The 72,089-nt window shown below is 42.0% G+C and overlaps 1 pseudogene; it reads right to left on the bottom strand.

The window, feature by feature from the left end:
- Positions 1-37,749: 37,749 nt before the first annotated feature.
- Positions 37,750-39,220, bottom strand: LOC148037089 (uncharacterized; annotated as a pseudogene).
- Between the last annotated feature and the right edge of the window lie 32,869 nt (positions 39,221-72,089).

Below are 72,089 nucleotides of genomic sequence, written 5' to 3'. Positions count from 1 at the left end.
GCTAAAAATCCTTCCATAGTAATGTGAAAGTGGTTTTCTTTGAAGTGGACATTTTATAAATGAAATAAAATGAGACTATAAATAGAGATAACATGCAAAAGCATGTCGTGATGCAGGGAGGGGCGTTTTTTGATTGATGTCCCATTTTTTGGGGATGTATGTGCCTCTTGGATACTCAATCATGTAGAGAGAGAAGGAAAGATCCCTGATCCATGCAGAGAGGGCAAGATTTTGATGGTAACCATGTGCAATATGATGAAAGGAATGAAATTCCGATTTTTACTCTTTCTCTCTCCTCCCTCTCTCTCCTGCATAGAGGCTATTCATGTGTAAGAAATCAAGAAGAAGAGGAGCTGAAGAATGCTTATCCGATCGGATTGCTTCAAGATGAAGAGGAGGCTGAGGAAAGAGGTTCAATACTAAAGAATGGTTGCTAGTCGGTCGGTGGGCTACTCGAAATAATTATTAAAAAACCCACAAAACACGCAGGACACGTGGTATGCTTTAATTTTATGAAGAAATTTGATTGTTTTTGTTGTTTCATGGTCCAAATGTTATTCATATGCGATGAATTTTTGTTTGAACCTTGTTTGCATCATGTTTGAGGGCTCTAACTACAGAAATGCAAAACCCATAATAATCTAGAGTCATTATTAATTCTTTAAAATGTGCAAAATGTCATTTTTAATGAAAATTATCGGTTTTTTTTATTTTGATGTAAAGTCCACCCCCTGGTGCTCCCCCCTTTCAAAAGTTTTTAAATTTTCTTTTCTTTACTCTCCCTCTCTCTCCCCCTGCCGTGTGCATGGTGGGGAGAGAGAGAGAGAGGGAGTAATGTGTGATAGGGGGCATGCAGGCCCCCAGATGGCGGGAGGCGCCCTCCTCCCTCCCCTATAAATGGGAGTCTTCACCCCCCCTCCAACTCGGTCAATGACAGAGCGCCCCCTCCCTGGCTCTCAACAGGGCCCCGGCCATGCCTACAACACAACGCCCCCTCCTGGGCTTCCGACAGAGGAACCCCCCCATGTGATCATCGCGAAGAGGAAGAAGGAGAGAAGGGAGAAGGAGAAGAAGAAGGGAGATAGAGAGGAGAAGAAGAGAGGAGAGGAAGAGGAGAGAGAGAGAGAAGAAGAGAAGGAGAGGGAGAGAGAGAAGGAGAAGAAGAAGTGAGAGAGAGAGGAGAAGAAGAGAGAGAGAGAAGAAGAGAAGGAGAGGGAGAGAGAAGGAGAAGAAGAGGAAGGGAGAGAGAGAAGGAGAAGAAGAAGAAGAATAAGAGGAAGGGAGAGAAAGAAGGAGAAGGAGAGGGAGAGAGAGATGGAGAAAGGAAGAGAAGAAGAGGAAGAGAGAGGAAAAGAAGAAGAAGAAGAAGAGAGATAGAGGGAAGTGGAAGATAGTTAGGGGAGGATATAGGGAGATCGAGAGAGAAAGAGAAGAGAGAGGGAGAGAAGACTATGAGATGGAGAGGGTGAGATAGATGGAAAACTAATTGGGGAGAGGGTAAAAGAAGAAGAAGAGTTATGCATGTTGAAGTCACATTGTTTGGCCTTAGGATCCTTGTGAACCCGCATACCACTTCCTTCCGCCAGGGCAAGAGCGGTCGATTTACCTCAAGGGTTGCAAGACCAGGAACGCCCAAGGATGGCACCCAAGAGGCAAGTTACAAGGAGCACAAGTGCTGAAGTTACAAACGGGGCTAGGAACATATCCAATGCAAGTGGAGACATGAATACCACCAGCCTTCCAGCAACTATAGCTCATACCCAGGTTGTACCAAGATTTAGATTCTTCTCACGCATCTTGAATGCTTAAATAGAGGTAGAATTGCATGTATTCACCATTAAAGGGCTTAGGATGGGTTGATCTTCTACCCTAAATAGGTAGCCATGATTACTTAATGTAATATTTCTGCTGAAAATATTACGAGGCCGTGTGAAGTCCTGGGCAAATGACAATGCCGGCATTGTGGTCACGGATGGTGCGAACTTTAACACGATGTATCATGATCTCCATTGACATAATCGAGACTAAGGTTTAAAGTAACAGCATTTTTTCGTATGAACCTCCTCTTGGGAGGAGGTCAAGAGTATAATGATATAATTATGGCAAAATTTTTTAAATTATCCCCTCTTTCCCCCAATCGAAGGCCGTGCTGGAGGAGAGGGAGTAAGGCGCTTATGACTAAGCTCTCTTGCTGGAGGACATAGGGGAGGGAACGGCCATGCAATCAGGCCGCGTGGGGGGGGGAGGTCCCCCTCCCTTCACCTATAAAAACCCCCTGTGGGTGGGGGGGAAGCAAGGAGGAGAGGGCGTGAAAAAACGTGGAAGGCATGAGGAAAGAAATTACTACGCCAGTCTATCTGAGTGGAGGGAAGAGAATAGGCTGATCGTGAGAGAAGGGGAGAGTATTCTAAATCGTGAGGAGGAGCTGAGTAGTCGAGGCTGAAGGTAGTCATGATGCTGCCAGTTCGTGAGGTGGAGAGGAAGCTGCCAAAGCCGCCACCTGGGTCGTGAAGTCGCCGCCATGACGAAATCCGCCGCCTTCTTCTCTCCCCACGTGGTATCTCCATGACCCCCCAGAAGCTTCCCAGAAGCTTCTTAGGAAGCTTCTAAGGACCCTTAGGAAGCCCCCCTTCCTATGGGCTTCCTCAAGCCCTTCTCTAGTGGTTTTTATACCCCCCCCTCAGGATTTAAGCACCCATTCCCGTGGGGTTCCACCTAAGCCCCTTTCCTATTTCAAATTCCACGAAATTTCATTCTGAACCCCGGGTCCCTTGGAAAGCCCCCTTTTCTATTGCCTTATCAAGCGAATTTTATTACCCCCGGGTTTTTAAGCACCCTTTTTCCCCTTGCATCCCCTATAAATCCCCACCATAGCTGGGTTCTTTTCCCCCTTTCTTATGGATCCGCAATAGCCAATATTAAAACATTTTTTTTTCATTGGCCCTACAAAGCGGTCTTTACACCCTCTGAATTAAGACCTTTTCCCCTTGCATACTTGGGAATTAAACCTTTCCCTTGCATCCCCCATAAAGCTCATACTAGTCGGGTTTTTAAAGCCCTTTTTCATAGCATATCCATAAGGTTTTAACCCCGGGTTTCCTTTTAAAAACCTTTCCCACACAAGCCTTTTAAAGCCATTCCCTACTTCGAGGAGGAAGCCTATAAAGCCTTTCAAAGCCCAATTCCGTGAGACAGTGTATCGGCCAAGGAATCCGAACCTCAAAAGGAATTGCGCGTGCGAGGGAGACGAGCCAAGATCATAAGTCTGCGGCCAAGGTAGAAAGGTCGAATACGTGATGGCTCCTAAAAAGGCACAAGGCGCAACCGCAGGAGGATCATCTCCTAACATCCATGTGGACATTTTACCGAATCCACAAGTCGAGGTTTTCTTCCTATTTCTTGATTTATGTCGAAGTATTACAAACATGCATGGTTAATTCATGGAATTAGGTTGTGCTTATGCTTGTCAAATTCACCGAGTTGATAAAGATGCATTCTTTCGCTTCAAATACATTGGCTAATTTAAGGAAATAACTCACAATTGAAGAGTCAATCATTGGTTTTTTTCAATGAAACGAACAAAAAAAGAGCATAAGATCTCTATGCATTCTTAAGCAAGTGGTTTTTATGCATTGCAAAGTAACGAATTTAGATTAACTAATGACCATCTTTACAAATCAAAATTATGGTAGTACAATTTGATTATGCATGGAAAGAATAAATCACATCGCATTATTAGAAATCTTTTCTTCGCAATGATTCGTTAAAGAAAGTTGCTAATAACCATAGGAATTTGCAAGGCATGGGAATGATTCTAGAGCTGCATGAAGTAGATTAAACTCTAGGAAATTGACATAAATCTCAATCAACTACGTAAGTAGTTACAAAAGGTTGTGTAAATTCAGCATACAAATAATTCATTTAGAAATGAAATTAGGAAAAGATTGCATGGTTCATTTTAAACATAAAACCCTAAAGCTTGGTAGCATGAATCTTGATTGCATGTTATAGAAGGATCAATAGGAATTATGCCATAACTTAACATACGCTTTGATCTTAACAAAAAAAAAACCTAGGGATTGTAAATAATTATACGTAGGCAATAAATTGTGTGCTTACGAGAATGGTATCGTAATGCAACTATTTTTTTCCCTATTTGATCAAGACAATATCTTCATGAATAGACAAGTAAATTCGTTTACCATAAACACCTAAAACCGCAAAGGAATCGCTTAGGAAGGGTTAAATCAATGCAACATATCCTAAAGTGCTAACTAGGGTTTAGCACGTTGAGGAAGTGACCTAGTCGCACCTATTACCAAGATGAAGCTCTCGTATCCCCAAAGACTTGCCCATATTCACGAAATGTAGGGACAATATTTGCAAGAAACGATCTAGGGTTTCTACCCTAAGGATCGCTCGCTAAAAAGATGAAACTCGATTTGAATTTGGAACCCTAGGACCGACAATGTCGGCCTAGTGCAATCGGGAACGTATTGTTATGAAGACATCCTAACCCTATTTCCTATCTAATCATGATTTTGTGATTAGAAGACGTTGCTCGATGGGTAAAATAGTCCCATGGATTAGATGCGACACTTGTGCAACAAGTTGTAGAGTCGCATGATCTTGTGATTTGATCACAAGGGAATGGCCAAATTCCTCAGCATGAGATTGGCAGATTCTTGCGCAAGTTTATCTTGCAAGAGGATGAGTAGTCATCTTGATATAGCACCTTTCTTGGGAAAAGTGGCCAAGATAAGGGAAATAGATATTTTCTTGGAAGCAAAGGACCAATCAATAAGTTGGAGCAACACATTCACTGTTAATAGAACTTAAGGTATTGGTTAAGTTGGGTTAATAGGGTAGGCCCTAACCCAAGGACATATGGGTTAATAAACAAACCCTTGGGGATCTTGCCAAGTCGTAATTGATCCCAGATCGAGTGCTGGACGCATTCGGAGAGAAGGATTCACTCCTTAGCAGTTGGCCATAAAAATAACGACCACTGGAAATGATTGTGCTTGTAACAGTTTAAAGAGCATTGTTTTGCTTTGTTTGCTCAAGGAATTAAAGGATGAAAATATATCTAATGCTTCAGGTTGAAGGCCTAAAGCGAGAGGCAGCTTCAGTTACCTCGGACTATTTGCCTGACCCTAAGCAAGGGGATTGTTAGCCGCGCCGGGAAGGTGGACCGAACGCCCCACGAGAGGTCTCTTCGTTGAGCGCTACTTGGAGCAGGAGGACACTTGGGTGACAGGGGGGGCTCTGGCCATAAATCCCTTGCCTTCCAGGCCATGCACAAGAGGCCAACGTGACTCAGGATTGGATCATAAGCAAGGTGATTGCTTGATGTGGTTTTGGATGCTAATCCAAGTTGTTTTGTGATTGATGATTGCATGGCTGGGTCTGAGATGATTGATTGCCATGGAAACAAAAGGGATGTTTTCCCTAGTAAATGTTATTAAGCTGGTTGCTTCAGCTGTGGTTGATTTCCTAAAGGGATAATTAAGGAAGGATGGCCCTAGCTACCCCCCGCGAACTACCAAACCCTAACCAAGGGGATTATGAATCTGCACCGGGAATGTGGATGGAACCTGTCACGAGAGGTCTCTCCGTGGAAATTACTTGGCGTAGGAGGACGCTTGGGTGCCAGGGGGAGCTCTGGCCGTAAATTCCAATGCCTGTGGATCCTACACAAGTGTTCTACGTGACTCGAGATGTGATCTCGAGGCCTTGATACTAGTTACAAGGCAGAATCTTGGTAGGATAAACCTTTCGGTTTTGATTGCCGGGAGACGGAAGGATTTTTCTGCGGAGGCAGAAAGGAATAGTTAATTCTCCTGTATGGGCGGGAGACAAATATTAATCTAAATATAAGTTAAGTGTTTGATCTTGTTTTTATCTTGTTTTCATGTCAGTGCCGTGTATTACGTAAAGGAACCTGTGATTAACAGGTTAATTAAGGAAGTTTCTTTTATGTGTCAAACATAAACTGGTAGGTAATTAGATAACTAAAACAACCCCTGAGGGAAGCGTGGTGGATGTGACCCATGGGTCTATCCTACGGCAGGGTGGTCTCGGTTAGCTGAGAGCTTTCCTCAATGGAATTTATTCGATGCAAACGTTAGTTAGACAAGGACCTTAGAGCTTGTAAGTTGAAACCCTGATTCGTACCATTTTAGGGGACCAGAATGGAACTATGCGCTACGAGCAGAGAGGTTGAGCGATGCCTCCCTCTGGTTTCACATTCTCTTTGAACTAAGTGCGCTATGAGTCTACTTTGGCCCAGTTGTGTTTGTGCAAAGTGGGACAGTTGTGGACCGATGCTAGAAGGCTATTAGGAAGACCCGACTACTAGGAACCCGGACATCAGGTCGATCCTAGTGGGAATGGTAGGATAAGTTCCGTTGAGGGGCAGACTCGAGAGACCTTAGTTGGCAAACCCTGTGTCATTCCTTGGGAGTGCCGTGCGGCGTCTTCTAGATATATCTCTCGATGGACTGTTAAGATGTGGCCCGCGATTTGAGGAGCGGGCATGTTACAGTTGGTATCATAGCAAATTTGCTTAAGCTAAGGGCTGTGCTACATCATCAAAGTTGGGCAGTAGAAGCATGATGGGTCCTAACCCATAGGTTCTAGAACCCAATGATAACTTGTCATCAATGAACCCTAAGCACATTCGAGATGAGGACATCTCGATTCCTCTAAGGGGGAGAGGATGTAAACTCCCCTTCCCCCCCGTGTGCCTTCCCATGAGAACCCCCCCTTTCAAAAGTTTTTAAAAAAAAAATTGAATTTTTTTTTCTTTACTCTCCCTCTCTCTCCCCCTGCCGTGTGCATGGCGGGGAGAGAGAGAGAGAGGGAGTAATGTGTGATGGGGGGCATGCAGCCCCCCAAAATGGCGGGAGGCGCCCTCCTCCCCTCCGATAAAGGGGAGCCTTCACCCACCCTCCAACTCGGTTAGTGACAAAGCACCCCTTCCCTGGCTCTCGACAAGGCCCCGGCCACATCTGCAGGGCAGCGCCCCCCCTCTTGGGCTTCCGATATAGAGGAATCCCCTCTCTTGGTCATCTGAACCCCCCAGCTTTTTTACATCGTGATCGGCAACCCCCTTCCCCCCCTATGTAATCACCACAAAGAGGAAGAATGAGAGAAGGGAGAGGGAGAAGAAAGAGAGAGAGAGGAGAGAGGAGAGAGAAAGAGAAGGATAGGGAGAGAGAGAAGGAGAAGAAGAAGGGAGAGAGAGAGGAGAAGAAGAGAGGAGAGGAAGAAGAGAGAGAGAGAAGAAGAGGAGAGGGAGAGAGAAGAAGGAGAAGAAGAGGAAGGGAGAGAGAGAAGGAGAAGAAGAAGAAGAAGAAGAAGAGGAAGGGAGAGAAAGAAGGAGAAGGAGAGGGAGAGAGGGAAGGAGAAAGGAGGAGAAGACAAGGAAGAGAGAGAAGAAGAAGAAGAAGAAGAAGAGGGATAGAGAGAAGTGGAAGATAGTTAGGGGAGGATATAGGGAGAGCGAGAGAGAAAGAGAAGAAAGAGAAAGAGAAGACTATGAGATGGAGAGGGTGAGATAGATGGAAAACTAATTGGGGAGAGGGTAAAAGAAGAAAAAAATTTATGCATGTTGAAGTCACATTGATTGGACTTAGGATCCTTGTGAACCTGCATACCACTTCCTTCCACCAGGGCAAGAGCGGTTGATTTACCTCAAGGGTTGCAAGACCAGGAACGCCCAAGGATGGCACCCAAGAGGCAAGTTACAAGGAGCACAAGTGCTGAAGTTGCAAACGGGGCTAGGAACATATCCAATGCAAGTGGAGACATGAATACCACCAACCCTCTAGCAACTATAGCTCATATCCAGGTTGTACCAAGATTTAGATCCTTCTCAGACATCTTGAATTCTTAAATAGAGGTAGAATTGCATGTATTCGCAATTAAAGGGCTTAGGATGGGTTGATCTTCTACCCTAAATAGGTAGCCATGATTAATTAAGGTCAAGGTGAAATCACTTAGTTCATTTAAATGATCTAGAAGGAAATTGTTAAATTGACCTTGCGAAGCCCTAACCCAAGGGGGAGAGCCAACTTTAGGGTAGTTGATTCATGCTAAGCATGCTGTTTGGAACTGTTGAAATGGTTTTAAACAAAGGTTGATCTTGTTAAAGATGGATTGTTGACCCAAGTTATGCTTGGTTTTTTGAAAAGGGTAACTCCAAGTGAATGTCGATGGTTGTGTTGGTAAGAGGAGAGAATCTTACCAAGGATAGGTGGATCATAAGCAAGGTGATTGCTTGATGTGGTTTTGGATGCTAATCCAAGTTGTTTTGTGATTGATGATTGCATAGCCGGGTCTGACATGACTGATTGCCATGGAAACAAAATTCCCTAGCAAATGTTATTAATCTGGTTGCTTCAACTGTGATTGATTTTCTAAAGGGATAATTAAGGAAGGATGGCCCTAGCTACCCCCCGCAAACCCCCAAACCCTAACCAAGGGGATTATGAATCCGCACCGGGAATGTGGACGGAACTCGCCACAAGAGGTCTCTCCGTCAAAATTACTTGGCGTAGGAGGACGCTTGGGTTCCAGGAGGGGCTCTGGCCGTAAATCCCAGTGCCCCCGGACCTTATACAAGTGTTCTACATGACTCGAGATGGGATCTCAAGACCTTGATACTAGTTACAAGGTAGAATCTTGGTAGGATAAACCTTCGGGTTTTTATTGCTGGGAAACGGAAGGATTTTTTTGCGGAGGCAGAAAGGAAAACTTAATTCTCCTGTATGGGCGAGGGACAAACATTAATCTAAGGATAAGTTAAGGAAGTGTTTGATCTTGTTTTTATCTTGTTTTCGTGTCAATGCCCTAAATTACGTAAAGGAACCTATGATTAACGGGTTAATTTAGGAAGCTGCTTTTATGTGTCAAACATAAAGTGGTAGGTAATTAGATAACTAAAACAACCCCCGAGAGAAGCATGGTGGATGTGACCCATGGGTCTATCCTACCGCAAGGTGGTCTCGGTTAGCCGAGAGCTTTCCTCAAAGGAATTTATTCGATGCGAACGTTAGTTAGACAAGGACATTAGAACTTGTAAGTTGAAACCATGATTCATACTGTTTTAGGGGACCGGAATGGGACTATGCCCTATGGGCAGAGAGATCGAGTGATGCCTCCCTCTCGTTTCCCATTCTCTTTGAACCAAGTGTGGTATGAGTCTACTTTGGCCCAGTTGTGTCTGCGCAAAGTGGGGCAGTTGTGGATTGACGCTAGAAGGCTGTTAGGAAGACCCGACTCCCAAACGTCAAGTCAATCCTAGTGGGAATGGCCGGATAAGTTTCGTTGCGGGGCAGACTCGAGAGACCCTAGTTGGCAAACCCCATGTCACTCCTTGGGAGTGCTGGGCCGCATCTTCTAGATATATCTCTCGATGGACTGCTAAGACATGTCTCGAGATTTGAAGAGCGGGCACGTTACATTTGAGTTGGAAAAAAGGGGTGGAAATGGGAAAAAATAATAGAAAATGTTAAGTTTTATTCAAAATAATGAGCCAATACAAATAAATCAGAAAATGCCTATTTTTCATGAATAATAAATAGGAAAAATAGCAAAAAATAGGAAAAATTGTGTTTCCACTCTTAAAAAAAATGCAAAAATAAGATTTATGTGCGTGAATGTTTGGCGAGGTTAAAGCATGAGGTTAAGCCTTAATTTGACCTTGTTATTTTTGTGTTATAGTCCGTGTTTATTGCTTTTTACATACAAAAATGACAGAAACAACCATTTACACCTATGCAACACAGCAACACCTAAACAGTGAGGGGGGAGTGAAGTTTGTACAACGATCTAATTGCTGAAAAGATACAAATTTTGATTTTCCTCTTTGTGCATAGCATTTAGGGATTGTTCCATAATTAAATATAGGTGACTAGTAGCACGGAAGTTCTGGTGCTAGTCCCTAGAGCAGTGCAGCACGTAACGCTTAGTTAAAATTCATGAAAGGGCTATTTTCTGCATTTCACATGGCTATTTTTTTTAAATCATAAAATGGTTATGCACAATTGTCATACACCTTGCATCAAGCATGCCACGTGGTATCTCCTAGAATGCATTGCACTTGATTGATAAACTTTGACCAACACTGAGAGGACATGAAACCTAAGTCGTAGGTTAGACGGGTGCTATAGTTGGGGAAAGTTTTGTGAGGAAAATCAAAATCTCCTGGAATGCTGAATTTTGAAAGAGTGGAGTTTGTGCGAATGTTATATGTGTTAGCGACGCATCTTGGGGCTAATCTGTGAGGTGTAGGAGAGTCGCAGTAGTGGAGCCATGGCAATCAGCCGAGAGGTGCTTCCCTATGTGTGTATTATGAGGCATTATGCCTATATGTTATGGGATCTCCCTCTGAGGAGAAGGAAAGGTGAATGTTGGACTACATATTGGATACAAATGCAAAATTGTCATAAGTATTTAGTGCAAAGTGAGTTTTAGACACTCGTGACCCGCGAGGCCGTGTGGTGGGGTTGTCTATCGTATGCATGAGGTCCGACTAGTGCCATAGCTAGTGCCGGCCCATTTTAGGTCCCATCATGTAGGAAGGCCAATGTCAGGGTTGCTCATGCCAGGATGAAGCTCCTGATGTGAGGAATGATTCTTTAGAAGGAAGCATGAGCTAATTTGGCTTGTATCTTAAGATATAGAAGCTCCAAGTGTTGTATGTCCTGTCTGGCTATGGCTGCCAAACAGTGGCTATGGATTTCAAGTGAGAAATTGGAGTCATACACTCACATTAAGCTATATGTGAGCTGGATTGAGCTAGATGTGAGATGGATTGAGGTTGAGAGGATTCAAGAGAGGCTAGAGAAGCAATGCCATGCCTGACTGGGCTCTGATACCATGTCAAAATGAGTGGGATATAGAACATAGCAGTGAGCTATGGTGGATGGAGGAAGAAGAATGAACTCATGATGATAGAGACAAAGACACTGTTTGTTACACAAGTGAATTAGGTTCCAAGATTGAGACTTGGACTCATAAACACAATATTGTATATGACTGACAATGACAAGACACTTAGCTGAAAGTATAAAGCATCATGACATTGTATTCATTATACATGAAAAGTGGTAGTCAAGTACAATGCTTTATAGTTGTTGGATGGGTAGCAATATTCACTCTCTGTGCATATGGAATTATTACAGCTTGCATGTCCTAAGCCCAGACTGCCTCATACAAAGAGGCTACATTAGGTGTGATTGCAAATATCTCAACAATAGACATTGTACTAGAACTTTTCATTTTCTTTTCCTATTGTTATAGGGGTCAAACCCCTTTTTACACACCTCCGTATATTCATATATTGTCTTTCAGATATTTAGGGTTTTGTCTCTCTCTATCATTACTTTAGTAGGCTTCTCTAACTGCCTCACAACTAGCAAGAACTCCTAAAACGGTCGCCTAGCAGGTCAGCAGAACAGGGTCACTAGAACTCCCATCTAAAATATGTCTTTCAATGCTTGGCAATGTCTTGCAGGAGGCAATGACTACTCAGACCTCCCCCAAACATACCTAACCTAAACTTGGGACTTCATTCCTTGATTTCCGGTCCCCAACAAACAAAAGAGGGTAACCCTCACCTGCACATATATCATTAATTACTTAAGAGAAAAACTCGAGAAGGGGATGAAACCACCTGGAATGGCCAGAAGCTCCTTTGCAACAACGCCTCCCTCCAGCGACTTTGTCAACCTATATGGTGCAATCACTAAAATAACAAAGCATTAAACGTACCTACACCAAATAGAGATAGGGCCCTCTTGGCCTAAATAAATAGCACATTTCACTGCAAACTAACTAGCCCTCTTGGCCTAAAGAGATTCTCTTGGCCTAATGGAATCAAACAAAACAACTCATAGAGATCCCTCCTTGGAAGAAGGCAGATATATGTAAATACACTCCATTCCAAGGGGAAAAATAGGGCTCTCAGCCCTAAACTAAATGCATCAAATTATGGCCCATACCTCCTGCATATATAGCAAGAGGCGTATGCATAACATGTTGTCTGATCAACCTATGGGTCCAAGATAACAACTGTAGATGGGTCTTTGCTACTCTTTGCATTACCCATATCAACCATCGCTTGCCATATAACGCGTGGGCTGATAACATCCCCCACAAGCGACCAGGTCCTAGCTCAGTATCAATAGCAACATCCGGACTAGGACCATAGTTGAAAAAGAGGTCCTCTTCATAAGCAAAATTAGCTAAGGAATCCGCAAACTGATTCCAATAACGTGGAATCGGCTAAAGAGATATGCTGAAATTCATCAAGTAGGGTTTTAGCAGTTTAATGATACATACAAAGGAGAGGATTCCAGACTGTATATGTCCCATTGAGTTGATTTAAGATCAGATGGGAGTCCCCTTTTATTAGCAACTGCCTAATGCCACCTTTCTTGGCAATATTCAATCCCATAATCAAGGCTTTATACTCCGCCATATTGTTAGTGAATCCTACCCCAAAGTAAGCAACTAATTTCATTTTAACTCTACGTCGGGGATCTCGGATAACTACTCCAACACTTTCTTTTCTATTAGGGCCCCTGGACGCTCCATCAAAGTATAATGTATACGTCCATAATGGGTTTACACAGCCAGCCATCAAGAACTCCCCTATTTGTAATTATGATAGTCAAAGCTCAACATATTTAGAGGATGAACTAACGGCTCCATCGCACCTTCTTCATTAAACTCAACATGGATGCTTGTCAAGATTTGTAAATAGTGATGGTAGAAAACTTTAATTTTCCACACAAAGATACCGTCTTCTTGCTCAATCACTTTATATCCCTTGCTCCACAAGATAAGCCTCCCCTGATGATATCTTTGCTCGAGATATGGGTGCTCCAAATAAGGGATTAACTGCCCCATCAACCAATTTAAGCTCTCTTGCAGGTCTCCAATCAGCCCCAACATGGACCTGCAATGCATTTTTTTGCGTTAGCATATTTAGAAATAATAAGATTCAATCTTATTAAGATTAACCTTATTCTTAAATTCCACTCATTGTGGATCAGCTAATAAAAACCGTGGACTTATTTTTACCTATCTAAACTATCTTTTAAGGGCCATCCCATCTAGGTTCCAGCTTTCTTGGAAATAGCTCCCTACGCACATCGTAATATAGAACTAACTTTCCCTTTTTAAAAGTATATTTCTTTGCTTTGAGATCATGCAACCATTTCATCTGACATTTAGCTACCTCTTGGTGCAACAAACTCTGCAATTTGAGCTCGTCCAAGTGGGCTATCATGCAACCGTTTCATTCGACGTTGAGCTACCTCCTGGTGTAACAAACTCTGCAATTTGAGCTCCTCCAAGTGGGCTATAGTTGTAAACCGCTCAAATACGGCATCTTCATCACCTAGACAATGATTGATTCCAAATCTAATGGTCGGAAACTCAATTTCTAAGGGCAATACACACTCCTCCCCATAAACTAATTTGAATGGGGGTGGCTAGTGGCTCATTTAAACATCGTATTATACGCCCAAACTACCACATATAATTCTGTATCCTAGTCCCACTTCTTTTCAAAGACTATCTTGGATAGGATACCCACAAGCTGCATATTGGCACTTTCAACTTGTCCATTTTCTTACGGATTATAGGGGGTCATCTTGTTATGCGTAATTTTCCATGCTTCAGTCAGGCTTTTAATCACTTTATTTATGGCAGATGATTTCCTCAAGTAGGAAACTAGCAATCTCTTTTTCATTGTCCTGCCTCATCACCGGTGCTTCTGACCACTTTGTAAAGTAATCAATTGCTACTATAATGTACCTCTTCTGAGTAGTAGACGAGGGGGTGATAGGACCCACAAAGTCAATGCCCCACTTCTCAAATGAAAGGATAGCCATGATAGGCGTAAGTGGGCATTTCCTATTCTCTCTATTGTCATGCCTTTGACAGGTATCACATCTCTTAACATACTCAAAGGAATCTTGGATGATGGATGGCCACTAATATTCAGCTCTTAAAGCCTTTTGTGCTCTTGACCACCCAGCAAAGTGCCCTCCACAAGCGGAGTCATGGGTGCACTCTTCCAAAATAAAGGGAACCTCCTCAGGCATCATACATCGGTGATAGATATCATCAACACCCTGTCGATATAATATGCCTGCGATTAAGGAAAATTCCAATGCCTGCTATTTAATTTTCCTCCTCTCCGATTTTGATAAAGTAGCTCTAGTCTCTCCCGTAGAAAGATGGTGTGTTATAGCAGCATCAGGAGGGAATAGATGCCATATCAATCTTGAACAAAGTCTCCATGTCACTTCCTTCAACCATGACCTCTTTTGGCTCTCCGAAATCCACAAGACACTCTACAATGCCCTGAAGCTTCAGCAGCTTGCTCTTAACCTCATAATCAAAATCCTACAAAGTGATTAACCACTTTGTTAAACGATCACACGGCTGTAATTTATTCAACAACAATCGAAGCCTTTTGCCTTCGTATAAAAACCCACCCTCTCATAAAGAATGTAGTGCCTGAATGTTTTGGTCGCAAATACCATCGCAAGGCATAACTTCTCCATATAGGTGTAGTTAATTTTTTATATGCCCAACTTTCGACTAGCAAAAGCTATCGGATGGTACCACTTTTCCTCCCAAATTTGAGCTAAACAACAACTGATACTATACATGGTTGCTGCTGAAAATATATAGAACATTTTTCCCCTTTTTGGTTAAACTGACAGTTAAAGGACAATAGATTTGTCAGTGGCAATGTTCTTTTTGCCAAGGCATTGATAAACCTCCGATAATACCCTAGTGATGACACAAAGCTATGCACTTCCTTTGGAGTACGTGGTGGACTCATGGCGACTATGACCTTGATCTTTTCAGGATTAGTCACAATCCCTACGGAACTGACCACATGGCCTAACAAGAGCCCATAAGGGATTTCGAAGACGCACTTCCATGGGTTAAGAGCTATGCAAAATTGTCTACAATGCTTAAAACACTTGCGCAAAATGATTGACTGTCTATCCCTTATTACGGTGGTTGCCCCCAAATCGTCAATGAATACTTTTAGCTCCTTTGAGGAGATGTCACCAAAGGTCTTGTTGCTTGTTCTTTGCCACAAACCAGGTGCATTACACAACGGAAATGCCATCACATGGTATGCAAAGGTATCAAAGACTGTAATAAACGTCATTTTTAGCTTGTCTTACTCAACGATCGCCATTTGGTTATGCCCTGCAAAGCAGTCCATAAACGAATAGATTTCCCTACCTGCTAGTTGATCCAAAATTTGGTCAATGAATGACAACGGGTAGTAATCTTTAATAGTCTGCTTATTCAACTCCCCAAAATCTACACAAAGACAGATTTGATTATTCTTCTTCTTCATGATCACAACTAGTGAGCACCATTTAGTATGCTGAACAGGGAAGATCAAACCCGCTTTCTGCAACTTCTGTAGTTTCTCGTACAACCCGTCTCTTAATTCAAAAGGCATAGGCCTTACTTTTTGATGTACAGGGTGTGTACCTTTCTTTATTGCTGAGTTCTAGTTTTAGTATTTCTCTCTCCTCCCTCTCTCTCTTTCAAGCGCGATAGTTCATGTAGGAGAAATCAAGAGGAAGAGGGGCTGAAGGATGCTTGTTCGACAACGATTGGATTGCTCAAAGATAAGGAGGAGGCTAAGAAAAGGTTTTCAGCACTGAAGAATGATTGTCGGATGGTCCATTGGCAATCCATATCAATTATTAAAAAACCTGCAACACGCGTATAAGTGGTATGCCTCATTTTTACAAATGAAAATTGCTTCTTTTTTATGTTTAATGGTCTAAGTGAAATTCATATGGAACAAAAAAAAAATTGGTTCTTTTTGGTGTTATGATTGAGGGTTGTGCATAAAATAAATGCAGACCCGTAATGATAAGTAGTCACAATAATGAAATTACAACCCGAAAAGCGCATTTTTAGAGTAAAAATGAAGATTTTGTTGGTTTCGGGTGGGGAAAAGAGATGCGCATGGAATAAAATTATGATAAAAACCACCTTTCAATTTTCATAATCAGTCAATAATCAAGATAAGAAAATAATCTATTTTCTTGATACATAAATAGTGAAAAATAGTAAAAAAGGGGAAAAATAGGTTTTCATGCTTTGAAAATAAAGGAAAAGTATGAATAATATCCGTGCATATTTGGCAAGGTTGAGACATGAGGTTAAGCCTCATTTCACCCATGTTTTTATGTTTTAGTGCATTTTTATTGCTTTATACATTGAAAAATGACAAAAAAACAAAACCCTACACCTATGCAACGATGCAATACATAAGCAGTAGGGGGACGAAAGGGGTTGTGGAAGCGTTTAAGTGTTGAGAATGTAACAGAGTCTTATCTTTTGGTTGTGCATGTCATATATGAAAATAATAATTTAAGTTTTAAGAGGCTAGTAGCACGAGGTAACTTGGTGCTAGTCTCTAGCAACACAGCAATAACACATAGATTGGAAATTATTGAAGGACTAATTTTACACTCCACTGTGCTATTTTTTAATGATAAATATTTGTACACAATAAGCATACACTTTTTTATTTTGCATGCCACATGGTATAATCTCCTGGATGCATAGCACCTGTATGCCAAACATTAACCAACTCTGAGAGTGTGAGGAGGTCCTTTACTAAAGGTTAGCGGTTCCTTGGGATAAGTAAAGTAAGGAAATATAAACTCCTAGATCGTTCGATAAATCAAAGAGTGGACTATGTATCGTGTGCCTTATATGTTGAGGCAGCGCATCAAGGGGCCAATCCCCGAGATGTAGGAGAGTTGTAGTGAGGCCGTGGTGTTTCAGCTGAGGAGTTGCATCATGTGTATGTGATACTAGATATTATACCTATATGTTATGGAATCTCCCTGTCCGAGGAGTAGAGGAAGGTAAATGTTAGAGTGTGTCCTATTACAAACGCAAAATTGATATTAGAGTTTAGTATAGTGTGAGCCTTGGACACTCCACAAGGCCATGTGGGGTGTCTTGTGTGTCTTAGAGGTCCACGGCTAGTGTTAGAGAGCTAGTGTCGGGCCCATTTTAGGTCCCAAAAACTAGCATGCTCACGATACAAACCCACCTCCTGGTGCATCTTGTAGATGAAGTGGAGATTGCAATACATGTCCATATGAGATGGATGTTCTTCTTGGAGCACTTCATGAAGACCCTGAAAGGCTTTGTGTGACAAAAGGCTCGGCCAGAAGGTAGCATGGCTAATGGTTGGTTGGTGTCTAAGGCATTAGTGCATATTTCACACTGGCTACCAATAGTGAATTTAGACAATTGTATGCTATGGTCGTTGAAGGACAATGATAGACTCACCGGAGATGTGGTGGTTGGAAATGGGGTAGAAAAAAGGATGGATATTACAATGGAGGAGAAAGTGAATCGTTTTTGTATGTTGCACTATGCATCCATGGAGACGTGGCTTGCTTAGTACAAGCAAGCCAGGAAAGATTAGGACGAAGCAAGATCAAAATTTCGATGCAATACTAGCCATCGACCGATTTGATATCCCGAGGACATGGAGGAGATGATGCGGTTTACGTCTATGCGATGGTTACACATGGAGCTTTGATCACAGCGTCTCATGAAGGGGTGGAGGTTTCTATTGAAGAGTGGAAATTCTTGAGGGGATGTAGTCCAAAGGTGACTACATGTTTTATAAGCTTTCCTATCTAGATTTTATATGTGACAACTAATTAACCATTTCAATGTACAATACAAAATATACAGTGCAATGTGGTCATACGAACGACATTTCCATGTGGAGAGTGTATCGACAAAATGCGCTCCACAACGGATTGTGGTGTCATGGCAAAGTTAGAGCAAGAGAGCTGACGGTGATCCATGGATCCAAACACCATTATAGATGAGATGGAGTATTTTGAGAACTTGCAAAGTATTATCACAGTGGATTACCGTAGCTTCTCCATGATCCTATTCGATGTGTAGTGGTTCAAAGTGGTACAACGAGATAACTATTTGAGGAGGTCCATTTGGATTTATCGAAATAGATTCTGAAAAAATATGGATGGATTTCTGCAACACGTTTGTCTTGCCAGCCCATTGTGAACATGTGCATAAACTCATATTTTTTAAAATTTATTCATGACATGGTATATGTCACAAATGTTAAATCTCTCTTATATGTGATTTCGAACTCTATCCAAACCCTGAACAACCTCGATGGTGGTATGTTGTACCTTCAGCTCCCCGAAGTGCAAGAGTATATGATGAAAGCAATGTTCACAACGTAGATGAGGATAGTATGTAGATAGAGGGATCAATATTACAAGGGGTGGAGATCACCCAAATCTTGGAGCATATAGAGGAATCGAGTAAGGATGATGGAAAGATAGGAGGCCAAGAATTCTTTGAGAACAAGGTGGACTTATCCTTTTGTGGTGAACTTTCTATCAACCTTCTAGTGTATGTAGAGTTATGTCGAGAGATTGACATGGGACCATAGGCTATGCCATACTTGTAGCATCCACCTACTCAATTCATTGATGAATCGCTTATAAGGGTACTCTAGAATATGCATTTTAAGTAATATCATTTTTTTCACACTTATATTACCGTGCTTTATTTGAATCTTTTTATTGATTATGCTAACATCAATTTTTGTCTATGTAGGTGACCTTTGTAGATATTTGGACATCATGATGAGTTGAGGGATGAGCAACAAGGAGCTACATGAGATCTTCACATGTATGTCTCTAGATTTGATGGCTTGATTTAGAGATATGGCGGCTATCTTGGACACCATCAGGCTATTCTATTAGATCTAGTTTGGCAAGCTTTGATGCTTTGGTTTCTAGTAGATGAGGTTGACGCTCCAGATTTGGGCCAGACGGAGGGAGTGGTTCTGGGGGATGCTATGCAGATGTGGATACGGTGAGTCTGCGGTTAGCTTGAGATACAACTGCTACTCCTTGCACTCGTGCACGTTCATGAGAGGGTGGCTCAGGTGGTTGTTATGGAGGTACCAACGTAGTGTCTCCGTCTCATCATTTTGCTAGAGTTGCATCACTTTTGGGATTTGTCACACCTGTGGGGATGTCTACTTCAGTCACTCCAACTTTTGCTTAGCCATCCATAGATGGCACCCCTATGGATACTACTCCAAGAGATACCATCCATGTGGGTACACCAGATGTACAAGCGTCTCTTGGATATGCCCCAGAGTGTGGTCACAGGTGGAAGAGAACACATCTTAGACATACCCCAGAGGGGTATGGATACCTTGTAGATGATAGACAGGAGCTGTCATCATGAATGATGAGGGGAGGAGGATGATGGCTAGTATGAGAGAGTTGTACCAACAAGTTTTTCAGCACAACGTCTTGGATCATTGGAAGAACATACCGAAGGGGAGCAAGGACTACATAGTAGCATCCTTATATAAGGAGTTTTCGATACCCACCGCAGTAGATAGTTTTCCACATGCTAGATGATGGAGTGCACAAGTGTGTACTTGTCCCACAGGCGATCTGACACATACAAGGCACTTAAGAGTGGGGTCTCAAAGCCCAAGTGGCTAGACATAGATGACTAGCACTACCATGACTCATGGAGGAGGCTACAGATTCTCGAGCACATTGGAGATAGCAATGCAAGGAAAAAAGGGCACGGGTAGAGGCAAGAGTGGTCCAACATCTTGGGAGTGGCGGCCATAGGACTTATCTAGAGGAATTTGTAAGTTTTTCTTTTGTTCTTGTAGCTTTTTTTTTGCAATATTGCTTGTACAGACAATCGTGTTTCTAACAGTTGTATTTTTTTTTCTTTGCACATCACTTTATTACAAACCATGATTCTACCAGCCTAGAGACTCAATATGCAAAGAGACACAGTCTCACTGCATTGATTGATAGATTGTATGCACATGGTGGCCCAGTAAGTCACTCATCTTTCTACTCCATAGTTTCTATTTTTAATTAAAATGCATTATTGTATGGTGGACTAATGTGTAGTTGTTTCTTTTTTTGCAGAGTTCGTTCAATTCCTTTGCGTTGGGACGAGCTTTCGGATGGCGAGGATCTATAGCACGCTTGGATTCGTGGAAAGAACATCCTCCTCTTTTTTGGTCCTATGATTTATGTAGGCATTTTCTATGCATTATGTTATTATCATCCTTTATATCTTGTGATGATTCCATGAGCCCTCTCATTAAGTGATCTTGTATTTATTTTATGTATCAATCTTGTGGATTCAAGTATACTTTACCTTCATTTTGATGACCATTGTACACTTTACATGTAACCCATTTGTAGAATATAAATACAACACATAGTACTACATGTGTTGCCTTGGCATAATTTTCTTTTTCTCTATAATTGTCATTATTAGCATCGCAAATTTACTTGTAAACATCACTATTGGCATCTCAATTTGCATTGCAAAGCATCACTATTGGCATTGCTATTTGTGTCGTTATTGGTGTCGCAAATGCGACACCAATAACGACGCAAATAGCGATGCTAATAGCGATGCCAACAGGGCGACTGTTCTATGGAGACGCTAATACCGATGTGTTTAGTGACAACATGGGAAATTTCTTTAATGAACATTTTCATTGCTTTAAATGTCAGTATGAGGCCTGTATCTTGTAGTGAAATACAAGGCTAAAAAAGTCTATCAGAATAGAAGGACTGATGAGGCTGGTCCTTCTCCTAGTGGTCTTATTCGCCTTATTCTTCTTCTTCTTTTGCTCTAGGGTCTTCTTCTTCTTTAAGAGCAACTAGATAGGCCTTTTGAGACCTCTTCTTAGCATGACATAAATTCTCTGTGTGCCCTATCCTTTTGCAGAACTCACATATCAATTGATCTTTCTTGCCCTTATACGTGGTACCTACATATAACATTTGTTCATCTTTAGAGATGCTTGGTTCTTCTTTGGATTTTACCTTCTTTTCTTCTTCTAGTAGGGAGGCCTTATTGTCAACTAGTTTAGGACTGGGCATGTTGATCAATGTAGTTGATACATTATTATAGTTAGAAAGAAAGCTTTTTAACAACACATCAATACAAATATCTTCATCCATCTTGAGATTAATTTCTGCAAGCTGAGCTAAGAGACTTTTCATGTAGCTTAAGTGAGTTGCAAGAGATGTGTTTGATTTCATATCTAGCTTAAAAAATTCAGTCAGTAATCCATACTTAGATGAATTTGATTATACACCAAACAAAGTATCTAATCTCTTCCATGTATCATTAGAGGTTTCATAGGTATCCACATGGTGGATGTAGATGTTACCCAAATCTAACTTAATGATGGCATGTGCTTTGTCATCACTCTTTTGCTGAGTAACTGCAAGGTGCATATCTCAAGGCTTCTTCTCCTTGCCATTGGTAATGGCCCAAAGACCCTTCTTCATGAGAATGAGCTTGATGCGGGTTCGCCAGGTGTGAAATCGGACCCCTTCAAACTGAACAGTTGGAGAGTCTTTGCCCGTGTGATGGAGCAGAAGATTAGCACCAAAACTCTCATATTTGAGTAGAAAAATATTTAATTGTATCAAGAGATACAATGAATGTAGTGTCAAATAACACTTGATAAGTATCAATAAATACTATGATTTCATGCACTTGAGTTTGATGCTTTGATGCTTGGATTCTTCCCTTCCTTGGCTGATTTGATGGGAAATGCTTACTAAAAACTTCAATCTTTAGTGGATGAGAGTGGTAGAGGTTTGGTTTGAGTGCGAGGAGAGAGAAAATGAAGGAAATATGAAGTTTCAAGTAAGTTGGCTATAGAGTTTTAGGGTTTGCAAGAGAGGGGCCTATTGTTTTTTTCTCTGTGTGGCTCACACAATAGTCTTTCATTGCCCTTTGAAAATCCTCAGCAATGTCATGTACTCAAGTGTAATCATCAGTACGAATAGAAAAGATGCGATCTAGAAATTTTCATGTTTTTGAGCAATGCTGAGAATATACTAACATCAGCAAAACTAAAGTGCCAAAGAGAAGCTTTGGAAGCAGAGGAAAAATTCACTAGAAGGAATCTTAGTGAGATCTGACATGTAGAGTGAGATATGAAAGCTCCAAGCATGGTAGCTACATGCTCGCCATGGTTGCCACAACGTGGAAGTTGAATATGAAGTTTTGAGCTATCACTAAGTTGAAATGAGATTGAGAAAGATTGAGAGAGTAAAGAGAGGAGTTGGGTTAAGCTTAGGCCAGGCCCTGACTAGGTTGTGATGCCATGGTAAGAATGTTGGGTCTAGAGGATGGCTATGGACATTGAAAGAGAATAGACTAGGTTACACTTTCCATCAACCACTCTGCATATGGGATTCTGTATCATGAGCCCACACTGCTCCATACAAAGATGCTAAGCTAGGTGTGATATCCAATATCTCAACACCCCTCCTCAATCACAACTAGAGAAGTACAAAGTGTGTAGAGGCTTTAGTGAGAAACCACTTGAAAAGTGTGGGCACATCACAAACTTGGTAAACACTACAGGCTATCAGTGATAGGCTAAGTGTGGGTACCAAAGATATGATGGTCATCCAGAGGCTATAATGTCAAGAATCGTGTGGTGGGAGGACTTGCTTGAGCTGCTATGCCAAACACACACTGTATACACAAGAGGAAGCTCACTCAAGAACAGAAGAAGAGAGATAGAGACCAAAAAGTTTTCTTGCTGATTTTTGCTTCTTCTTCCACACATTATACAATGTACACAAAGTAAAGATAAGATATAACATAAAGGAAAGTGGCCTACTAAGTCAAACAGTGCATAACAGACTACACTAATCGACTGGCGCTATATCTTTGCCAATTGTAGGTAGGTGTAACAAACTAAATATAGTAAGTGATTAGTCAGGGGATATGTGAGTATCACAATGACCACCAACATGCTAAGTGTAGACGTGCCAACCCATGTATGTGCTAAGTGTAGTCAGGGGCCATGTGAGTATCACAATGACCATCAATGTCCGCACATGTTGAGCTTGCCATCTTAACACTCCCCCTCAAGCTCAACTCTATCTTTGCAACTCCAAGTAAGCTTCAGAACTTTTGAAGCTTCTTTGCACCCAATGCCTTTGTAAAAATGTCAGCTATTTGATCTTGTGTGCTGACATATACCAAGTCAATCTCTCTTGCAAGTACCTTCTCTCTCACAAAGTGATAGTGCACCTCAATGTGTTTTGTCCTAGCATGGAATAATGGATTCCTAGCTAACTGTATGCTACTCATGTTATCATAATGAATGACAACTAGACCATCTCCCTACACATCCAAATCACCTAATAAGTTTTGCAGCCATACCACCTCACATGCTGCCATAGCAGCACCTCTACACTCAACCTCCTTACTCGATAAAGCAACTGTAGGTTGCTTTTTGCTGCTCCATGTAATTGCTGCAATGTGCCAAGGGAAAACATGAATCCACTAGTAGATCTTATATCTAACATGCTATAAGCCCAATCTGCATTTGTGTATCCAAAGACCTTTACATCCTTACGTGCCTCATAAAAAAGTCCATAATGTAAAGTGGACTTCACATATCTCAATATACGTCTAGCTGCATCCAAATGAGGCTTTCTAGGCATCTCCATAAACTGATTGACAAGGCCAATAGCATAGCTTAAGTCTGACCTTGTGATAGTCATGTAAATTAGAATCCCTACCATCGTCCTAAACATAGTAGGGTCTTCTAAAGATCAGCACTCAACTTCACATTTTGCTCCAATGGTACTGAAAGAGGCTTACATGCTATCATACAATATTTGGATATCATATCCAAGCCATACTCCCTTTGTGATAGCCATGTACCATCATCACATCTGATCACCTCAATACCAAGAAAGTATCTCAGGTCACCCAAATCCTTCATCTCAAACATCTTCTTCAAGAGGTCCTTAACTTCAACAATCCCATTGTCACTGTCACCTGTAATAATCAAGTCATCCAAATAGATGACTATGATGACCAAACTTGCATCTCCCTTTCTCACATAAAGTGAGTGATGAGCATCAAAAATACAAAATCCAATATTGACAAGATACTCTCCAATCTTGTCAGACCATGCTCTAGGTGCTTGTTTTAGCCCATAGAGCACCTTCTTTAACCTGCACACATATGTGGGATGCTCTAAATCCTCATAACTTGTTGGCTGCTCAATATATACTTCTTCTTGCAATTTACCATGCAAGAATGCATTCTTAACATCCATTTTATGCAAACTCCAACCTTTGACTATTGTCAAGGCAATCACACACCTAACAGTTGCCATCCTAGCAACTGTACTGAATGTCTCTTCATAATCTATGCCATATGTTTGAGCATAGCCTTTTGCAACCGGCCTAGTCTTATACCTGCTAACTAAACCATCTACATTATACTTGAATTTGTAAACCCACTTACAGTCAATAGCTTTCTTACCCTTAGGCAAGGGTACCAAGTTCCAAGTCTTATTGGCTTCTAATGCAGCCATCTCCTCATCCATTGCTGCATCCCAATGAGCATGACCAACAGCATCCTCAAAACAAGTGGGCTCAACATCCTCAACTAGTTTCACCATATAAGCATAATGGTGAGCTGCATTACCTTCAAAGACAAATCTTTTAACAGGGTATCTAACCCTGCTAGACCTACGTACCACTGGATCACTCAATGGAGCCTTTGCATTATTATGAGCTCTCTGTACACTTGGTGTCTTGACTAAAGGAATACCAAGCTCATCATCCAAACTCTTTGAACCACTAGAATTTCCACCAAATTCCAAATGACTAGTAGATGCATCATTACCATCCAACATTTTCTTTTTTACTTTGTCTTTGCCTGCAACACTTATAGACACACATGAAAATGTGGGGCTACTCCTGTCTCCCAAACCAAGGGCTCACTATAGGTCTAGTACCAGATGATGTTTCTGGTCCACTAAGATTCTGTGATTCTTGCTTTTCTTTCTGCACATAGCTATCATGATCATTATCATCATCTAATACATCACTAGCAAGTGCATACCAATTGTTCATCTCATCCAAAGTAACATCCCTGCTTACACTGAACTCACCTATGATGACAGGGTTATAACAACAATACCCTTTCTACTCTAAAGAGTATCCAATAAAAATATATTTTTTAGCCTTTGGATCAAGCTTCTTCTATAGCTCATCTGGCACATGAACATATGCAACACAACCAAATACCTTCAAGTGTGATACATGAAGCTTCTTACTAGTAAATCATTCTTCAAGAGTCATCACATGAACTATAGTTGTGGGGGTTATGTTCGTAATATAGACAGCAGTATGAATAGCTTCACACCAAAAATGTTTTGGCATATTCTTTTCAGCCATTAATGCCAGTGTAACTTCTGCAATATGCTTATTTTTTCTTTCTGCAATCCCATTTTGCTGTGCGGTATACCTGCAAGTAAATTGCTTTTTTATCCCATTAGTCCTTAAGAAGCCACTAAACTCATTAGAGAGGTATTCTCCCCCTCCATCTGATCTCAATCACTTCACTTTCAAGCCTATTTCTATTTCAACAGTTGCCTCAAAAGATTTGAAGTGCTCAAATGCATCACTCTTTTCCTTCATAAAATATACCCATAGCTTCCTTGAACAGTCATCAATAAATGTGACAAAGTATTTGTTACTACCAAGAGATACATTATGTGTAGGCCCCCAAACATATGTATGCACTACATCAAGTATGTTTCTGCTCACTTCTTTGTCATGCGAGAAGGGTTGTCTGGCCTGTTATCAAACTGGTATGCTTCACAGACTTTATGAAATTCTGCAACTCTAAAATAAGACAAAACCTGTAACCAATCCTCTGGATTGCATTAATTTCAACCTTTGCACATTTGCATGTCCAATGCATATATGCTATATTTCAATGTCTTCAACCACTCCTTTTTCTTTAGCATACATAGCAGCATCCATTGCAAGAATTCCAACATCTAAAGTGAACATGTGGCCAACTCTACTTCCTTTTGCGACCAACCTGCACTTATCATTAAAGTCTTCTACAAAATAACATTTTCCATTGAATCGGACCTACAATCCTTGCTCTATCATTTGGCCAACAGACACTAGATTCTTCGTGATTGAAGGCACATGTAATACATTTGTTAGACTCTTTGTCTAGCCATCATGCAAGGACAAGGGAACCTTTTCAATATGTGAAATTGGGTGGCATGAATCATCACCCATCTGCACATAACCTGGATTTTGTAAGTCCTGCATCTCTCCAAACCATTCAACATGACTAGTCATATGATTAGATGCACCTAGATCCACATACCATACATCATCATGTATCCACTTTCCTATAATTGCATTCATCATGTGCTTCATAACAAATAGACGCTCATTTTTGCTCTCATTATGTCGTAAAGACGATGCATAGTTTCCTTGCTACAATTTACCACTATGAATATCATCCTTCTTAGCATAACAATGGGCTGCAATATGACCTGTTCTGCCACAATAATGGCAAACAATAGCAGAATTTCCAGAACCTCTGTTTTGCCATCCACCTCTTCCTCTAGAGCTCCTTAGCCTCTTAAAACCTACATTTTGCCAAAATGTTGATTGAACCTGCTTTACTGGTTATCGCCAACACGTCCCGTACCAGGCCTTCTGAAGAGTATCTACCATGTCCCATTCCTGAACTTGAGTAAAATGCTTGGACCTGTTCACCATTTCTTTTAGACGAGTCACCCTGCGTATTGATCTCTTCGGTAATCATGAGAGAGACCAACTCATCAAAATCTGGAAATGGTTTCTGTACGTATACTGAAGTAACAAATAATTTTCATGCCTTCTCATTATTAAGGCCACTCAAAGTGGATGAAACCAAATCATCATCATCAGGAATTGCATCAATCACTGCTAAAGCATCTGCAATGCTTCTCACCTTTAAAAACTACTCATTGACAAACGTTTTTCCTTTCTTCAAATCAACTCTTGCTTGAGTTGAATCTTTCGTCCATTTGTATTTACTGAAAACATGCTCTCAAAATTTATCCAAACTGCATGTGAAGTTTCTGCATTCCTAATATGTCCTAACATCGTATCATCAATGACTGCAGATAGCTAGTACATCACCTTTTTGTCTTTTGCATTCCATTCTTTCCATGCTTTTAATTCATCTCCAGGAGAAGTCGGAGGGATACCGGTTCTAACTCCTTTTCTTTACCTGAAACAAACTCATAAAGGCCCTTTCCAATGAGACATTTCGTCACATGGAACTTCCATGAAGGGTAGTTGCTCTTGTTGAAGCTTTTCAACAATGGGATTTTCACTATTCTCTACCATTATCACAAAAAAGGATACAACACAGGAAGCTAATCTATTGCAACCTTTTACAACAAGTGCACAGCAATACACCAAGAAACCTTTTTCACTGATTTCTCAATAGTACAAATGATCTACAACTTTTTTGCAGATGAACCTTATGTTTGCTTCCTAGCAAACACCTCAAAAATTACACATTCAAAATTTGTAACTTGTGCACCACTTTCAGTCAATACAGTCGAAATCACAGTGTGCCATCCTGAAACTATTGTCCATAACTTTGCGGCTCTAAAACGGGGTCTAAAATGGCCTCACATGCTAAAAAGAACTACGGGGTAGCCCTAAAGGGCTGATTCGAAGAATATACAGTGCTTTGCTCACACACCAAATCTTATAGCAATCTGAAATGTTCACTTCCGGTGCCTCCACATGCACTATTCAAGAGAAAGAGGGAAATAATAGGAGAGCTTCTTACCCATTGCTTGCTTTCTTTAACCTTGCTTCTTCTCCTTCAGTTCAGCCTTCAAAATCAGCCTCTCTCAATGGCATGGTTCTGATACCATGTCAAGAATCATGTGGTGGGAGGACTTGCTTGATCTGCTGCGCGCCAAACACACACAGTATACACAAGAGGAAGCTCACTCAAGAACATAAGAAGAGAGATGGAGACCAAAACGTTTTCTTGTTGATTTCTTCTTCTTCTTCCAAACACTATACAATGTATACAAAGTATAGATAAGATACAACATAAAGAAAAGTTGTCTATTAAGCCAAACAGTGCATAACAGACTACACTAATCGATTAGCACTATATCTTTGCCAGCTATAGGTAGGTGTAACAAACTTAATATAATAAGTGATTAGTCAGTGGCCATGTGAGTATCATAATGACCACCAACGTGCTAAGTGTAGACGTGTGGACCCATCTAGCCAGGCGGTCCATCATCAATGTCCACACGTGTTGAGCTTGCCATCTCAACATATAATAGGGGCCTCACAAAGTGTATAGAGACTATAGTACATGGTTACATGAGGAGTTTACAAGCTTATGTTAGAAGCATCAGGGCTAGGCAATACAAGGCTAAAAAGTTTATCAGAACAGAAGGACTGATAAGGCTTGTCCTTCTCCTGGTTGTCTTTTTCTTATTCTTCTTCTTTTGCTCCATGGTCTTTATCTTCTTTAACAACTAGATAGGCCTTTTGAGACCTCTTCCTATCATGATAGAATTTCTCACTTTGCATGATCCTTTTGCAAAATTCACATATCAATTGATCTTTATTGCCCTTGTACTTGATACCTACATAAAACATTTGTTCATCTTTAGAGGTTCTTGGTTCTTCTTTGGATTTTACATTCTTTTCTTGTTCTAGCACAGAGGCCTTACTGCCAACAAGTTTAGGACTAGGCATCTTGATCAATGTAGTTGATACATTATTATAGTCATCAGAAGGTAGGCTTTTTAACAACACACCAATACAAATATCTTTATCCAACTTAAGATCAATTTTTGCAAGCTGAGTTAAGAGACTTACCATGTCGTTTAAGTGAGTTGCAAGAGATGTGTTTGATTTCATATCTAGCCTAAAAAATTCAATCAGTAATCCATACGTAGATGACTTTGATTGTGCACCAAACAAAGTATCTAATCTCTTCCATGTATCATTAGAGGTTTCATAGGTATCCACATGGTGGATATAGCTGTCATCCAAATCCAGCTTAATGATGGCCTGTGATTTTTCATCATTCCCTTGCAAATTAACTACAAGGTCCTTAATCTGAGGCTTCTTCTCCTTGGCATTGGTAATGGACCAAAGACCCTCTTCATGGGAATGAGCTTGATGTGGGTTTGCTAGGTGTGAAACCTGGCCCCTTTGAACTAAATAGTTGGAGAGCCTTTGCCCATGTTGGAGCAGCAAATCAGCACCAAAACTATAAAGAAGGACTAATGAACAATGGAAATGAACAAGAAATCAAATTATTCTAATCTACACACAACAAAAAATATATAAAATTGAGTTACTAGCATTGCCACGCCATGGAACATCTTCTATTACCATAGCACAATGTAGCCATGAACTTAAAACCAAGTACAAGAAGTTGAAAAGACAAGAAGGATAAAATTGCAATAATGCCAAAGAATGATGCTACATTAGCTCTTCTTGCCTTTTTATACTAATTTCTAAGTCCTCTTTTATTTTGGCTCAAGTATTCACAAAGTTTATACTTGGAATAGGCTTCAACTCTCATGTTGACAACTTGCTTCATTACAAATCATCCCCTCCTAGACATGTTTTGTCCTCAAAACTTAAGATAATGAGGTAATAGGAAAGTTTTTAATGAATAAAATTATGTCGATGAAGATCCATAAGCATGTGGAAGCACTTTATGTGAAGAAACATCACAATGAACCTGAAATAGCGTATTGACTGCTTGCTGTCCAAACAAGGCTGCATCAATAGAATTGCCATAGCTTTTGACTGGAGTGTGAAAATTCAGTGTTTGAAGTGTAGAGATGAAATACACAACATGAAGCATCATCCCATACCATCAAGACCACTTCTTGATGTTATTAAGGTGATTTAATTAATAATAGTATTTTAAAATAGTAAGCTATCCTTGCTCAGACTAGCATCATTCATCTTGCAAAAGCCATGGAAAATCGTCCAAATAAGAAGAGGGTTGCCAAGTGGACTCTTCCATTGGTAGCCCCTTCCATTTGATAAAAAAATCAATGAGAGTTCGGTAACTAAGAACCTTTTCACGCTTCCCAATAATCTTCCTAGGTTCATAGACAATCAGTCCACCTTCATCAAGTGGTGGAAGCTCTTCAATAACTTGTACATCCTGCCCAATATACTTCTTCAATTGTGATACATGAAAAACATAATGTATGTGAGTAGTTGAAGGAAATTGGAGCTTATATGCAAGCTCTCCAATATTTTCCAACACCAAAAATGGGCCATAAAATCTGTGAGTCAACTTGTTATTTTCACCCTTAAGGGATGCATAATGAGTCTTGGGCACCTTCAAAAAGACCCAAATCTCCAATTTCAAACTCCATGTGCCTCCTTCTATCATCAGCATAGGAATTCATGACATCTTGTGCCTTTTGTATGTTTTCTTTACATTGCTTCATAAGCATCTCTATTCTTTCTAACTCATCCTTTTCTTGTGGATTCACATCTTCATGAAACATGATTGAAGTGTAATACTTCAAGCTTGACTTCTCTATTTTTGGTATGACTATACCCAACACTTAGCATGTCCAGCTGTACACAATGTTGGCATTGAATAAACTGGTGCTTAGCTTAGCTATCTTTGGTGTGAATGGTCCCGTTGTGACGTTAGGTTGTAAGTACTCTCTTTAGTTATGTGTTACATATAATAAAGAAATGTGTGTGAGCTATTTGCTCTACACTGTTGGCTCCAACCCTTCTCTCACTTTCATCATGGTATCAGAGCCATGAATGGGCTCTCTAGAGGATGGCATTAGTGGAGTAGACCTTGAAGCTTGAAGACAAAGTATGTCTCTTGAAAAAGTAGGATGCCATTGATCTTATGTGAAATGTATGCCTTTCAGTTTGAGTCTTTGGAACTGTGAGAGCTTGTTGGGGGTTGCTCAAGGGATCAAGAACATGTATTAGAGCCTATGTATGATGTCATCCATGCTGAGCATGTATAGCAGCTGAATACAGATGTGGAGCTGAAATTTTTGCACTTGTTTTTTTATGGGAAGGATTGGATAGCTCATGAAGGAGGAGCAATGCAATGTAAAGCTTGGAGAAGCTTGTTTGAGCATGGTAAAGTGGATGATAATCTTCACAACCAATAGGTGTGAGGTAAAAATACCTTCAAACAGATTAGGTATTTGAGCATGGCTACTACCTACACTCAGCTGTTGTCCTCGATTGGGGTCCTAATCCAAGGCATAGGAAGGGTGGATAGTGCTCTACTACTTGATAAATCACTTGTCAAGGGGTATGCAAGAAGCCATGGTATTGATGCTTTGTCTTGAGCTCATTTTTTAGCTATATGGTTATGTATAGATCTAAAAATAGGGATAGATCTAGAAATAGGGATAGACCTATTGCTAAACTTTCAAGGAAACATACTCTTGAAGTTTGGAAGCTATTTAACATGTACAATGAACTATTTTGAAGCATACGCATACTTGGTAAGGTACAAGTGTTATCTCTCATGCTTTTGAGCTTGGGTTATGAGTGTCAAATGCTCAAATTTTGAAGGGAATAACAAGCTGAAATCTGTCTAGAATTTTCCAGCATTACTACTATAGGGCACTATTTGGTCCACAAATGCCTTTGGAATGCTACATATGATCATCAAGAATGCTTAGTAAATGTTTGTGCAACACCCATGTACACCTGGACATGACCAAAAGGAATTCAAACTTCAGTTCTAGAATGCATTTATAGATTTGAAATTTATTGGCTAAAATTTGAAATTGAATGTATGATAGTTATCACTTGAAGGTTAATGTGTTTTGACATTCACTTGTACCCGTAAGGCTTGAGTCATGCCATTGGAGCTATAGGTGTGTTGTGGGATACTATGAGCATTAAATGCCCAAATTTTAGACTAATGTACTACTAGTTATAGCAGGATATTGATTTTTTTTATTAGTTGGAAGGATATTTAGCTTCCATACATGATGTACATGCATTGTAGTGTGCCTAATTGGACATGAATGGATACCTCCATGTAATATCAACTGTCTGAGATGTCTTGGGGCTGTTTGAGGCACATACACTCTATTTTTTGGTTGGAAGAGAAGCTGATGGTCATTGTCATTTGATGCTTACAGATTGCTTGTCTGTACATGAACAGCCTACTTGATTACATGCCGGTTATGTAGTGAATGTTGTCTATATATGCATGGTACAATACCTAAGTGATTGCCAACTGACAAGAGGTGAATGTACCATTGTTTTTGGACCAAAACACTACTTTTCTAAGTAGAGGGTGTGCTAAAAACTATCATAAATAGTTGCAAGATGAAACTGAACTTTAAAAAGATTTGGCAAGGTTTCCACTATGGAAAATCTGAGAGGATAGACAATATTACCCAGATTGTGGGGGAAAATCTTGATAGCAACAATTATGCCATATGGAAGTTCCACATGTAGAACTTCTTGATAGGGAAAGGCTACTAGGAGTGTAATATCTTCCCCCCCCCACAAACCCCCCCCTCGTGCCCCCGTGCCTCCCCCATGAGAACCCCCCTTTTAATTTTTTTAAATTTTAACCCAATGTTTTTTACTCTCTCCCTCTCTCCCCCTGCCGACTGCATGGTACGGAGAGAGAGAGAGAGAGAGAGAGAGAGAGAGAGGGAGTAAATAGAAGGGGGGGCATGCAGCCCCCCAGGTGGAAGTGGTGGCAGCCGTGAACAGTCCTCTCCCCCCCCTCGTCGTCAACAGCGCCCTCCCCCCCTCGTGGTCTTTGACGGCAGCAGCCCCTCCCCTCCCTCGTCAACAGACAGCATCCCCCCTTGTCGTTAGCCCCCCCTGTGATCACAAAAACCCCCCTCATCATCATCATGAGAGAGAGAGAGAGAGAGAGAGAGAGAGAGATAGTGTCTGTGTGTGTGTGTGTATGAGTGAGAGAGAAAGAGAGAGAGGGAAGTTTCTCAAAGTTTCTTCCCCCTCTTAAAGGGAGGTCACACACCCCTCTATTATTTTTGAAAATACACTATCCTTCATTATCTTTTCTCCACTCAAGGAGAGGCGGCGAGAATTTTGCATAGGAGAGTGCGAGATTTCTACCTCTCATACACGCATCTTTGAGTATGGCCCCAAAGTGTAGTTCCACAAGGATGGTCGGAAACCCCACAAGTGGGGATGGTGGTTCGAGTCAAGACGGCACCTCAACCATGAATGGTTTATCAGGCATAAATACCACTGGAATCAAGACATCACTCCAAACCCAGGTTGCTCTATTACTACTAAATCATAGATTATAATTATCATGGTGAAAATTCATATTCACATACATCACATTAATTGCGTGTTTGATAATTTCCTAGGTGTGAACTTAGTTGTGATGTATGTAACAAACAAGATAAATTTCGTTGTAAGATGATATCATAATAGGTGAAATTAATTAGGTAATTGCATCGTAAATTATCCAAAAAAATTCTTTCATGAATTCTTACATAAAGTGCATTGCTCCTTGCCCAAGTTCTTGCAAAATACATTTTAGAGGACATCAAAGGAAGAAAAGTGCAAGTCCATATCGCAAGATGGATTCTAAGGTACATGTAATAAACTGCATAAAAGATTAAAGTGCAGCTAGACTCATACAATGATCCTATAAAGTTATCAAGATCGGATCATTCAAGAAGGTTATAGATCGTGTAAATAATTACATAGAGGATAATGTTAAGATTGCATGCATGGAGAGTACCTTCGCATATGTGGCATAAAATATCCTATGGATTATATCAAAATTGTAAGCATTGAAAAGAAGGCATGGCATTACGTTGCATGTATTGAAGTTGTTGGGAAAATTCAATGTTGTTTGTAATTTACCAAATGGGACTGAGATCCATGAGTCCCATGTCAAAGTCTTGGTGACTTCAAGAGGGATAGGTAAAAGCTTAGTGCATGTGAGCATTATTAAGAGGGCTTAAGAAGAAATTATAGACGGAGTAGAAACTGTTCTAAACAGAACCATCTTAACCAGCCATGGTCAAGGGGATAGACAATATCGATCAATTAAGATCAAAGATAAAGGTACATAGGTACTTTGAGGGATCTAGGAGATAACCAGCAAGCTAACCAACTGAGGGCGACGGGGTTGTCCGTGATCTATTTTACAAGCAAACCTAAGGTAACGATAATTAGGTTGGTAGGGTACAAACCCTAACCTAAAGAAAAAGGAGAAACAAGCAACCTATCTTGCCAAGCCCTTGGAATCTCGCCAAGTCGAGAATAATCTAGGATGGAATGCTCGGAGCATAAGGAATCACACCTTAGCAGTTGGTTGTACGAATGACCACTAAAATGATCATGATTGTACACTTAGGTACATTGTTTGAACTTCTTTGCTCAAGGAAATAATTCAAGGCAAAATGCTTAATGCTTCAGGTTAAAAGCCTGGAGGGAGTGGCAAGTTCAGTTACCCCCAACTGCCTGCCTGGACCTATCCAAGGGGGTTGTTAGCCGCGCCGGGTACATGGACCGAACCCGCCATGAGAGGTCTCTCCGTGGGTGGTGCTTGGAGTAGGAGGATGCTTGGGTGCCAGGGGATGCTCTGGTTGTAAATTCGTTGCCTCCGGATCTTGCACAAGAGGCCTACATGACTTGAGATGGGATCTTGAGGCCTGTGTACTAGTCTACGGGCGAAACTTGGAGTAGCAATCCTGTTGATTGCTGGGATAGCCTTCGGGCATGATACTTGATGTATTCTAGAACTATGATAAATAAAGATCAGATATTTGAAAAAGGAGCCTGCTTGACATTGTTTTTGTGTTAGTGCCTAAGTTACGTGAAGGAACCTGTGTTTAAATTGATTAATTAAGGGAGCTGCTTTCGTATGTCAAACATAATGTGATAGATAATTAGATAACTAAGAAAACCGAGGAAAGTGCGGTGGACGTGACTTGGGTCCGTGTTCTAGAACGGTGGTCCCACTTAACTCAGAACTTTTCTCAAAAGACATGATAACAAAACTGTGAAGACCTAGATTTGGTAGAGTTAGAGACCCAATTTATGTTGTTTTAGGGGAGAGGAATGGGACTATGCCTTATAGGCAGAGAGGTTGAGCTTCGCATCCCCCTCGTTTCCCATTCTCCATGAACCAAGTGCAGCATAAATCCGCTTCAACTCTGTTGTTCCTATGCAAAGTGGTTCATCTGGAGCTCGACGCTAGGTACTTCCTGGAGACTTTGTTGATACGAAAGAAACCGTGACTTCAGGTTGGTCCTAAGTAGGAATGGCCGGATACTTCCACTCGGGGAAGACTCGGAAAGACCTAGATTGCAAAACTTGTAACATTCCTTGCAAGAGCTAGGTGGCACTTTCTAGACTCTCTTCCCGATGGACTGCTAAGACATGTCCCACAAGTGGAAGAGCGGAGACGTTACAGTTGGCATCAGAACATGGTATCAGAGCAAACCAACAAAATCTAAAGATTACAAGGGAACTTAATAGAGGAAAATTAAAGGGGATAAGGGGATAAACAGGGAAGGTGAGTAGAATAGAGCAGCCTTTTCTATTGAAAACATTTCTTTACTCACCTATGGATGATGGGTTGCAGAGTCCCGAAGCATGGAGCAAGTTCTTGGTGTTCCAGGTCATATTCATGACTGCAATGCATGCTTTGAATTATCGTGAGAGGCTTGGCATGATGAATATTCTGGATTGCATCTATAATCCTTCACCCCTGTATGCAAAGTGGAGATGGACGGGAGACTCAAGAATATATTATATAGCAGCCCACCGACTCGCGTACCTTCAGACCAACTTGAAGAGAATCAAGTGGATGGAGGATTTAAAGATTGTGAAGTTGTTCATCTCTGTCAAAGCTCACGTAAACGCAACTTTGCATGTTAGCAGTCGGCAAGTCAAGCAAAACAAGTATGTCTATGAAGAAATGACCCGGGTAATCTCTGCTGGACAGAATCAAAGTGTTAGGACGCTATGAGAAGAATGGGTACCCCAAGCTTCTTATGACTTACTGTTTCCTGAAAATCCATGACCCCACTCTATATTATTATTTTGTCCTTGTAGCCGATTGTAACACAATCCTATTTTCCCCAAACTGATGTATCAATCAGCCTGTCCTACTTATCCAAAATAAATGTACTCAAAGGGTTATGACCTCATTAATACATAAGACTTTTTACAATTGTCTATCTTGATCATAAATGTTAGCTAAGGTGTTAAGTGATTAAATCACTTAGCTAAAAAGCTGTGCTATTCATATTAATGTAATATGGAAACATATGATAGGATGTTAACATAAAGAATCTTATTATCCAGATGCCACCCCAAGCGCAGGTTTCAAATCCGACTCCAGCACTAAGTCCAACTATGGCTCAAGAGAAGAAATTCCTTCTCAAACAAATGAAGCCACCCGATTTTGATGGCAAGGGAAGGACTGTTCAAGCCGATGCCGAGATCTAGATTGAGTCCATGGAGGACTATTTTGAGGCAGCAAGAACTACACCTACTAACCAAGCCATGCTCGCCAAACTTAAGCTTACAGGTGAAGTGAGACTTTCGTGGAAACAGTGGTGCAGACACCAAGCGATATCGAAGGGACAGTCACTTGGGATAAGCTTAAGGAAACTGTACAAGGGAGGTATCTGCCACCTACCTACCGCACACAAAAGATGAATGAATTCTATGACTTGAAGCAGCTAGGATTATCCCTAGAAGCATATTATTCAAAGTTTGGTTCACTCCTAAAGTATGCACCCCCAATGGATATAACACAATAGGTGTCAAAATTCTGTGTTGGGTTGAATCTATTGGAAACTGCGAAGAAGACGAGAGACGAAAGGAAGAGAGGAGAGAAGAGAGATATGAGACAGCGAAAGTGGAACCCCAGAAGTGTGTCAACTAAGCACACATGATAGGAATATATAGAGGGGACCTGGGGTGCTTTATATAGACAGACTATATATAGCTAACAAGGGTGCTATATATAGATAGACTATATATAGCTAACACCCCTGCTCAAATAAAGGTCCCTTACTATGGATGAAAAAACCCTTGGGGGCTCAAGGGAAAAACCCACAGCTCTATATAGGCCTACCTTTATATTAATATTCAAAATATAAAATTACAAAGTTTAACTTACAAGAGCCTATTCATAGGCATCAAAGGAGCTACATCACTCATGAATTACAACATCAATGGAGATTTGAACTTACAAGAGCCTATTCGTAGGCATCAAAGGAGCTACATCACTCATGAATTACAACATCAATGGAGAAGGAGCTACATCACTTAGGAGCTACATCACTGCAAAAGATAAAATCTCCAAGAAAGTCCTGCAACTGAACTTGGGATGTAAGCAGTATATCTCTCACATCAAAACTTAAAGAAAAACGTTACAGTGACATTAGAACAACACAAGGTCTATAGAGACGGTTCGCGATGCCGCTCTATAGACAACATAATACATGTGGGGCCCCATGAACAGAATATAAATAAAAAAATTTGTCATCAGCTGGAATATAGACGCTCATTAGCTGGAAAGAATATAAATGAAATAATGTGTCATCGGCTGGAATATAGACGCTCATCAGTTGGAAGTAATATAAACGAAATAATGTGTCATCAACTGGAATATAGACGCTCATCAGCTGGAAAGAATATAAAAGAAATAATGTGTCATCAGTTGGAATATAGACCCTCATCAGCTAGAAAGAATATAAGCCTTGAGTGGCAATGCCATACAGGCAATCTAGCAAGTGCTTCCGACTGTGTATGTTGTTGACAACAACGTGGAAGCTTTCCTCGGAGCTGAAATAAAATGGAAGAACCTCACAAGCAAATCGATCCATTGCAACTATGGTATTAGATTCAAATACCTTTTGAATTCTTCACTTGATGAGATGCCTTTATAATCTATACGCTTGCCATCATCTTATGCATATTGTTCGAATATTGCAAGAGTAATCTTCCGAAGGCACACCTCCATGTCTTGGCCTACTTTGGGTTCAAGCTCATTGATCCTAACTTTGAAATTGAAGCATTTTGTGTATATGACTAGATCATGCACTAAAAACTTGAAGTAAAGTCCACAATATAATTCAAAATAGAGAAGTTGACCACTCACCATTGACCTCTGCAAAGACTCTTAAGAGTAGTAGAGATCTGGCAACAGTATAAATATGGTGTTGCATGCATTGAAACCTTTGACTCAGATTTTGTCTGCAACCCCTTATCATCATCCAATATCTACTCAATGCTTACCATGTCTGAAAAACCAACAAAGGAGAGGATAACAACCTTATAAGAGTAGTAGAGATCATCCATCAGCAGTATACACATATGTAATATGCTTTTGCATACATTCACAACCTTTGACTCTTTCAACAGTGTCTTCTCTCTCACAATTATGCTCTTCTGCCAAAATGTCAACATCCTCATACCCTACAAAGCACTTGCTAAACCAACGCATTTTGTAAAATCTATCTTTGATTTGCACCTTTTCCATCAGAGTTTCAGCCAATTCTGCCAATTCATCTGTATTTTCCATAACAGGATCATCATTCTCGGGAGTGACAGGAGGCAGGGGAGCCATTGCTGGCCATTCATTTTCAAAGATGTGCTTCAACTTTTCATCCAACTCTCTAGAAGCTTCCATAGCCTTGAGCTCCGCAAGGCCACGAACGAAAACTTAATTGAAGAAGACTTGTGGTACGGAGGATGTCCTGTCCTTTCCTCAAGTTCGAGTTTTCTGTTGGGGTAAATATCAACATTGATCTGCACAAAGGGAAGGCACTTTTTACGAAGGAGCTGATGCACAGCTCGACAATCTTCACAACCACACATGGAGAAGAAGGTGATTCTACCTTTGGAAGGCACTTTTTACGAAGGAGTTGACGCACAACTCGACAATCTTCACAACCAGACATGGAGAAAAAGGTGATTCTACCTTTGATCTTGAGAGAAGTATCTTTTTCCTCCTCTCTTTCCATAGCCAGAGATTTCTCTGCAAAAGAATCATTCTCCTGTTGGATGGGGAGGAGGCAATCAATGGCCTCTAAGCCTTTCTCAAAGACGCCTTGGTCAAGGTCCTCGATCTTGGCAAACAGCTTGTGGAGCACATTGGATACTTGCACACCACGATCTATCATGAAACTCCTTACGGCAGCTGCCTTCTCGGGCCAATCCACCTTCTCCAGAGAGCACCACCGAGTGTTCTCCATTCGCCATTGCCGGCACTTTCAGCTCCACTCGCAGCAAAAGCAACAGACACCACGGCCACTGGAATCGAGGTTTCTTCTTCGGTTCCGCCGAAGACAGGATCATGCGGCATCTCTTCCTATTGCGCTGCAGGAACGGGAGGAGTGCTGCCTCCATCGGCATGCTCAGGCTCGGGAGCAGTTGCGTTTGAGTGCTGCTCTTGCGGATCCATGGCAAGAGCAATACGCGTAGACTGGTCTGAAGTTCAGGACGGGGCAATTTGAGGTCACAATGGCTTGGGCGTATTTGTGCGCTCTGATACCATGTTGGAAACTGCAAGGAAGACGAGAGATGAAAGGAAGAGAGGAGAGAAGAGAGATATGAGACACCAGAAGTGGAACCCCAGAAGTGTGTCAACTAAGCACACATGATAGAAACATATAGAGGGAACCTGGGGTGCTATATATAGACAGACTATATATAGCTAACAGGGGTGCTATATATAGACAAACTATATATAGCTAACAGAATCCACCCATAAACACTTGATTGGAATCAATGCACCCAACGGACCTACAAGATGCACTCATTCAAGCTGCTCTAATAATACAGGAGGTGCAGACCAAACCAAGGAATGACAAGATTTGGCCTTACAAAGATCAGAATAAGGGTATGTCTAAGGCTCAGACTAAGAAAGCACAGGGTCAGAATCAAAGCCAAAGAAAGAAAGCTAGGGCCAATGCTATTGACAACTTTGTTCCAACACAAAGAAATGCTTCCAACCCACGTTGCTTCCATTGCAACGAGTCCAGACACTTCAAGAGGGAGTGTCCCAAGCTTAGCAAAGGGCATCGCCAGGGGCAATTCCAAGGTCAAAATAGAGCTACTCATGGCCAAGGAACCACCATTATGGCCAGAGGGAGAACCTCTAGTGTTTTCACCAAGGAGCTGGACAATGAAGAAGATCCATCCATGGATGCTGACATGGAGAGGGCAACGGTTTACGCTACTCTTCACAAGAAGGGTCCAAATCGCCAATTCTCGGTGATTCAAACTCCATCAGAATATCAAGGTAAAAGCTTCAAAACCTTGATTGACTGTGGCAGCACACATTCCTTCATCTCACCTGTAATATTTTCACGCAATAAAAGTTAGTTGGTTAGTTCAAAAGTTAGTTAGTCAATTAATAATTTAGTAGGACTACTAACTAAAGACTAACTAAGGTAAAAACTAACTAGCATTAATAGCTAATAATTTTCATTCAATTCAAAATATATATATTTTTAAATTGAGAGTCGTAAATTTGACATTTTTTCTCAGATTGATAAGGACCGTAGCCACCCTTCACGAAAAGTACAATGTGAATGGGACTTGGGAGCCATTTTTTCTCAGATTGATAAGGACCGTAGCCACCTTTCATGAAAAGTACAATGTAAACGGGACTTGGGAGCCATATTAATCACTAGTATTAATGTGTATAGCTTGGATGGTCCAAAAATATTAGATTCTTGGGGGGAGGGAAATATTATAGTTTAGATATTATCCTAAAAAGATAGAACTAAAAGTCATTTAAAAGAAAAGACAAGTGATGTTTTAGTTATTTTTGGAGAATTTATAAAAAGAAAAATAAAGAAAAGTGATTTGTGAAATTGCATGCGCCGCGATCGTAGTCTACAAGCAGTAGACAACACTTTGAACATAGAAAAGAAGAAGGAGTGAACTAAGAGCTTTCTAAGCAAGTGCCTTGGAGTTTTACCCCCCTTTTGGAGCCAATGCAACCATCAGATTTATGATCTAAGCATCAGATCACTGAGTCTTCTAAGAGCCCCTCCACTCTTGTTCTCAGACTTATCCCCTCCTCTCTAATTCATTATAAATATGAGGCATGGGGAGGTACAAGAGAGCATAAGGAGACCTCGAAAGGCTGCAAGAGAGAGGGAGATCAGAGAGAGTATACCCCTCCAAGAGATTGTGAGAGGGAGCTTGAGAGAGAGAGAGAGAGAGAGAGAGAGAGAGAGAGAGAGAGAAGAGTTACCCCGAGAGGCTAGACAATTTCCCTCTTTCTCAATCCTCAATTTAACCATCTTCTCTTACGCTCTTTCATCTCAAATCTATTACATCTTCTTAATCTCTTGAGTCTACTTGCGGACGATAGCAATCCTACAACCAGCAACAGAGCTTCGAGCAAAAGCATCACTATCAATCCAATTGCGGTACCGGTCGTAAGTAATGTATTTTCAAATTGATAGATGCTTGTTTTAATGCTCACAAGAGATACATTAGGCTCCGTACCTTGTGGTGCTAGAATAGGTCATTGAAAAGGATAAATCACATCTCAAATATTCAAAGATGAAGTTTGTGAAGTGCTTGTATCAAAGGGAGTTAAATTGCACCTAGTTGCTATGTGATGAATCCATGTATAGCATAAGCAACATATGGGACACTAAAGTATTGAGCATTGATGAGTCTTTGATTAATCTTTACCGAGGATAATATTCTTTAAAGTTCGCAAATGCATATACACGGTACATACATGGGAGAGATTATGTAAACTTTACATCCATGACATGCGACTCCTTGCCTTAGGAGAAAGGAAGATAAAGCCAAGAAAAAATATTGCATAGTAGGAAAATGCTAAAAGATAATTGTCACTTAGAGAAGAGGCATAAATGCTCTTGCTAGATTGATTAATTTGCATTGGAAGGATAGGACTTACGTCATGTATAGTATTGGAACCTTTAGCATATTCCTTAGGCTAAAGCAGGGAATATTAAGTAAATTCTACTCTTTGGCCCCAAGGAGGAGAGCGAATATGCGATGGAATTATTGTTGCATCTATTATTGTATTGTTTGGGAAAAATACAATTAGTTTTATTGGTTGGTTTAACAACACCCTAAATGTTTTTCTTTCAATCAAGGGATTGTTGCATTGTGATTTGGATAAATATTCCAAGGCTTGTGTTGATGGCAAATGCATAGCAAGGGTCTGTAATGACAAGTTGCCATGGGAGTAAATGAATGTTTTTCTAGAATATGATATTAGGGCTGATTGCTTTGATTGTGCTTGAATTTTAATTGGATTAATTAAGGAATGATATTTTGCACGCATGGATCATTTCCAAGATCACATCGCAGATTATCCCGAGAGGGCACTGCTCGATTCACAAGCTGATAGTCGAGTGGTGAAAAGGCCAACTATGAAAATGGCATCTCACTCCTAGACCGCTTGTGGGTCAGGTGGAGCTCTGGACACCCCTTGCCTATCCAGAATGGAGTTGGAGATCCCCGTGAGTGCAATGTCTGGGACGTTGGAAGATCGTATTCTAGATAAGGATGGAAATTTTTGTGCCATGCGACTTGGATTGGGTACTCCTGTTGGACAGAAGGGATACATAATTCTCTTGCATGGGTAGGAGACAAAGATTAACTTAAAGATAAGTTAAGGAACTTGTTTGATAAAATAACTGCTTTTTTTTTTTTTTGGTGAATTACATGAATGAACTCTGTCCTAAAAGGCTTAATTAGTCAAGTTGATTTTAAATGTCGCACATAAATGTGGTAAGACCTAATTAGACAACTAAAGCTATCAAGGGAAGTCGGTGGTCGGAATCCCCCGACGGGTCCGTCCTACGATTGGGTGGTCCCAGAGAACTAGGAGGCTTCTCACAAGGATTTACCATCGCATGACTTTAGGTATTGTTTAGAACCCGATTCATGTTGTTTTAGGGGACCGGAAGGGGACTATGCCCTATGGGTAGAGAGGTTGAGCAGTGCATCCCTCTCGTTTCCCATTCTCTATGAACCAAGAGCATATGTCTGCTTCGACTCTGTTGTTCCTACTCAAAGTGGGTCATCTAGAGCTCGATGCTGGCTACTTCCTAGAGACTTGGTTGATAAGAAAGAAACCCTGACTTCATGTCGGTCCTAAGTGGGAACGGCCGGATACTTCCGCTTCAGGGCAGACGAAGACCTAGATCGCAAACCCTGTGACATTCCTTGCGAGTGCCATGTGGCGCTTTCTAGACCCCCCTCCCGATGGGCTACTAAGATGTGTCCCACAAGTAGTCAATTGGACATGTTACATCACCAATCTATGCAAAAAGATTAGGGATAGCCACGATAGATGCACCTACCTTACTTGTGGAATTACCAAATGGTCGTGAGGTCACTTGTACTAGGCAAACTGCTATGGTGAAATTCCTACTGGGTGGAAAGCCAACCTCTATGAGATTTAAGGTAATGAACCTAGGTGTCGACGAATGTTTACTCAGAATGGATTGGATAATAGCCAGTGATTCCCACATCCACTGTGGGAAGGGTCAAGTCTCCTTCCGCAATTATGAAGGGGCACAAGTCACGACTCAAGGTGAGGCTGGGAAGCTAAAAATACAGTTGGCAAAAGTAACACTGATAATAAAATGTGTTCAAAAGGGTCTACATGTCTATCTGATTAAACTAAATAAGCTAGATCAGAATCAAGAATCTAGAAAAGAACCTTCATGGTTAAAGGAATACGCATACGTATTTTGTGAAGATCTGATGGAACTTTCTCCCCAAAGGGAAGTCGACCACGAAATCAAACTTGTGCCAGGAGCTGCACGGGTCGCAAAGAGGCCATATAAGATGTCCATCCTAGAAGCTATCAAACTAAAAGAGAAACTCAAGCAACTGTTAGATCAAGGCTACATTCGTCCTAGTAGTTCACCATGGGGAGCTCTAGTGTTGTTCCAAAAGAAGAAAGATGGAATGCTTCGCCTATGCATTGACTACAGAGGGTTGAATCAAGCAACCATAAAAAATAAATACCCCATTCCAAGAATAGATGAATTACTTGACTGTCTTCAAGGGGCGAAGATATTCTCAAAGATAGATCTTAGATCTGGATATTATTAGATAAGGATCAAAGAAGAAGATATTCCGAAGACTGCATTCAGTAAAAGGTATGGACACTTCGAATTCCTAGTGATGTCATTCGAGCTGATGAATGCTCTTGCTACCTTCAACAGGTTAAAGCAGGATATCTTTAGGCCCTATCTTGATGACTTCGTACTCGTCTTTTTTTACGATACCCTAGTCTACTCAAAACAGGGAAAGGATCATGAACCCCAGCTTCGCATTGTTCTTGAAACAATGAGAGCACACAAGCTTTATGCTAAGAAGAAGAAGTGCGCATTTTTCAAGTGACAGATTGAATATCTGGGATTCATGGTATCAACAAAAGGAATTTCAATAGATCCAACTAAGGTCAGAGATGTTCTGGAATGGACAACACCAACTTCTGTCAAAGAAATACGTAGTTTTGTTGGGTTGATAGGGTGACACAGAATTTTCATCAAAGATTATGCTTTGATTGCAGCCCCTCTGACTCATCTACTAAAGAAGCAAGTAACAATTGTATGGTCACATGCTGAACAGACTAGCTTTGACCAACTAAAGCAAAGCTTAGTATCATCACCCATCCTGAAACTTTCTGATCTTAGTAAGGAGTTTGAAGTGGTAACTAATGCTAGCGCACTTCCTTTAGGATGTGTACTTATGCAAGAAGGTCATCCCGTAGCATACTCTTCAAGAAAATTGAAGAGCTATGAAAGGAATTAAGCTACCCATGATCTAGAGCTATTGGCTGGCATCCAAGCTCTCAAACTTTAGAGACATTACTTGCTAGGTAATAAATTTTCCTTAATAACGGACCACAAGAGTCTTAAATGGATTTTCACCTAGAATGAGCTCAATATGAGGCAACGTTGATGGATCAAAGCGTTAGAAGAATATGATTTTGAAATCAAATATAGGCCTGGAAAAGAGAATGTAGTTGCCGATCCACTCGGTCGCAATGCATTTCTAAATTCTCTCATTTTGCAAGATCCATCAATAGCAAGGTCTCTAGCCACAAATTTATCAATGCCAAACAACCCGATTCTTGAGCTAGCAAAAGAAGGGGCATATCATGACCCAGTCTATTAGAAAATGCTAAGGGAGATCCCCATCAAGGATCAAGACCGGAAGCTAAAGACAAAGTATCAAGAATTCTCTATCAGTAGTGGACTTGTCTACTTTAGGACAAGATTATGTATCCATGCAAGCCAAATTCTCAAGCAGAAGATACTTTGGGAAGCCCATGACTCCCCTTTCTCAGGGCATCCTGGTTATGCCAAGACCCTTAATACATTCAGAAAGAGCTATTATTGGGAAAGGCTAAAGGGAGACGTACTCAAATATACCATGGAATGTTTGTCTTGTCAACACATTAAGGCAGAGCATGTTAGAATGCGTGGGAAATTGCAACCACTTGACATTCCCCAAATGAAATGGGAATTCATTAGTATGGACTTCATTGTTGGCTTACCCCAAGTTCACGGAGGATATAACTCTATTATGGTTGTACTAGATATGCTCACCAAGGTCGCACATCTCATCCTGGTCAAGACGAACTATAAATCTTTAGACATCGCAAGATTATTCATCAAGGAAATATTCAAACTTCATGGGTTACCCAGAAGAATCATTAGTGATCGTGACGCTGTTTTCACATCACACTTCTGGAGGGCTATCTTTGAGGCTATTGGAACTAAAATATGTTTCAATACAGCTTACCATCCCCAAATTGATGGTCAAATAGAATGAGTCAATCAAGTCATTGAAGATATGCTTAGGGCATACTGCTGGCGCGAACCCAAAAAGTGGATTCAGTACCTACCACTAGTTGGTTTTTCTTACAATGCTTCTTACCAACAGAGTATTTGGATGACCCCTTTCCAAGCATTGTATAGGAATGATTGTCGTACCCCTTTGAACTTCTCGAATCCAACCTTGAGGGTAGAAGCTTCTAGACAGATGTTGGAAGACATGGATGATCAAATCAAATCAATAAGACAAGACATTCAAGCTGCCAAGGATAGACAGAAGGGTTACGCTAACTTGAAATGGTAGGACAGATCCTTCGTTGAAGGTGATATGGTCTTCATCTGTGTACTCTCTAAAACGAGTTCACTGAGAGTATAAAAAACTAAGTCCGAGGTATTGTGGACCTTATAAGATCACTAAGTGCCTAGGGCCTAATGCTTACACACTATAGCTGCCCGCAACTCTAAAGATTCATAACGTATTCCACGTTAGCCTATTGAAAAAGTATCTACCTAATCTAAATCATGTACTTGATGATCAACAAATTGTAATGCCTAGCCAAGGAGTCCTTGAGCTACGGCCTGATAGAATCCTAGATTTTAGGGAGAGGTATTTGAGATCAAGGACCTTGAGAGAATACCTCATCTAGTGGAAAGATTATCCCAAAGAGGATGCCACCTGGATGGATGAAAATACTCTCAACCAACAATACCCCAGGTCTTCTCGAGATGAGGACATCTCGATTCCTCTAAGGGGGAGAGAATGTAATATCTCCCCCCCCCCCCCCCCCGTGCCCCCGTGCCTCCTCCATGAGAACCCCCCTTTTAAAAATTTTTAATTTTAATCCAAATTTTTTTACTCTCTCCCCCTACCGACTGCATGGCGGGGAGAGAGTGAGAGAGGGAGTAAAGAGAAGGGGGGACATGCAGCCCCCCAAGTGGAAGGGATGGCGGCCATGAACAGCTGTCTCCCCCCCTCATATACCACCCCTCCCCACTATAAAGGGGATCCCTCCCCCCCCTCGTCCTCAGTAGGCAACGCCCTCCCCCCTGGTGGTCTCCGATGGCAGCAGCCCCTCCCGCCCCATCAACAGACAGCGCCTTCCTCCTCATTGTCAGGCAGCACAGCCCCCCCCATCATCATCACAAGAGAGAGAGAGAGTGTGTGTGTGGGTGTGTGTGTGAGTGAGAGAGAAAGAGAGAGAGGGAAGTTTCTTCCCCCCTCTTAAAGGGAGGTCACACACCCCTCTATTATTTCTGAAAATACACTCTCCTTCATTATCTTTTCTCCACTCAAGGAGAGGAAGCGAGAATTTTGCATAGGAGAGTGCGAGAATTCTACCTCTCGTACACACATCTTTGAGTATGGCCCCAAAGCATAGTTCCACAAGGATGGTTGGAAATCCTGCAAGTATGGATGGCAGTTCAAGTCAAGATGGCACTGCAACCGCGAACGGTTTATCAAGCATAAATACCACTGGAATCAAGACATCACTCCAAACCCAGGTTGCTCTATTATTAAATCATAGCTTATAATGATCACGGTGAAAAATCATATTCACATGCATCACATTAATTGCGTGTTTGATCAATTCCTAGGTGTGAACTTAGTTGTGATGTATGTAACAAACAAGATAAATTTCCTTGTAAGATGACATCATAATAGGTGAAATTGATTAGGTAATTGCACCGTAAATTACCCAAAAAAATTCTTGCATGAATTCTTGCATAAAGTGCATTTCTCCTTGCCCACCAAGTTCTTGCAAAATACATTTCACAAGACATCAAAGGAAGCAAAGTGCAAGTCCATATTGCAAGATGGATTCTAAGGTACATGCAATAAAGTGCAGAAAAGATTAAAGTGCAGCTAGACTCATACAATGATCCCATAAAGTTATAAAGATCAGATCATTCAAGAAGGTTATAGATCGTGTAAATAATTACATAGAAGATAATGTTAAGATTGCATGCATAGAGAGTACCTTCACATGTGTGGCATAAAATATCGTATGGATTATATCAAAATTGTAAGCATTGAAAAGAAGGAATGGCATTACGTTGCATGCATTAAAGTTGTTGGGAAAATTCAACGTTGTTTGTAATTTACCAAATGGGACTGAGATCCATGAGTCCCATGTCAAAGTCCTTGGTGACTTCAAGAGGGATAGGTAAAAGCTTAGTCCATGTGAGCATTACTAAGAGGGCTTAAGAAGAAATTATAGACGGAGTAGGAACTATTCTAAACAGAACCATCTTGACCAGCCAAGGGGATAGACAATCTTGATCAATTAAGATCAAAGATAAAGGTACATAGGTACTTCGAGGGATCTAGGAGATAACCAGTAAGCTAACCAACTGAGGGCGACGGGGTTGTCCATGATCTATTTTACAAGGAGACCTAAGGTAAGGTTAATTAGGATCAGTAGGGTACAAACCCTAACCCAAAGAAAAAGGGAAAACAAGCAACCTAGCTTCCCAAGCCCCTGGAATCGCCAAGTCGCGAACGATCCAAGATCGAAAGCATTCGAGAAGAAGGAATCACACCTTAGCAGTTGGTCATACGAACGACTACTAAAATGATTGTGATTGTACACTTAGGTACATTGTTTGAACTTCTTTGCTCAAGGAACTAATTCAAAGCAAAAAACTTAATGCTTCAGGTTAAAATCCTGGAGGGAGTGGCAGGTTCAGTTACCTATCCAAGGGGATTGTTAGCCGCGCCGGTACAATGGACCAAACCCACCGCGAGAGGTCTCTCTGTGGGTGCTGCTTGGAGCGGGAGGATGCTTGGGTGCCAAGGGAGGCTGTAGCTATAAATTCCTTGCCTTTAGATCCTGCGCAAGAGGCCGACGTGACTGGAGATGGGATCTCGAGGCCTATGTACTAGTCTACGGGTGAAACTTGGAGCAGCAATCCTATTGATTACTAGGATAGCCTTCGAGCATAATACTTGATGTATTCCAGGACTATGATAAATAAAGATCAGATATTTGAAAAAAGAGATTGCTTGACATTGTTTTTGTGTTAGTGCCTAAGTTATGTGAAAGAGCCTATGTTTAAATTGATTAATTAAGGGAGCTGCTTTTGCATGTCAAACATAATGTGGTAGCTAATTAGATAACTAAGCAAACCGAGGAAAGCGCGGTGGACATGACTTGGGTCTGTCCTACGGAAGGGTGGTCGCGGTTAGCTCGAAACTTTTCTCAAAAGACATGATAACAAAACTATGAAGACCTAGAGTTGGTAGAGTTAGAGACCTAATTTATGTTTTTTTAGGGGAGCAGAATGTGACTATGCCTTATGGGCATAGAGGTTGAGCTTCGCATCCCCCTCGTTTCCCATTCTCCATGAACCAAGTGCAGCATAAATCTACTTTGACTGTGGTATTCCTATGCAAAGTGGTTCATCTGAAGCTCGATGCTAACTACTTCCTAGAGACTTTGCTGTTAGGAAAGAAACCCTGACTTCAGGTCGGTCGTAAGTGGGAACGGCCAGATACTTCCCCTCGCGGCAGACTCGAGAAGACCTAGATTGCAAACCCTATGACATTCTTTACGAGTGCCAGGTGGCGCTTTCTAGACTCTCTTCCCTATGGACTGCTAAGACGTGTCCCACAAGTGGACGAGCACACAAGTTACAGGGAGCTAGTGATTGAGCCAAGGCTGCCTACAAGTAACCGGCATCCGACAGCTGCTGCAAGCTCATCGAGGAACATGGACATCACTGGTTGTCCCTATGTATATTGGATGACATGGTAATGTAGATAATGAATTGCAGCTCTCCTAAGGATGCATGGAACATTTTGATTAGGTACTATGGCACCACTATAAGTGCCAGGAAGATACAGTTAAAGAAAAAATTTAAGAACATGGAGAGAAAGGGCAGGTCCATACAAGACTACCTGACAGAGATCAAGATCATTGTGGATCAGCTGGCATTTGTTGTGCTCACGTTGAAGGTGAAGACATGGTTACTGTGACTTTGAATGGCTTGGGTATCCAAAGTATAAGTCTTTTGATATGTCTATGTCTATGTGGGCTGAAATGCTGGATTTCAATGAGCAGGTTGCATTGCTTATCCATGAGGAGGTTAAACTTGGCTTAGATACAGGCTCTAGCAGTACAAAAAGCAAGGATGCAGCCTTTTATTCCAATCAATGCAGCCGTGGCTACTATGGTAGAGGCTATGGTTCTAGTAGAGGAGGCCAGCAAAATGCATCCTATGGAAATAATAACCAGCAAAGATCAAATGCAAGAGGAGGTGGAAACTTCAAATGCAAGGGAAGATCTAGCTCTCATGGTAGAGGCTCTTGGAAGTAGCAGCGCCCATCTAACAATCTGAATAAAGGTAAGGATTGTCATTAGTGCGGAAAGTATGGTCATATTGCAAAGGACTACTAGAAGAAGCATAGCAATCAACATTGACACTTTGCTTCATCCACTCAAGCAGATGATGCGGGGCAAATAGCATGGACACTTTGCTTCATCCAGTCAAGAAGATGATGCTTCACAAGATAGATTGTTTGCCATGTAGTATGTGAAAGATAGGGCTACTGAAAAATCCATCGATGATGCAGTATGATACATTGATTCATGGGCATCGAATCACATGACCCCTCACGGTGATTGGTTCACTAACATGGTGGCTGAGAGAAATGGCTATGTATGCACAGGTGATGACACGTAGTATAGCATTGAGAATAAAGGCAAAGTGCCTCTTGTGATTCATGATGGCAAGAAGGAGCACTTACATGACGTACTGCATGTCCCATTGGTTACGAAGAACTTATTGTTTGTGAGCCAGATGACCGAGAAGAACTTGTAGGTTAGGTTCAATAAGCATGGGTGCCTTATTGAAGAATTTGGCAATGGATGCAAGTTGATTGCTCGCGGTCATAGGAATGACAGGATGTTTACTCTTGATGCCACTTTGCTAGAGCTAAATTCAGATATGTTTTCCCATGGTTCTGCAATTGTTAGATATTTGGAAGTTTGGCATAAGAGAGTGGGGCATGTTAACTTGTAGAGAGGCTGTATATGATGCAAAAAAAACAGCTTGTTATAGGTTTACCCAAGTTTGCATATTTTGACATTGGTCATGTCTGCAATGCTTGTCAGTTTGTAAACAATCTAGGTTGCCATTTGTTAAGCATGTAAGGCAAAGCACACATCTATTGCAATTAGTGCACTCTGATGTCTAGGGGCCAACCCATAATGCATCTATGGGAGGCTCCAGGTACTATGTGACATTTATTGATGATTACACTTGCTATACTTGGGTGTATATAGTGAAGGCAAAAGATGAAGTGATAGATGTTTTTTAGCAATTTAAGATGCAAGTTGACAACTATTATATCTCTTGCTTGAGATCAGACAGTGGTGGTGAGTATGTATCAAATGCTTTTGATAAAAATTTTGGTTGAAAATGGCATACGCAGATAGCTTACCTGCAACTATACTCCATAGCCGAATGGAGTGGGTGAATGTAAGAATAGGGCGTTGATAAAAGCTTCTCGTGCAATGATGAATGAGAAGAGTATGCCATTGTATTATTGGGCAAAGGCTATTATGATAGCCATGTACATTCTTAACAGGATTCTGACTGCAGGTATTCATGATGTGATGCCTTTTCAGAGGCTGTATGGCTACAAGCTAGATGTAAGTTATATGAAAGTATTTGATTGCATAGCTTATGTGGATATCTCTAATGAGAAGAGAAGGAAGCTAGATCCTTAAGCACATAAGTGTGTCTTTCTTGGATATTCGCAGGAGAAGAAGGCATAAAAATGCTATGATCCCTCTACATGTGAGACACTCGTGAGCAAGGATGTGATTTTTGATGAGATAGCCTCTTGGTATGCATCACCTACTGTATATGCCTTCTACACAGGTGTCTACAGTTGATTTGCAATAGAGCAGAGTATTGCATTGTCAGGTCCTACGGTGATGGATGTTTCTTGTCTTGTGTCTCCTTGGACAGGTAGATTGAGGAGGATTGTAATACAATCCCCACTGATGGCATTATGTAAGTGAGGGAAAGATATGATGTATTGGACAAAAAAGGGAAGGAAAAAGCCTTTGAGGATGCATTTGGTTTGATGGCACCTAGTATCATGACTTTAGGCTATGACTATGCTCGCAGTTTAGACAATGAGCTTGGCATTCCAGCTACCTATATGCCTGGCACGAGGCACAGTAGGTACATTCCACCTCATGAGAGAGGGGAATCAAGCAATAGTGCACCACAACTTAGACGCTCGTAGAGAGTCAAGCGCCATGTTGAGAAGTTGACTTACAATGGTTACTTTGCGAAGCACTATGCTTATATGACAAGGTGATGGAGATTAAAGAACTAGGTACATATGCTGAAGCTATGAAACATGAGCATGGGTGCATAGCTCTGGATGAGGAAATTGATGCCTTTGGCTAAAAATGCAAATGGGATCTTGTGCCACTGCCTGCAGGGAAAAAGACCATTGGTTGCAAATGGGTCTACAAGATCAAATGCAAGTCACATGGTAGTGTTGAAAGGTACAAAGCCAGGTTGGTTGCTTAGGGGTATGCTCAATAGTACAGACTTGATTATGAGGAAACATTCAGTCCTGTTGCCAAGATGGCAACCATACGCACATTGATTGCATTGGCTATTGCTAAAGGCTCAAAATTGCAACAGATGGACATTAAGAATACCTTTTTTAATGTTGACTTGGTAGAGGATGTCTACATGGATTATCCCAAAGGGTATATTCACCCTAATTTTCAGCATTATGTGTGCAAGCTGAAAAAAGCATTGTATGGGCTGAAACAAGCTCCGAGAGCCTAGCATGCAAGGATCAGTAACTACTTGTAGAGCTTGGGATTTACTGTTGGCAAGGCTAATCACAGCCTATTTACGAAAAAGATTGATAGTGGCTTGGTAGTACTGGTCATATATGTTGATGATTTGATACTTATTGGGGATGATGACTTGGGCATACATCATGTTATGGAAATGTTGAAATCAGAATTTTACATGAAAGACTTAGGTTATTTGAAGTATTTCTTGGGAATTGAGGTGGTCAACGCTAAAAATGGTTTATGGCTAATGCAGAAGCATTTTTCCAAGGAAATGCTAAAGAAGTATGGCATGGATGAACAGTGGTCGCACAGCATAAAACAGGGTCTTTTCCTAAGTGCGTGCAGAAAACTTCCGCCTCCAAAACAGGCCCCAAAATGGCCTCAAATAAAAAAAACACAGCAACCAAGGGCTAAAGCCTTCCCTCGTAGCATATAGTGCCCTCTTGTTACACCGCGAAGGGCGTCTCAATCTAAGACAATGCACTCTTGCACTTTCCAACTGTGCTACCTGCAGAGACTTGCTCCCAAAACAGAAAAATGAAAGCAACACTAGTCCTCTTACCAGAACACCGTGAACTTGGTTTGCTTTCTTGAGCTCCTTACCACGAACAAGGCTCTGATACCATGTCAAGATTGTGGGAGAGAAGGAAGGAGTCTCACTTGTAGCTTTCTTGCTTGCACAATGGGGGAATACACACAAAGGTGGAGGCTGAAAACAGTTTTCCTCTTCTTAGTTGTGTAAGCCAAAAGAACTCAAGTACATAGAAATAGAAGAACCCTATATATGGGTCTCAAACCAAACTCAACTAACTAAGGTGACATACTAACTGAGCCACGAACTAGAGTAGATAAGGATAGCTGTCATCTAGCTATTATTCATGGGCGGTGTACCAACCGCATCTGCAAAACTGACAAGTCGGTGACATAAATGCACAACGGTCACCCTGCGAGTGGAGCTCGATATCTCAACAATACCATGTAGCTTGAAGACTCCTTCCATGAATTGGTCGGCTACTTGCTTTGCTGAAAATTGTGTCTTGGTTGGAATAAAATGGGCTGATTTGGTAAGTCTGTCCACCACAACAAAAATTATATTCCAACAATGCCTTGTGGTAGGGAGGCCCATAATGAATTCCATTGAAATTTTAGTCCATTTTCCTTGTGGGATAGGCAAGGGCTAAAGGAAATAAAGATGAATATTTATTTTGTTGACATTCCAAACAATGAGAGACATACTCCTTCACATCCCACCATAGGCCTTTCCAATATAAACTCTTCTGCACTTTGTCAAACATCTTAAAGAGACCAAGATGACCAACCAAGGGCAAAGTATGCATTTCTTGAAGGACTTTCAGCCTAAAGTTGCTTTGAGGGATCAAGTAGACATTTCCCTTGTGCCATAAAAGTCCATTATGCCAATTAAAGTTCGGATATTCTTCATTTGCCCGTTGTTGTAATTTCTGCATTATTGTAGTAGCATGCTTCTCCATCATATATTGGAGCCCCGAGAGGAACACCAAGGAAAAGGGAATTCTCTTGCAATAAAATCTATCTTGTAACATCAACAAGCTTGTTTTTCATATTTCATATGATCACAATGAAGAAAAGAACACCAGGCACAACAAATCTTCATGCAGCATCATGTAAATCTCCCACGGTTTTTAATAGAATCAACCATATTCTTCAACATCTTCACAAAATCCATCAATAGAACAAAGAAAGCAAAGAAGTACACCATCTTTGAATGGAAATACATCACATAGTATTCATCTTCAATATCTTCATAGTCTTCTCTCTCAATCTCTCATATACAATCACTCTGTTTCAATAGAATTGACTATCTCTTACTCTCTCTCACACACTCCATCAATAATACATCATACCCTCACTACAATCTCTCAAAAATTACTCTCAATAATCACTCTTAGGTCGTGGATACCCCTCCCAAGAGGTATGTCTGATATGAAAGGTCACCAGAGCCACTACAGTGTCTTTTCACAGCTCACTACTGTCACTTCACTCTAGTCTTCTCTTGAGTCTTCAGCAGCTACTTCTTCCACTTCTTTCAGCTCTTTTGCACTTGTATTCACCTCTTTTCAAGGCTAGAAAACTTTCCCAAAGTCACACATACATTCCACAGAACACTTACAGAACAATCTAGAGAACAGTACCAGAACAGTTACAGAACAGAAGCAGAAGCTCTACAGAAGACCTACAGAAGGTTACAGAAGGTCAACAAAACCTCATAACTCATTCTCAAACCATTTCAAACTCTCACAAACCATTCACTAAGCTTTCACAATATCTCATTCTTCATCAATCAATACTCCATCCCTCCTTACAGAAGACAATCAGAACAAAACAGACCAAAACAAAACAAAACAGAAGGTATACAGAACCATTCAGAACCTATCAGAACATCACAGAACCATCAACAAACATCATGAACTTCCAAAACACAATCAATATCATCTAAAACACTCTCAAACCACTTCCTAATCAATCAATCATCCCATAAAATCAACCATTCAGCTCTCAAAAACAACAAAAATCAGCCAAAAAACAAGTCATTTCAACACTCAACATATCCCCACACTTAATAAGGAAGCGTCCTCGCGACCCAGGAAAAAGGTAATACAAGTTCATAGAAAAGCTCAACTTTGATCTTCATTATCTTTTCACAAAGAATCCATCCACCACGACCCCAACTTATAACCTGTTTCTGATATATAAATACAAAGAAAGGAAAACTCTTTTGAAATTAACACCTCTTATCAAACTAAAAATCACCACAAATTTGTAAAGGATATAAGAGTTTGCTTCTTCTTCATCAGCATCATTTTCAATTCTCCAACCACGACCCCATCTCGACAAACCTCCAAAACATAGCTCGTACACAAAATCCAATAGGAAACCACCACGTTCGTTTGACATACATGAACTTACAACACAAACACTAATACACAACCATCTGAATGACTTCTTCAAAAAGAGAGTTTGGCATGAAAAAGCTTGCACCATACATTGGAAAGGCATCAATGAAGATGATCCCTCTTAAAAGATTGATGTTGTCGGAATCGATCCATAGATAAGGATTCATCTACAAAGTTTTTAGGAGGATTTTGAAAAAATTGGAGACAGCACATCCTTTCCAACAGGACCAAGTATCTGCTAGGCAAACAGAGGGCATGAAAATACAATATCTCCAGCTGTTGAGAATCAATGCTAACATTGACATTCATGCACAACTTTGGAATAGGCTTTGAATCAGTATGAGAGTGCCTATGCATATACGCCAGGTACCAAGCAAAGTGAGCAGTTAATCTCACTGAGGGATCTGCAGACTGTGAATATTGTTGGGCAAAATGAACATAGTTTTGATAAGCTTGACTGGAAGCTGTCCATTCCCCTGGAATTACTGGCCAATTAATCTGCGGTCCTGTAAGGCAATCATCCGAACTCCATCCCCTTCTTCTGGAAATCTGATTATCAAAACCGGCACAGTCACTAACCAACTGAGGTGGTTGAGAGATGGAAGTGTTAGGAGAGGGTAATGGAATAAGGGAAAGTGGATGTAGGGAAGGATAGGAAAAATCATAAAAGGAAGAAAAGGTTAAAGAAGGAGTGGCAGAAATTTGTAAGGAATCACTAAGGAAAGGTGTTAACTGATAAATAGGAAATGTGCAGGGTACATTTATGAGGGGTGAAGGACAGGGTGGAGAAGGGAAAATACCCTATCCTCAATAAAGGAACAATAAGTGAAAATAGGAATTTGAGGGAAATTGGAAGGTTGGAAAAGAAGTGGTAAAATTACTGTGGAATTAGTTTGACAAAGGGAAATATATATAGTATAGCGGTGAGCCAATTGTTGGTAATAGAGGAGGGTAGGAACAGAAGGTCCTAAGAGAGATCGTCTATGATAGGCATCAAAGAAAGTAGCATCAAATGGATTATGTTTGGAAAGATAGGTTAAGAGATCCATCCTCAGTTGGTTAGTACTCTGTACAAAGGTAGGAGCTGTGTTTTGTCTTTGATTGAGGACCACCGAATCAATCATGGGATGCCACGAATTATCCTGACAATCAGCCACTTTGGAGGAATAACTCTGAAACATATCAGCTATGCGCAACTCCAAATGATTGACATATAGAACAGCCTGTAAGACCACATCCCCCACATACCATGCCATATCTACCTCATCTGGAATTAACAAATCTCCTCGGAGATACATGTATGACATCAGCATGGTGTCTGGCGTGACAGAATCTTCAAAGACCATTCTAACTACCTCTGTTAACAACTCAGCAGACCAAGCCCCACTCCAGTCATCCTCTGGAAAAGGTAAATCCATCGTGGAAAGCTTCATATAGAAGACCAACTTCTGCAAGTGGTAGTGGACAAAGAAAGAATGGTCTGGTAAGACAAAGTCCTGAAATTGTTCAAAGGTAGACCATAACAAGTCCATTCTGGACTGCAATCTTTCCACTTTGTCTTGGAATAAAGGGCACAAAGTAGCCTGTCTCTGTAAGGCAGCCAAGTCCTGCTGTGAAAGAGAGGGAATTAATGGAACAGGAGGGCTTGGAGGAACAGAGCGGGACTTTGCAAGCTGATCTTGCAACTGCTGGATTTGGGAGGCTTGGTTGGCCACTGTGTCATTAGCCATCTGTAAAGTTGAAAGCTTGTCATCTAAAAGAACTTGGAATTCTTTCGCTTCGCTGTACATCCTCTCCTTCTCTGCTGAAAGGTTAGTAACCTGTGACTGAGCCTCGAATAACTGGGTTTTCAATGAAGAAATCTCATCGCTCTGGATGGCAACCAGTTGGGTTTGCTGTTCCATTTGCTTAAATAGATCTGCTAGGGTATCCTTAGCAGATGCTAACTCAGATATTGCCTTATGCAACTGGTCTTTGGACTGCATGAGCTCTTCATAGAAAGATGCGTACAGCTGTTGAACACAGGCTGTCACTGACAACTCAATGGAACTTTGAATATCCTTGCAGAGGAAAGGAATAGCATCTCCTGAAACGAGACTATTCAGGGAAGGAACTGAGATCTCCAAGGATCCTTCTCTATGTGCTCTGAATAGGTTATTGCAAGTGAGATACCCAAGAAGTTCACTGCCAGAAGTAGCAGGGATAGATACTGAGGGAAGTACAGTAGGGGCTTTATCCGCTACCCTCTTCAAGCGTTTGCGCTGTATGACCAGGGGAGGCGGAGAATCATCATCCTCAATGTCAATAGGTGCTGACTCTTCTGAAGGTGGAGGAGGAGGTACTGGATCTGATGGAGGAGGTGGAGGTACAGTCTTCTGTAAACCTGAATAGGTCAAGAAGGCAGACAAATATGATCCATAGGTAACATTGGTAACATTACCCCTCGTGACTTTAACAAAATGCTGATCCATCTTAGTAAGGAGGTATGTGCTCCAATCAATGGCAACTCCTTTCAGCACCATCCTGGAAGCTGTGAAAAGCTCTTTGGACAAATAGTGGGATGGCGTTTTGGCAGGCATGAACCTGTCCTGAAGGAACTGGCACATCGTTCTCCATACGGGATCAGTAATCATAGAAAACGAAACTCCTGAAGAGTTTATCACCTTCTTAACATCAAGGACTTCCCTTGTCTGCTTCTGCAACAGTTTGAGAATCTCTTCATTAGAGAAGAGTTGACGAGTGGTCACAAAAGGTTCTCCTTTGAAGGGTAAAGATAGAGCCTTCCCTAAGCCTCGAGACGTCAATGTCATAGACATTCCTTGGACTACACCTGTCTTCTTGCTGTAAGAGGCCAGGAACTCATCACATACGGACGGATCCTCTGGAAGTAATGGAAAAGGAGTGGCCACAAAAGCAGCAAGTCCTGCCTTCGTGAGAGGCTCAAAAGTAAGTAGGGACGAGTAATCCCTACTAACTAGTGGGACGTACTGGATAGGGGGAGGAGCATGAGAAGGCGCTATTCAGATGGTTACACACACACCACAACCACAGACAATCAAGGTGAATGCCTGCAAACCAACAGACAAAAAAAACAAGGATAAGAGAATTACCAATCAAACGTGACCCGACCTACTAACCCCAGGTAAACCACATTCTAGAAAAAATTTGACATGACCTGGAGACAAATGCGACCGAAAGCTTCATGCGATGCATCAAACAAACACCCTGAACCCCGTATCAGGCAATAAAAGAAAAAACTGCATACCGTACCCGTAACCGTAACTAAGACAGGAAACCAAAACCATACCATAGCCAACACATATCAATACGACAGCTGTGATAGAAGCAAGACTGGACCATGGAAAATAACACTAATGACTGCGCATACCCATCCCACGAAACGCTTCATTAAAAAAGGAAATTAAGTGCAGTGAGGGGGGATTTAATTTAATGAAGGGTTGATTTTAATCAATTATTAAAAATGTGTGAATTTTTATTAGGTGATAAACCTTAGCAAGAAAACGGCGGTTCCTTATTATCAATTTAATTACCAATTATTAGGTTAAGTGGTGCAGTTATTCGATTCCCGGACTTCGATTCCCGACTGGGTCTCTAAATGCAATTCATTGATTATAAATTAAGGTGATGTGGAGCGCTTTTTTGCCAGCGCGTGCTCATGTGACGGCTGGTTTATTTTAATTAAAAAATTTAAAGTGCATCGGTAGCGCACGTAGCGTGTGCGAAGTGAACGGCTGGTTTATTTTAATTAAAAAAAAATGTGTGTTTAGCGCGAATGCGCGTGGAAACTGTGGGTGAATTAAAGGGTTTATTTTAACAATTAAGTTGTGATTAAGGGGGAAAATAAATAAATAAACAACAGAAAATAAATACCTGGAAGGGTGTGTATGTAATGCAGGAATGCGCACGGAAGAGTCCCAGTAAAGGAAAAGCAAAAAGCACTGATGAAACAACAAACAACACCTTAGCAGATGTGTTAATTTGGTTTATGTTGGTTTTTTTATTTTTATTTATTTTATTTTATTTTGAGTTGTGATTTTTTAATGGGGAAATAAATGGAAAATGAGCAAGGGAGGTGAGGAAAATTTTTTAGAATGTTTTTAGAAATTTTTAGAATTTTTTTACAATTTGTTAAATGATGTTTCTATATGTTTTGGCAATTTAGGGGGAAATTTAGGAAATGTGGAATTTTCGGAAATTATAGGAAAGGTAATTCCTAGCAGACAAATTTCCAAAAATTGGCAACTGGCAGAAGGAATTTTTAGAAATTTTTCTGAAAATTTTTTTTAGGGAAAAATTAATGTAGTGATTAATTAAGTCACATTAATCACATTAGTCACATTAGGCATAAGTCAGGTTAGTCTACCTAAGGCTAGTCTGGTAAGTCAACCTAAGTCTAGGCAGGTAAGTCTACCTAGGTTAGTTAAGTTAGGTCTAACTAAGTCTAGTTAGTTAAGTTAGGTTAGGTCTGTTAAGTTAAGTTGGATTAGGTTAGTGTTAATGATTAATTTAACCTAAGTTAACTAAGGTTAGTATCTAACCTTAGGAGGTGGGGGTGGTGGAGGAGAAGGGAGGTGGAGGTGGTGGGCGGCGAGGAGGCGGCGAGGGCGGCGGTCGTGGCGACGGTAGGCGGTGGCGACGTGGCAGTGGCGGCGATCGCGACGGCGACGGCGGCGCGGCGGCGAGGGCAGAGGCTGGCGTGGGCGACGAAGGCAACGGCAGGCGGCGAGGCGACGACCAGGAGGCGGCGACGGCGGTAGTACTGGCGGGCGACGTCGGTGATGGGAGCGGCCGGAGCAGAGGCTGGAGGCGGGTGGGACGAGCAGGCAGTGGCGACACGAGGAGAGGAGGGAGGGGAAGGAGGGGGAAAAAAGGAGGAGGAGGGTAGGCGGGAGAGAAGGAGGAGGAGGGGAGGAGAAGGAGTGGGTGGAGAGGGAGAAGGAAGGGAGGAGGAGGTCATGGAGGGGGGAGAAGAACGCGCTGGGGAGGAGGAGGTCGCAGGCAGGGAGGGTGTCGTGAGGGAGGAGAGAGAAGGAGAGGAGGTGAAGATGGAGGGAGAAGAGGGAGAAGAAGGGGAAGGAGGAGTAGGAGGAGGGGGGAAATGCAGGAGGAGGAGGGGAGAGGAGAGGGAGAGAGTACGCACAGAGTGAGAGAGAGAGAGAGAGAGAGAAGAAAGAAAAAGAGAGAGAGAAGAGAGAGAGAGAGAGAGAAGAAGTTGGCGGGAGGCAGTTGGGGTGGGGGGGGTCGGGGTAGGGGGGGGATAGGAAAGGGCATTGGGGGGGGGTGGAAAAAGGGGGAAAGGGGATCGGCAGGGTGGATGGGCAGGGGCAATGGGCCGGTGGGTGCCCATGGGGGGTGGGTAGTGGAAATAGGGGTGGGCAAGGGCAATGGGCGGGGCCTAAAAAAAAAGGCGTATCCCCGTCCCGCGCACGTGCGCGGGGCGGGGTAAAAAAATTTGCCGTGACGGGATTGGAATGGCACCGGGAAGACGGTACGGGTTACGCGGACACAACTGGGGCGCGTGGAGACGCGTTAAATCGAAAAAAAGGCGCGTTCACGCGCAAAACGGGCGTGAGAAAAACGGAAAAATAAAGAAAAATTAATAACTCCCAATCCGGATGTCAAAATGAAATATCGTAAAAACAAAAAGTGGGCAGGACGACAGGGGGGAAACAAGGAAAATACGGGACGGGGGTTCCGGGAGGGGTAAAGGGCGGTCACGTGCAAAAAACACAAAAAACGAACCAAAAACGCAATTTAAAAATTAATATCGAAAGATCCGTGCATCGGAATGAAGTGCAGAAAAAAGGAAAACTGTGCAGAAAGTTGTGCCCGACAATCCTATCATGTCAAAACATAATTCCGACTAAGGTAAGACGCGTTCACATGGAAAAAACCCAAAAAACAAACCTGAAAATGGGATCGGAAATTAATATCGGACGAACCGTTTATCGGAATGACATGCAGTAAGAAAGAAAAATGTCCGCAGGAAGGGGTGGCACAGGGTTATCACGTTAAAACGCAGTTCCGGCGGAAGTAGGAGGGGTTCCTATGCGAAAAACTCCAAAAATACTCCCGAAAAGTCATTTAAAAATTAATAAGTAAAAATCCAGACGTCAAAAAAGGGTGGAGGAAAAAGGAAAAAGGTAGGGGAAGGCATGGGGGACACGGCTGTCAAATCAAATTGGAATTCCGATGCAAATAGGGCAGGTTCACATGGAAAAATGTCAAAAATACACACGAAAAAGTCTTAAAAAAAACCGGAAAATTAATAACGGACAAACCGTGTATCGGAATGATGTGGAATAAAAAGGAAAAATGTCAGGGGAAAAGTGGTTGTCAGGGCTATGATGTCAGATCACGGTTCCGAAGCAAGAAAAGTGCGTTCACATGGAAACCCGACTAAATTGCGTAAAATGCTTCAAAAATTAATAACTCGAAAACCGTGCACCGGAACAGGGGTAGGTAAAAAGGAAAAATGAGCAGTTGGAAGGGAGGAACAGGGCTATGAGGTTGGATTTGGAGTTTGGTTAACGTAGAATACATTCACATGGCAGGACCTCAAAATCAAGGAATGAAGGAAAACTGCAAGGGAACAGCCCCAAGGGTGGGTGGAACATAACCGGGTGGGTGGGAAGGGACCCCATTAGGATAAAAGCAAGTCATGGTATACATGCATGAGCAAAATAAGTCATATGCAGATGAGTATGCAATGTAGACGCGCAAGGACGCGTCCCCACACTTAAGACCTTAACGGATAGGGTTAACCGAACAACAGGGACCTAGGACCATGCCACAGACCATCCACTAACTTCCCCACACTTAAAACATGACCGGCACGAAAAAACCAACGTGTAGGGTTAGAAAAACTTGGCCCGTTTCGTCAAAAATCAAGGTTGAATGTCAACGGCACGTCCAGTGTTGTGGTCGACTGCAGGAGGGACCAAGGCATCTTTACAGCGCACGTTTGTCATGGAAGGGACCACGCGGCCGTACCCAGGGAGGTAGCTGATGGAAGGAATCGCAAGAAATCCGTCGATGATGAGGGATACTACACTCAACTCGCAGTCACTCAATTGGAATGAAAGATCAGTCACTCGCCCCATGACTAATATCACTCAAGGAAGAATGATGGAACCCCATATCTCATGCCCGGTTGAGGAATCGACAAGGAGGAATGGTGCAGAAGGGGTATGCCAGGGTGCACAGTTGATGGTGCATTAGTGCATCCAACCCATCTGGCATAAGTGCAAGGAGGAAGGCAAGGGAGCCTTACAGTGCAGTGTACAGAACAGGGTGACGTGTCTTGTGTTGACGGTAAAAACCCATCCCGTGGGTGCATAGGGAAACGGGAACATACCTGACTCCAAGTGTCGTAACGTCCCTCAATCTTGCCTCTCGGTAATTGATTGAAGAAACTCCAGTTACACTCATCCCACCCTCTGTCTCACGCTCTGTTGATAGATACAGGAGGGCAGCCTTTTCCTGAAACCCATTGATGTAATCCTCACAGTCACTTGTGCAAAGGGTGTATGCCTTGTGCGCAGTTGGTGGTGCATTAGTGCATCTAACCCATCTGGCATAAGTGCAAGGAGGAAGGCAAGGGAACCTTACAGTGCAGTGCACAGAAACAAATTGTGCTTTGTGCTTTGAGAGGCCCATCCCGTGCGTGCAACACTTCATTCACACTTCTCACCTCTCATTTGATTTGAAGGGAAAAGACTGGTCTCTCGACCCACCCTCTGTCTCACTCTCTATTGATAGATACAAAGGGGCAGCCTATACTCACTTCCCCATCCGGTTAGGATGAAAGCTCACATCACTCAAGGGGTTGTCGATGAAGATCGCGTCATCAGTTGTTGAAGAGGCGTACCCAGGGAGGTAGCCATCAAATTGAACATTGTGTTGGATAGGAACATGTCGTTTGCTAGAGGACAGTTAGTCACTTTGCAAAGAGACCCAGGACACAGCGTACCAAGGGAGGCAGCTTCGGAATTGGATCCTAGGGATATCAATCAATGAATCCGCTTTCTGGACTGCTGGGTGTTACCACCTTTTCCACAGCCAGCTTCTCGCCCAAGGGTGTTTACCACCTTTTCTTTGAACGAGGCCTGCTATGACAGGGAATTGCTTCCTTTTCTCTCATAACAGATTTGTTTGTTTGTTTTTTTGTTTTTCTTCTTTGTTTTTTTCTTTTCTTTTGCTTATTTTCCCCTATTCCCGAGGGTGTTTCCACCTTTTCTCGAAGAATAGGTCGGCATGACAGGGACCTAAGTCCTTTTCTCCCATGACCGATATATTTTGTTTTTTTTGTTTTTTTTTTCTTTTTTTCTTTTTTTTTTTCAATATTGAGCAAGGGAATGGCAGAACTACCATTTGTCAGAACCCACCTCGCCACTGTCGCTGGTGGAAAATAGAAGATAAGAGATCAAGGCTGAAAGGGGGGTGTGAGGGGACAGAGGGTTGCGTCCACCTCATCAGAAGTGATTAAAGAACGGCTATCAGAAGTAGCATCATAAGAAGTACAATGCCGTGCCAACGAGGGAAAGGATCAAGTGACCGTAATTGTCAAGATCCCCAAGGAGGGAAGTACTTCTTCAGGCGATATCCATTGATCAGAAAGGGATCATCAGAGGCATCCAGGGTCTGTACTTGAACATAACCATTAGGGTTGACTGCAAGTACCTTATAGGGGCCCATCCACCGCTGTTGGAGCTTGCCAGGAAACTTGCCAAAGCGTGAATCATAGGCTAGGACCAAATCACCTTCTTTGAACTCCTTGTGCTTGATGAAACTGTCATGGTAAGCCTTACGTCGAGCTTGCGTGGCTTCCATGCACTGTAGAGCCATCCTACGAATTTCGTCCAAACATTCCAAGTGCAGGAGACGGCGTTGCAGTGAATCATCATCCCCCAAACGCTCTTTGATAGCCACTCTCAAAGAGGGTAGTTCCAATTCAACAGGAAAAACAGCTTCTGTACCATACACCAATTGGAAAGGTGTCTGTCCCGTTGCTGCTTTATGGGAGGTTCTGTACGCCCAGAGGGCCTCTGTAAGTCGATCGTCCCAATCACGACGATGTGCAGCAATTGTTCTTGTCAGAATCGAGCAGAGGATGCGATTGGTGACTTCGACTTGGCCGTTGGCTCTGGGGTAATAGGGAGTGGACTTGCGATGGCGGATCTTATACAACTCTGTCAACTCTTCCATGACTTTGTTGAGGAAATGAGTGCCTCTGTCACTTACCAGCTCTAAGGGACTGCCAAAACGGGTGATGATATTCTCGTACATGAATAGGGCCACGCTGTTACCATCGTCCCGCTTGAGGGCTTTAGCTTCACACCACTTTGTGACATAATCCGTACATACGAGGATGTATCGGTTCTGTTTCCTTCTGGTGGGAGGGTCGATCGGACCTACGAAGTCAATGCCCCACTTCTCAAACGGCTTCAAGGGAAGGATAGGTTGCAGTGGCATGGCACTTGTCTTCGTGGGTTTCCCCATTCTTTGACAAGCATCACATCTTTTACAGTAATCATAGGAATCCTTATGAATGGTAGGCCACCAATATCCTGCTAGCAGAGCCTTCCTGGCTGTAGCTTCTCCTGCAAAGTGACCTCCACATGGCTCGTCGTGGCAAGCCTTCAGAACAATCCCAACCTCATCTCCGGCAACACATCTTCGGAGCACTTCATCTTTGCCCTTCTTGTACAGTGCACCGCCGAGCAGGGTGTAGGGGGCTGATTCTAGCATGAGCTTCTTCCTTTCCCGACTAGAAATACCCGGAGGGTACTGTTGGGTTGCTAGCAGATTGGCAATGTCTGCATACCAGGGAGTTACAGTTTCCACCAAGAATAGGGAAGCATCAGGGAGGTCTGGATCATCCTGCTCCTCGTCTGCAGTTTGTGGGATACGCGACAGATGATCAGCCAGAACATGGGAACGACTAGGCTTAGTAATCACCTCAAAGTCGAACTCCTGGAATAGAAGGAGCCATCTCATCAATCGTCCTTTCACATCTGCTTTGTTCATTAAGAAGGACAGGGCCTCATGATCCACATAAAATTTAAAGTGGGTGGATAGGAGGTAGTGGCAAAACTTCTCCAGGGCAAACACCATTGCCAAGCACTCCAGCTCTGTCACTGTATAGTTCCGTTCCCTATCAGTGACTTTGCGGCTTGCATACTAGATCGGTTGATCCAACTTCGAGGAGCCCTTTTGGCAGAGGACAGCACCTAAGCCTTCAATTGACGCATCAGTGTGTACGTGGAACTCTTTCGTCCAATCAGGAGGTTGCAGAATGGGTGCCTCTATCAGAAACTGCTTCAGAGTGTGGAAGGCTTTGTCACATTCTTCCGTCCAAGTAAACTCTGCATCTTTCCTCAAAAGCTTGTGCAAGGAAGTTGCCTTTGTTGCAAAATGGGCTATGAACCTTCTGTAGTAACCCACATGGCCTAGGAATCCCCTCAACTGTTTGAGGTTGGTGGGTGCTGTCAGAGCTGCGATCTTTTCGATCTTTGCAGGGTCTGTTGATATCCCTTGTGCAGAGACAATGTGGCCCAACAGGACTCCAGAAGAGACCCCAAAGATGCATTTGTCGGGGTTGAGGGAAATCCCATACTCCCGGCATCGGTCAAAGCATTGTTCCAGGTGTTCCCAATGTTCACGGATCAAACTATAGACACAGAAGTCATCCAAATATACCTCAATAAAGTCGTGCAGATGATTTTGAAATGCAGCCATCATAACTCGTTGGAAAGTAGCAGGGGCATTGTAGAGCCCAAATGGCATCACTCGGTAAGCGTAGGTCCCCCATTCTGTGGTGAAGGTTGTTTTGGACTGGTCTTCTTCTGCGATTTGGACTTGGTTGTATCCGCTGAATCCATCCAGAAGGGAATAAAGCTCATGTCCTGCCACTGTGTCCAACAGTTGGTCTGTGAAAGGGATAGGAAAGTGATCCTTCTTTGTCTTGGAATTAAGCTTTCGAAAATCCACACATATTCGCAATTTGCCATTCTTCTTGGGTACAACCATGATGGGTGAAACCCATTCACTGTTTGCCACTGGATAGATGAACTCGGCTTCCAGAAGCTTCAGCAGCTCCGCTTTCACCAATGTGGAATAATTCGGGTTCATTCGCCTTTGTCGTTGCCGTACTGGCTTGGCATCAGGCTCCAAGTCAATATGATGTTGACATATTGTGGGATCAATCCCCTTTAGGTCTTTGTAAGACCACGCAAACAAGTCCAAATTTTCTTTCAACAAGTTATACAAAGTTGACAACTCCTCTTCTGGGAGACTGCTACCCACCTTCAAGTGGCGTTCAGTGCCTTCTGAATCCAAAAAGGTTAACTGCCTTTCACCTTCTACTTCACGGATGAAGGTCCCACGGACTGCTTCTGGATATAGATCCGACTCCTTCAAGGGAGTGATGTCCTCTTCTGATGTCCCACTAGAACCAACTTCTTCTTTTGGTGGAGACTTAGGTTGCTCTTTAAGACGTTGGAATGGGATAAGCGCCGTTTCGGATTTGGTTTCAAAATTAATTACCTCTTGGCTTGAAGACTCATCTTCTGAAGATACATCCAGGAACGTCACATAGCAGGGACCCTCTAATTTATGTTGGGTTTGTCGGACTGGTGCTTGTTGGCACGGTGCATCATCATCATCTTTCTTTGGCAAGGATGGGTTAGGACGGCATGAGCCATACTTAAAAGACAGCTTGTTCTTCTTAATCCATGTCTTATAAAGGTTTTGCATATGAGAAGATCCATTTACCAGACCAAATGGTACCATCGCCATTCTGTCCCATAGCATGAGCTCGTCGGCTTCTCATGCTTCTGGAACTTCTTCCTCAAATGTATCCTCTTTAGGTGGGATAGACTCTTCCGTTTCACTTTCATAATCTTCTTCATCCATATCATATTCATCCTCTTCTGTCTCTGTCTCTGTCTCTGCTTCTGCTTCTGTTTCTGCTTCTGTTTCTGTTTCTGTCTCTGTTTCTGTCTCTGTTTCTGCTTCTGTCTCTGTAGGAGCTCTGTAACAGAAGAACAAATTCTCTGGTTCCTCTCCTGCCTCTATCTCTGGCTCTGCTTCTATCTCTGCTTCTGCTTCTGTCTCTGTAGGAGCTCTGTAACAGAAGAATAGATTCTCTGTTTCCTCTCCTGTCTCTGTCTCTGCTTCTGCTTCTGCTTCTGCTGTGGCCATGTAACAGGGAGAGCAGTACATCCATGCTTCTATCTCACTGTCAGAAGTGATTTCAGAAGTCATGCCTGGTTCAGGCAGGAAGTATTCACCCATTGATAATGGCTTTGGATCTTTTGGAAGTCGGCCTACAGTATCCACTGTTAAGGAATGCGCTACTGTTTTCTTGGGAAGGATCTGTTTGACAGCATCTTCGTCTGCTGATGTTCTATCTGTAGCCTCATTAGGGGAGTCAGAAGATAATTCCAAGGAGGTGGATCCATTTCCTTTTTGAGAACCATACAGTTTCAGCACCACTTTGTTGGGTCCTCTACCCAAGGTCAAAGTTCCTTTAAACCAATCCGTCCTTGCTCGGGCTTCAAAAAGCCATGGTCTGCCTAGTAACAGAGGATAGGATGTACCATAAGAGTTTGGCTTCACCACCAGATAGGTTAGCCAATAATCTTTTCCAGCCACTGTAGTCTTCACATATGGAAGAATGCCCAAAGGCTTGATTCTACTCTGATCCGCCAGTCTGATGAGCCATTGGGTTGGTTGCACACCTTGTAGGCCTAGATCCTTCATTGTCACATCCGTCATAATGTTCACTGATGAACCACCATCAATCAGTGCATTTGCGATGAAGCAACCTTCTATCCATACGCCAGTCTCTGGAGTACCCGGATCTAGGAAAGCATTAGCCACATCCACTTCTTTTACAGGCTCTGGAGCCTTGTTGGACTTTGTTGCTGTTGAGGGAGCAATCCTTAAACCACGCCTTCTTGTCAGTATACTTTTGAATCTTTTCTGGCAACTGGGAGACAACATCAATAATTGTCGGAATGTGAGGTTTGGTTTAAAGGTATCTAGATCTCTAACTAGATCGTATTCCTTAATAGGATCCACTGGCTTCTCTAACCGATTAGGGAATGGGGCAACACCCATTTTCATTTTCCCTCTTTCTTCCATCAGAGGAATTACAGAAACTTCTTCTGCCACTTGTGGCACTTCCTTCTCTTCTGTATCCTGGACCTCTGGTCCTGCCTCTGTAACTGTCTCTGTAACTCTCTGTGGCACTGTAGGGCTCTGTAGGCACTGTTAAGCTCTGTTCTGTTCTGTTCTTCTAGTGGAAGATTGAACTTCACTGTTCTGGTCGGGGGGTTATTTTCTTTCTGGATAGGTGGTTCCTTCTGCTTTGCACGCGTGATGGCAGCAACTTCCAATTCCACCAAATTGGAGGTAGGCTCTTGGGCCTTGGACGGACTATCAGTAGCACTGTTTTTCACTGGGGCTGGGCTTGGACAGTCTTTTGCAGTGTGGCCTTCTTCTTTGCAACGACTGCATAAGGGCTTGTAATCCACTGACCTTCGAGGATTTGGACAATTTGGTGAGATGTGTCCCTTTTCTCCGCATCTGTAACACTCCACTTCTGATCTCTGACCACCGCCAGACTGTCTTCCTCTGTAACTTTGAGAGGGAAATCTTCTGGGTCCGAAATTAGGACCAAACTCTCTAGGCTTGGGTCCAATATCTTGTGTTTTCATTTTGGATTCCAGCAGGTTGAATCTTGCGTCTTCTTCCTTTCTTCTCCTATCATGCATCTCCTTCAGGGAGCAAATGTCCTCTGTATGGTTCTTCCGCAAACAGTAGGAACAGAAGGCTCCAGGGATGGTTGGTTTCCGTGTATATTCAGTGGCTAAATGGCCTGCTTGATGACACTTACCACACCAAGTATTTGACCGCATCACATCCCTTCCTGCTCCTGCAACGTTGGATATGCTAGTGGTATTCACTTTCAACGTCTGTAGTTGTTCTATAATCACATCCATCAACTCCTTTTTGATGTTTGGAACTGAGTTGGATAAATAATCCTTCAAGCTTTCTCCTCCGGACGTACTGGCAGAAGGGTTTTGAGGAGTCTCTGTAATCACTGCATAAACTGGTTGGGTTGGTACAGAGGGGTCTCTGTTCTGGTTCTGATTCAGAGCTCCTGTTTGAACTGTTGGCTGTTGACTCCAGTTGGTAGGGTTCCACTGTTGCTGCTGATTTTGCATTGAGGAGATTGGTTGGGACCATTGTTGTTGTGGTTGAACCATCATTTGAGGCATGGATTGTGTCCACTGTGGATTTGGTGCACTGTACTGTGATACCGGGGGCATCTGTTGGTAGGGATAGGGAACAGTCCCTGGAACTGCATTTGGTGGGTACATCATTCCTGGCACCAGAGGAGGTAGGACTCCTCTTCCTGTATTCATTGCTAATCTAGCTTCCACTTCATCGTACAGTCTGGCACCTTCTGTTGCAGCTTGCAGGGTGGCTGGTCTTTGTAACTCCACAAACTTACGGACTTCTGGTTGTAATCCTCTGAGAAACACTCCCTTCTGAATGCCATCATCTAGATTATGGTTAGTCCACCTCTTCAGGATGGATTCCATTTGTGAGACATAGGCTTCTACTCTTTCTCCAGAGGACTGACTTAGGTTCATAAATTCCTCTCTCATCCGCTCTTCAAAACCTTCACGCCTGAATTTAGTGAGGAAAGCCAACTTCAGGTCGTCCCATGTGCCAAAAGTTCCTGCTGCTTGTCTCTCATACCACTGAAACGCCGCGCCCTTGAAAGTGGCGGGGAATATTGCTAACCAATGCTCAGGGGTTCTGGCATTGTTAGCCACACATGCTACCATAAACTCTGCTACATGAAGATCGGGGTCTTCATTGTACTCTCCCTTAAAAACTGGCAATGGGACTACATTCGCTGGTCTGTCATCAATATTTCCAGGACGGATCTGGCTTGGAAGTGGGCCTCCAGCAGGAGGAGGAAGGGCTTGATGTGCCATTGGGACTTCTGTAAAGAGCTCCGCAAGGGCGTCAAAGGCGGCTTCTGCTGCGAGCTCATTCTCAGCCTTGATTTTTGCTTTCTCTCTTCTCACGTACCTCTGGACTCATTCTAACGCTTGCCTCTTTATTGCGTCATTCATCAGGAGTGTGGCTCCACTAGGTTGTTAGTGCTCCCCAGAGGATTAACAGAAGACTTCAGTCTCTGGAGGACTCTCTTGCCAACATTTCTTCTACTTCTTTCTTTTCAACGTCCCTAAATTCTGCTTTCATGCTACTGCACAGGGGAAGGTATTTGGTTCTGAAGGTGTCAAAATGCATACGTCTAAGCGTTGTGGTGGTGCCATCATCATAGTAATGCCAGCTTCTGATGGTTTCAACAGTGTATGTTGTGAAAAACACTCTGTCTACCAACTTCCAGTGGGTTTCTAATTGAACAAACAGAAGATTATCAGTACACCAAGCATCCCATGTATCTTGCTGTTGAGCATCCACGAACAAATTCCAACTCTTTTCCTTCTTGTCCCTGTGAATCTCTACAGACCAAGACTCCTGAAGCTTCTTCACAATCTCCCACTTGATGTTGTCTGGAAACTTTTCAATGAATGCCAAATCTTCCATGGATGGTCATTCTCTCTGTTTCTGCTCTTCAGTTTGTTCCCAAACAGTTTGCCACCAAGATGCAAGTTTCTGCTGCTTCAATAGGAAGAGGAAACTGTCCACCACATAGAGCATGCATCATGATGGTGATGTGTTTCCGCCATTGTGGGATGAACTTCTTGTGGAAAGTGGCTTTGATTATGAGGAATTCCAACTCTTCAGTGGAAGAAGGAACTTTACAAACATCCATTGAATTCTTCTCTTCTTGGCAATGCCAATTCCTTCATTTTCAGCCTCTTTTTGGTGCTTGTTGATGGCAAGTTTCCCCGACTGCGCACCAAAAACATGGAGCCCCGAGAGGAACACCAAGGAAAAGGGAATTCTCTTGCAAGAAAATCTATCTTGTAACATCAACAAGCTTGTTTTTCATATTTTATATGATCACAATGAAGAAAAGAACACCAGGCACAACAAATCTTCATGCAGCATCATGTAAATCTCCCACGGTTTTTAATAGAATCAACCATATTCTTCAACATCTTCACAAAATCCATCAATAGAACAAAGAAAGCAAAGAAGTACACCATCTTTGAATGGAAATACATCACATAGTATTCATCTTCAATATCTTCATAGTCTTCTCTCTCAATCTCTCATATACAATCACTCTGTTTCAATAGAATTGACTATCTCTGACTCTCTCTCACACACTCCATCAATAATACATCATATCCTCACTACAATCTCTCAAAAATTACTCTCAATAATCACTCTTAGGTCGTGGATACCCCTCCCAAGAGGTATGTCTGATATGAAAGGTCACCAGAGCCACTACAGTGTCTTTTCATAGCTCACTACTGTCAC

Source organism: Lygodium microphyllum, chromosome 4, assembly GCF_053477565.2.
Source record: "Lygodium microphyllum isolate KBCC chromosome 4, Lygodium_microphyllum_v1.1.10, whole genome shotgun sequence".
NCBI classification, from domain to species: domain Eukaryota; kingdom Viridiplantae; phylum Streptophyta; class Polypodiopsida; order Schizaeales; family Lygodiaceae; genus Lygodium; species Lygodium microphyllum.
Note: the sequence above shows the minus strand (reverse complement) of the source record. Positions and strands in the feature narration are given on the sequence as shown.